This window comes from Suncus etruscus, chromosome 3 (assembly GCF_024139225.1).
Source record: "Suncus etruscus isolate mSunEtr1 chromosome 3, mSunEtr1.pri.cur, whole genome shotgun sequence".
Classification (NCBI taxonomy): domain Eukaryota; kingdom Metazoa; phylum Chordata; class Mammalia; order Eulipotyphla; family Soricidae; genus Suncus; species Suncus etruscus.
The window spans coordinates 159395316-159453441 of NC_064850.1; the positions used below are offsets into that span (position 1 = coordinate 159395316).

Here is a 58126-nt window from a genome sequence, read left to right on the forward strand (position 1 = left end):
AGCTACAAAAATAAATTTTTGAATTTATTTTATTCCTGCCACCAAAATTTCATAGTGCACTATTTTGTCAATAAAACAAAACAGATTAAAAATTTAAATCTAGGGCAGTGGCGCAGGCAGTAGGCATTTGCCTTGCACTCACTAACCTAGGTCGGACTGAGATTTGATCCCTCAGCATCCCATCTGGTCTCCCAAGCCAGGAGTGATTTCTGAGCACATAGCCAGGAGTAACCCCTGAGCGTTACTGGGTGTGGCCCAAAACAAAACAAAACAAAATTAAAAAAAATTTTAAATCCAACAATGTATAATTCCTTTCTTTTCCTAAATTTTCTACTTTTTGTGTTTCTTTGCTGATTCTAGAGAAATCTTCACTTTCTCTTGAATGTATTACCTTTCACTTTACCTTTTTAATTACATTTTTACAACACAAACATTTTAAATTAATGATAATACATTCAATATTATTTGCCACAATATTTGAAATTATCCTTTTGCAGTTATTCTAAAATTATTAGCAAGAACAGTATTTCTATTCAACTAGCTACTATTTTAAAGTTAATCAAGTAGAGAGAAACTGTTAGATTAGTATTATAAGAATACTGAAAACAATCTATAACACAGAGTGTCGATATTATATTGACCTTAATTCCATTATCATACAAAATATTACTAATTGATATATTTACTTGGTGTAAAAAATAAGTAAAATATATTTTAACATTCTGAATATCTTGGAAAATATCTAAATAACAAATTACTATCAAAATAAAATAGGTGCAGTTAAAAATTTAGAAAAATTTAAATATACAATCAGAAACTGAATTTTAAAATATCCCTTTTGGAAATTTCCTAATGTCTTCAGCACTTTAGAGTTATTTCATTGTGCATGTTTCTGCTAATGCAGTAAATTTTGCTTCCAAATTATCTAAAAAGTCAAGGCCATCTTCTTCCTGCTTGTCACTGCAGCAACCCACAGAACCAGCTGGAGTTCCTCTTCCTTCAAAGTTATATGTAAGAACATAATCTTGAGATGGTATAATGTCTTCATTCTGATTGCATTTATGCAATTTCTGTCAATTAAGAATAGGTATTATTTAATTTCTAATTTTCAACATTATTTTAGGCACTGTCGTTTATAATACTATTAATGCTAGGGTTTCATGCAGACAGTGTTCCAACACCACCCTCCACCAGCATATCTGCTTCCATCCACCATTGTCTCAGGCCTGCCCTTTTACATCCCACATCCCTCCTACCCCTACACCATGGTAAACTCAGTGCTATAGATCAGATTTCAGGATCTGTTGCATCGGGCATTTCTTATTCCACTACTATGCTTCGTTATAGAAAGATCTTATGTATCACTCCCTTTCTCTCCGACTAATTTCACTCAGCATGATATTCTCGAAAATCCATCCACGTAGTGGCAAACTGCATGATTTCATCATTTCTTTTCTTTTTTTTTTTTGTTTTTTTTTTTTTGTTTGTTTGTTTTTGGGCCACACCCGGTGACGCTCAGGGGTTACTCCTGGCTATGCGCTCAGAAGTCGCTCCTGGCTTGGGGGACCATATGGGACGCCGAGGGATCGAACCGCGGTCCGTCCTAGGCTAGCACAGGCAAGGCAGGCACCTTACCTCTAGCGCCACCGCCCAACCCCCATTTCTTTTCTTATAGCCATGTAGTCATCATTTCTTTTCTTATAGTCATGTAGTATCTCATTGTGTTGTTTTAAACACACTCAAACATATAAACATAAATGCATATTTTATTTACCTTTTAGGTTTAATTTTAACCAGTGTGTCCTCTAATGGAGTCCTATACACAAAAAATGCACATGATTGGTCGACATCACAACCATACCATAAAGTAATTATATTTTACATTTCTACTGTTTCCATGCAAATTAAAAATGTATATTTAAAGTACATGTAAAGTATTATTATATTTAAGATTCACACATTTTTATCTAGAGGTGATGTTAATCCACAACGTGGTGATAATATGCATTAGAATAAAGAATTTGAACTTTCATTATCAGAGAGTCCTGGTTTGAGTCATTGTTCTGATTTTACAAGCTAGCCATGATTTTGATCAAATTACTGAAGATCTATTAATCTCTCCCTTCATATAAACTAAAAATAAAGAGCTTCTCACAAGGTCATTGTTTAATAAAAAAAAACGTTTGCGGGAATTACTCCTATTGTTACCAGCACATTATTTACATGTGATATATCCTTACTCTAATTGCTATTATGGGCAAATATAAAGTACATATATCACATCTATTTAAGAATCGAGTTTGTAAGTTAAGAAAAATGTTGCGGGGCCAGATAGATAGCAGGGAGGTAAAGCGTTTGCCTGTCATGCAGGAGGTCATCAGTTAGAATCCCGTTCCATATGGTCCCCCGTGCCTGCCAGGAGCAATTTCTGAGCCTGGAGCTAGGAATAACCCCTGAGCACTGCCAGGTGTGACCCAAAAACTACACAAAAAAAATGTTGCAAAATGGAAAAATGCATAGAAGACTTCACTGACATTAACAATACTCAACCTAGGGGCCAGAGCATTGGCACAAGCTGTAGGGCATCTGCCTTGCAAGCGCTAACCAAGGACAGACCGCGGTTCGATCTTCCATGTCCCATATAGACCCCCAAGCCAGGAGCGATTTCTGAGTGCATAGTCAGGAGTACCCCCTGAGCATTACCAGGTGTGGCCCAATAACAAACAAACAAAGAAATATTCAACCTAACACTGCAAAAATAGAATGCTGGTGTGGAGACACCAAGAAAGTCAAACATTGCTCTATATTATAGGCCCATCTGCTGTGCCTTTACCATCTCTTATCTGTGTCCCCACTCACCCCTAACCTATGATTTATTTCCTAGGTTTACTAGGAAACATCAAGGAACCTTCTTTGGGACCATTTGTGTCTTAAATCCTATTAGTATTCACATGAAAGACTTGACTAAGGATGCCCTTAAGTTGCCCTCCTCAGTCAATCTTAAGTAAAGACTGTCTAAACACAGAAGAACTAATAGTTGATGTAGCAAAAATAAATGCTATGGACATAAGTAGCTGTGTCACAGAATAAAATCCATTTTACAATCTATCAAATAATTAAAGGGCTTCTGGTTCAGTACTTATGTTACAGTAACACTAGTATCCTCTGATAAAAGGAGTTAAATTTTATATCTAGAAAGAATATTTAAACTGGTGATGCTCTACTCAGTCTAAATATTTTAATTATCTGAGGAGGTTTTAATTAATAAACAAATTTATAATACTTAAAAATAAATAATAAATAGCCAAACCAATTAAAATATAACCTTTTTGGGCAAACAAAGGTGTTAATAACTTTTAGGAGTGCACCAAGAGATTTTGGTGTGCAGCCAAAACTGAAAACTTTTGATATAATCACTCCCTTTACTTCCTTATTTTTCTCTAGCAAAAAATTTAATATTTGCATGGTTACTTTTGACTTTAAATTTGTTCATGTATGAATCAGAGAGATAGTAAAATGAGTTCAGTGTTTGCCTTATAAATGGCTGATCCAGATTCAATTCCCAGAGCCATCTATTGTACTCATGAACCACACTAGGTATGAGCCCTGAACACAGAGCCAGGTGTAAGTCCTGAATACTACAGTTAAGTTCTTAACAACAAACCAATTATATAGATCTCATTACTTAATGTCCATCCAGCAACTGGGTAGAGATATCTTATTTTCACAGAGAAATGTGAAATTAGGGGGGAATATTTTATAAATAAAAAATGATCTTTTAGGGGCCAGTACAGTGGCACATCTAGCCTAGGATGGACAGCAGTTTGATCCTCCAAGCCAGGAGCAATTTCTGAGAGCATAACCTAAGTGTCACCAGATGTGGCCGAAAACCAAAAAAAAAAAAAAAGACTTTTTAAAATTATTCCATTAAAAAGAGTTTGTGAGGTAAACATGCTACTATGGTGTGGTTTCTATAAACCTCTGTTTTTATGAGATCTTAAAAATGAGAGAAATTTAATGTGATAGGTTAAACGATATTTCTTTAGTAACAAATTGAAAGTATAGGAAAATAAAATGAGTGAGAGAAAAAGTGGGATACACAATTTTCCATTACTCTCTACTGAGGATCTAAATTATAGAGTCAAACATCTTTGGGAAACTCACTTCTCCAAGGCGAGGCTGAGTGAAACTGTGCCACTCAGAATAAGTGTATCTGCTATTGTCCATCTCCAGGTGTCCTCCCCTGCAGGAGTCCAGGGTGTGATGATGCCCATGCCCACGGCAAGACTCCAAGGTCTGGTGTCCTTTCATCATTTCAATAGCTTCTTGTCCTACATTTCTGACTCCTGATCCCATAGTTCCACAAAAGCTTTGGTTCGAGTTGTTGACTTTCTGAGTCATAAACCCATTGGCAGAACACTAAAATAGAACATAGCCATTTATATAAGGAGAAAATAGATTTCAGGCAGTTTTAGAATACAAAGATACTTTTTGCACGTTTTTTATTCATTCACTCAACAGATGTTTATTTTCAAATTTATATGCTCAGTTGAGAATTGCAAAGAAAACATTGTCCTTAAGGGATACAAAAAAGCTCTTATACCATCAGAAAAAAAATGAATATAAAATGACTCAAAGAATATAATTACTCTGCTCTTTAGGTGAGCACAAAGTACCATATGAACACAGAAGTACATTGAAATTTTCATCCAGAAATTATGTTGAATATACTTGGAAATTTTTAAACTGATTCCTGAAAAATGGAAGAAAAAATATGCAACCTTAATGAGGTTACACAATGGTGTTTTCTGGGTTTCCAATCTGTTAAGAAAGGTAGTTGCACAGAATTACAGAGAAGAAAGTGAAGAGAGAGGAAGCACGAAAATATAAAATGCATATGAAAATATGCATACATGTTTAAAATAATTATATTAATATAAATATACAGGAACCCCCCAAAAGGTTTTTTAAGTAGTATAAGAAGAAAAACTTTTAAAAGTCATTCTAGGGGCCGGCGAGGTGGCACTAGAGGTAAGGTGTCTGCCTTGCAAGCGCTAGGCAAGGAAGGACCGCGGTTCGAACCCTTGGCATCCCATATGGGCCCCAATCCAGGGGCAATTTCTGAGCACTTAGCCAGGAGTAACCCCTGAGAATCAAATGGGTGTGGCTCAATAAAACAAAAAATAATGTCATTCTAAGCAATATTGTGAATGACAAAAGTGGGATTAAGTATGATGACATGGAGATCAAAGAGTTAACTATTTTTAATATAAGTTATAAGTATAATCTCAACCAAAGTATAAGCACAGGTGAGTGAATAAAATGGAGAGACATCATAGAAAGCTTAATGGTGTGGTGGGTGAAGTAGCATAGGAAAAGGTCAGAAATGATTTCTGTAAGCCCTGATTTGCAACTAGATGAGATAGAGCTCACTGAAAGAAGTGTATGCTTGTGGCTGTACAGAAAAGTGATTTTGTATTCAGGGTGACAAACTTAAGAAGCATGGCATGTCTAAGACATGCATATGTATATGTAGCAACAAAGCTCAGAAGAAATCTCTGAGCTAAAGATAGAATTCTTGAATTCTTAACCAAAGAAGGGTTATTTAAAATCATGGGAATAAATAAAATTATTTAGACAAAATTGTAAGTTAAAGAAAGCTTTAGAAAAGAACGACAATAAAAATAATATTTTAAACTGTCATAGATATGATAGAATCATTTGTAATAATGGAGAGGAGAGTGGAGGAACCAAAGAGGCTATTTCATGCAATTAGAACTCTGGTAAAAATCAATGATAACCAAAAAAAATTCTAAGTAAAAACTGACTCACCTGAAGACAAATAAAAAAAGGGGGGGGTCTGAAGTAATAGTACAGTGGTAGGTCATTTGCCTTACACAAAGCTAACCCATATTTGTTCCCAGCATTCTTATGCTCTCCAGAGCATTGCCAGTAGTAATTCCTTAGTACAAAGCTAGGAGTTACCCCTGAGCACTACTGAATGTAGTCCAGAAAATCAAACAAAAAAAAAAAGAAAGTAAGAAAGGAAGAAAGAAAGAAAGAAAAGAAAGAAAGAAAGAAAGAAAGAAAGAAAGAAAGAAAGAAAGAAAGAAAGAAAGAAAGAAAGAAAGAAAGAAAGAAAGAAAGAAAGAAAGAAAGAAAGAAAGAAAGAAAGAAAGAAAGAAAGAAAGAAAGAAAGAAAGAAGGAAGGAAGGAAGGAAGGAAGGAAGGAAGAAGGAAGGAAGGAAGAAAGAAAGAAAGAAAGAAAGAAAGAAAGAAAGAAAGAAAGAAAGAAAGAAAGAAAGAAAGAAAGAAAGAAAGAAAGAAAGAAAGAAAGAAAGAAAGAAAGAAAGAAAGAAAGAAAGAAAGAAAGAAAGAAAGAAAGAAAAAGAAAGAAAGAAAGAAAGAAAGAAAGAAAGAAAGAAAGAAAGAAAGAAAGAAAGAAAGAAAGAAAGAAAGAAAGAAAGAAAGAAAGAAAGAAGAAAGAAAATAAATCTTTATTTAAAATATTTGGCAAAAAAGTTGCCAAGGAGTCTTGAATAATCAAAACTATTATTGGGGAGAATTTAAGCATATTTTTATCCCCAAAGTAATATTGAGGAAGCTAGAAAAAGACAAGAGTTCTCTTTAAAATTAAGAATAGTATGTGAAGTCCCCACCCAGCCCCATGCACACAAATGGAGAGTTCCTTCTCATTTCTCTTCTACTTTCCAACAAACTTCCGTATTTGTTTTGTTTTGGGCCACACCCTGTGACACTCAGAGATTACTCCTGGTTATGTGCTCAGATATTGCTCCTGGCTGGGGGACCATATGGGATGCCCAGGATTGAACAGGTCCATCCTGAATATGCTATGTGTAAGGCAAATGCTGTACTGCTGTGCTATTGCTTAGGCCCAATTTCTGAACTTTTATTTAAAAAATTTGCATTTTTGACCAATCATGAACTTAAATGGTAACTTTACACTAACTTCCCCTGTCATAGTTGAGAAGTTACAATATAGTAACTTCAGCAAATTAGTTCTTAATATGAACCATGAATTCAATATCTTAATTAGAATGCAGTTTCTCTGTGTCAGCTTCCAAGCAATTAAAATTTTTATTTAATGATTATTACTAATTTCTAGAAGATTTTAGGTTTAGACAATTTATTGAATCTAAAATAATATATACATATATATTGATTTGTGGCATTTAAAAGATCATGCTACCCTGGGGGTGAGGGAAGAGGATATGGGTGGCAGGTCAAAAACGGAGGTGAAGGGAGGACAATTTGGTGATGGGAATTCCCCCTGATTTTATGTAAATATGTACCTAAAATATCATTGTCAACAATATGTAAGCCAATATGATCGAAAATAAATAAATTAAAAAAAAAAAAAAAAAAAGATCATGAAATATATATATGTCTACATTATATAAAGATGTTATATACTATATATTACTCATTTTTTATAATACATAAAAAGAACTGAAAAGAAACCATCTGGTGGCACTACTACCCTGTATTTCTTGCTCATATTACTGCTACTGTAAATACATATTTAGAAATATTTCTTAAGCAGATGAAAAGAAAATTAAGATTAAAAACTAACACTGAAGGGAAACCCACAGTTCTATGACACATTCTACTTTATATTAATATATGTAGATTCCTCAAAGTTTATTCTTTGTGTGTGTGTGTGTGTGTGTGTTTAGGCCACACCTGGTGACACTCAGGGGTTCCTCCTGGCTATGTGCTCAGATATTGCTCTGGATTGAGGGACCATATAGGATGCCAGGCGATCTAACCACCTTTTACTCATTGTACTGTAATGATTCTATACATTTATTATGAAAGAGTATTGTCTTTTAAAACTGTATCTGATTATGCTCTTCTACAATTAATTATTTTTACATATTAGAAGCGTTAGTGTTAATAAAAAAGAAAAGGTATGTAGACCTAAGTATGATATAATAGAACTGTTTTGCTCAGGCAAATTTGCTCAAATTCTAAAATCAAATGACAAGAAGAAAAATTCTATGTAGACCTTAGTCGTTTCCTGATTCTGTATCATGGTAGGGAGTAGGTCAAAGAGAAAGAGATGGTAAGAATGCTATTTTCACCCTAAGATATATAAAAGTTTGACATATGGTCATTATCTCTAGTGACAGTATCTGCCACTTTTATTTTTATTTTACCTGCAAAAAGTAAACTATTATTTGTGTGTAAAATGCTGGGTGTTAAGAGTGTGGGTACAGTGGATAAGATGCTGACTTTGTATGCAGCCAACCAGGTCTGATATGGTCTCCTATATCCCAAATAGTACCTGCAGAACCACCAGGAGTGATTCCTGAGTTCAGTACAGAAACTTAAACCTAAGCAATTCTAGATGTGGCCCCCAAACCAAAAGCCAAATAAATAATAAAATGCTTCTTATTTGTTACTTTGCTAATTATCAATTACTGCCATTATAGAATTCTTTGGCTTAATTAAACCATCAAAATATCACAATCTCTTTATCTCCCATTCCTACAGTCTTTCTGTTCTCTTCAGCATTCTTTTGATTCAGCATCACACTGCTTCAATCCACTTCAAGTAGAACAGCCTTTGCCTGATCACTCTGACCTAGAGAATAAACTTAACTTTTTTTTTGGGGGGGGGATCATACCCGTTGATGCTCAGGGGTTACTCCTGGATATGTGCTCAGAAATCGCTCCAGGCTTGGGGGATCATATGGAGCGCCAGGGGAATTGAACTGCGGTCTGTCATAGGTTAGCGCCTGCAAGTCAGACGCCTTACTGCTCCACAACACCCCTCTGGCCAAAACTTAAAATTCTTAATGGGGCATAAAAGGTCTTATTTCCCAATCTTCATGAATACTCCCCAAAGCATTGTACAGATTTAATGCAATCCCTCTAAAGATACCCATGACATTCTTTAAAGAAGTGGATCAGGCACTTTTGAAATTTATATGGAACAATAAACACCCTAGAATAGCTAAAGCAATCATTGAGAAAAAGAATATGGGAGGAATTACTTTCCCCAACTTTAAACTGTTCTACAGAGCGATAGTTATCAAAACAGCATGGTATTTGAATAAAGACAGGCCCTCAGATCAGTGGAATAGGCTTGAATTCTCAGAGAATATTCCCCAGACATACAATCACCTAATTTTTGATTAAAAAAAAAAACCCAAGAAATCCTAAATGGAGCAAAGAAAGCCTCTTCAACAAGTGGTGTTGACACAAATGGCTAGCCACTTGCAAAAAATTGAACTTAGACCCCCAGCTAACATCATGTATGAAGGTTAAATCCAAATGGATAAAAGACCTTGATATCAAACCCAAAACTGTAAGATATATAGAACATGTAGGTAAAACACTCCAGGACATTGAGACTAAAGGCATCTTCAAAGAGGAAACTGCACTCTCCAAGCAAGTGAAAGCAGAGATTAACAGATGGGAATATATTAAGCTGAGAAGCTTCTGTACCTCAAAAGAAATAGCGCCCAGGATACAAGAACCCCCACTGAGTGGAAGAAACTATTCACCCAATACCCATCAGACAAGGGGCTAATCTCCAAAATATACAAGGCACTGACAGAACTTTACAAGAAAAAGCATCTAATCCCATCACAAAATGGGGAGAAGAAATGGACAGACACTTTGACAAAGAAGAAATACAAATGGTCAAAAGACACATGAAAAAATGCTCCACATCACTAATCAACAGGGAGATGCAAATCAAAACAACTATGAGGTACCACCTCACACCCCAGAGATTGGCACACATCACAAAGAATGAGAACAAGCAGTGTTAGTGGGGATATGGAGATAAAGGAACTCTTATCCACTACTGGTGGGAATGCCGTCTAGTTCAACCTTTATGGAAAGCAATATGGAGATTCCTCCGAAAACTGGAAATCGAGCTCCCATACGACCCAGCTATACCACTCCTAGGAATATACCTGAGGAACACTAAAATACAATACAAGAAATCCCTTCCTTACACCTATATTCATTGCAGCACTATTTACCATAGCAAGACTCTAGAAACAGCTAAGATACCTTTCAACAGATGAATGGCTAAAGAAACCGTGGTACATATACACAATGGAATATTATGCAGCTGTCAGGAGAGATGAAGTCATGAAATTTTCCTATACATGGATGTACATGGAATCTATTATGCTGAGAGAAATAAGTCAGAGAGAGAGAGAGAGAGAAACACAGAATGATCTCACTCATCTATGGATTTTAAGAAAAATGAAAGACATTCTTGCAATAATAACTTTCAGACACAAAAGAGAAAAGAGCTGGAAGTTCCAGCTCACCTCATGAAGCTCACCACAAACAGGGATGAGTTTAGTTAGAGAAATAACTATGTTTTGAACTATCCTAATAATGAGAATGTACGAGGGAAATAGAAAGCCTGTCTAGAGTACAGGCGGGGATTGGGTGTGGAGGAGGGAGATTTGGGACATTGGTGATGGGAATTTTGCACTGATGATTGGTTGTGTTCTTTACATGACTGAAACTCAAACACAATCATGTATGTAATAAAGTTGTTTAAGTAAAAAGAAAAGAAAAGAAAAGAAAAGAAAAAAAAAGAAAAGAAAAGAAAAGAAAAGAAAGAAAAGAAAACCAAGCATACCAAGTTTCAAGGTCCACAATTCTTTATTCCACATTAATTTATTTACTATTTGATAAATCACTTCTAAACTTGCAAACTAATCGTATTAGATAAATTGCAGCTCAAAAAATTGAGCCTCTTCCATCACACTTCTGATCAAAAAATACATTTAGAAATTATATTTCTGACTCTGTGTTCTTTCAGACTAGTTGTAATGATTTTTGACAGGTACCCATATTTTTATTTATTTTACAACAAAGTGGGTTTTATTTATCATAATTCAACAGAAATTATTTTAAAGAAATAATATGTCTTAAGAAAAATCTATATATAATGCCCAAATAAAAAGAAAAATAGTACAAAGAATCTTAGAAATCTCAAGAAATCTAAGTAAAGAACATATAAATTACTATACAATTTCACCATTATTCCAATTTTTTCAAGTATACATATATAATTAATATATATGAGTTATATGACATTTTCTTGAGACCTTTCAAATGTTTTTTCCATTATAAATTATCAAAGAGTTAATAATCAAGTTTTAACTGAAGAGGCAGAATAAATGTTTTAATTATAAAATAGTCATGGTATCTAAGAAAAAGTGTTAAGTAATTGACTTATAGAGAAAAAAATAACTAGTACATTTTATTTTAAAATTGTAATAGGACCAAAGAGATAGTACAGTAAGTAAGATGTTTGCCTTGCATATAGCCACTGAAAGTTTGATCCCAGCATGACTTAAGTTCCTTCTAGGACCAACAGAATTGATCCCTGAGCACAAAGCCAGGGTTAAGCCCTGAGCAGAGCCAAAGAGATGTGTCCATCCAAAACAATCAATAAATGCCAATTACATAAATACTTGAATGTTGATAGATAAAATGTGTATGTGCATATAATCCGATCAAATTAAAAATGTAAATGCTCCTAAATTTCAAAATAACTTCATAGAAATATGGAGAAGAAATAATGGGAGTCAGTTAAATAAGTATTCATCAAATACAAATTACTTGTGACCAAAGGTATAGTACAGGGGGCTAACATGTTTCCCTTGCCTGTGGCTCCCCGGGATCAATCCCCAGAACTGTATATAGTCCCTTGAGCATAGTCAAGAGTTATATCTGATTGCAGAGCTCAGAGTTAACTTAATGTGGCTCCAATCTCTCACCAATAAATCAATCAATCAGTTAAATAAAATAGCACTTACCACCTTATCATCTCCAGGTGCTTCTGTGTTTGATATAATTAAATTTTGCTGTGCTAAATCTTCAGGAAAACCTTTCCTTTTCTGTGCACCAACAACTCCACATACTAAAGTTAGCAGTACAGCTAAGTTGGTAAAATAGAAAAAAGGTTAGCATTTATAAAATCAATACTAATCTTGTTCTTATTAACTAGCATCTAGATGCTAGTTAATTCCATTAGCCATAGATTTATATTTGAACCAAGGGCTACTATTTTCATATTTTAAAATGTAAAAAGTCTAAGAAGTATAAGAGTTAATTTTGTGTGAAAATTCATATTCAATCAATATTAGAAGTGAGCAGGCTCATGGTCCAAAACTCTAACAGTTTTCTAGCTTGAAAGGAAATCTTGATTGGTTATAACTTGAACCAAATGACCTACAAAGTTTCAAACACATTTACTAACCTCTTACATGAAAAGTACAACTAACCAACCACTCATTGTGATCCCTTATCACTACTCTTCAGCAGAAACTTAATCCTTATTCCCTCAAGAGGTAAAGTATATATACTGTATATATATTATAAATATATTAATATTATATATATATTATATATAAAGAGGACAGTATATATACTGTATGTGTTTATATATATATATATACATATATATATATATATATATACCACAGAGCCAACAACACTGAAAGCACTTAAACTACAACAACACTTATGAATACTTGTTAAAGACAAAAAGGAGGAGTGATGGGAAGCTAAGAAAAGTGGTGGAGGGAAGTTGACACTGATGGTGTGACTGGGCCTGAAACTCAACTACGAATAACTGTAAACCACAGAACCTTCCTAAAAAAATTAAGAGTATTTTTTTAAAGAATTTTTCTGCACTTGGATAGATGCTACACATTTGAATTTCAAGTGAAAGAAAAACTTACTAGAAAGCAGTGCTAAACCCAACAATATTGCCAGGATAGCCCATTTTCCAAGTACTACTCCTGCGCTCCTTTGACTTGCTCGACATTGACTTGGATGGGTACATTCACATAAATTAACTCTCAAGGTTTTTGAAGCAGATTGACCTCCTCTATCTTTTACAGTTATGGGAACATTATATTCTTGAAATCCTGCATTTTCTCGATATGAAAGACGGGCAGCTGTATCTGAAAAAAAATTTAAAACATATTTATTCTTTCTTTAGTATGTGTTTTAATTGTTTTTAGGGACATTATTATAAAAGAATCACCTGTCATAGAGAAATGAATAAAAATGAAAAACTATCTTCAACTACTTTAGCATCAATATATCTGCAGAGGTATTATGCAAAGCTTTTATATGACAGATTGAAAAAATAACATAGCATTGAATGACTCTATAGCATTTAAATAGTATTTAATATTCCCTGAAAATTAATCTAGGGGCTGGAGTAATGGAAAGGTGAGTAAGGCTTTTTTCTTATATGTGGCACATGGCCATCACCTCAAATAGCTCCTTAAACACCATCAGTAGTGATAAGTGCAGATCTGTGAACAAATCCTGAGCACTAACTGGATGTTACTCCAAAAACCGAAAGTACAAACAAACAAATAATACAGGACACTAAAGATAATATATTGTTACACATCAAGTATGTCACTGTGTATGTACATGTTTATCGTAAACAAAGAATAGCCACAGCTACACACAAGAATGCTTTAAATTCAGATTGTCTTTTCCATTTCCTTTTATGGTACCAAAGACAAATTTTCAAGGCAAACTATGTGATTTTTGCTTGTCTGCACTGTTATAACTATAGATTGTTCAAAAATTCTGGGTTGACCCTCACTTCAAATATGTAAAAGAATACAAATTTCTGCTCAGGTTTAATAGATGTTTTTAGAATTATGTTGTCGTAAATTAAAGATCTCATAATCTCTTCTCTCTCAGGAACAGAAACTTAGATTAAGTGATGTTTTACCAATTCAAAGCATTGCAACAACTTGTGAACTTTTTAGCATTCAACTATATGCCTTTCAAATCATCCTATCACCAATTTCACCTTTTTAAGGTATAAATATGGGTATGAAATTGCCTTGTTTCATACTTCTCATGCATACCCAATTTCACTAAACAAAAGCCAGCCTCCTCAACATGTTAAATTTTCACTTCACCACTAGAATTTACTCCTCCCATTTTAATATGTTGACATCCATACCAAAACATTCTAACATTTAATGATACTGATTTATTGATTCTTCATGTACTTCCAATTTTATACAAACTTGATAATAAGTTATTGGATAAATAAAGATATGTTAGTTGCTAGAGATACCCAGATGGACTGCAAATGTCTTAAGAATCTCTTTTATTGGGGCCTGAGAGATAGCATGGAGGTAAGGTGTTTGTCTTGCATGCAGAAGGTCAGTGGTTCAAATCCCAGCATCCCATATGTTCCCCGAGCCTGCCAGGAGTGATTTCTGAGCATAGAGCCAGGAGTAATCCCTGAATGCTGCTGGGTGTGACCCAAAAACCAAAAAAAAAAAAAAAAAAAGAGAAAAGAAGAATCTCATTTTATTGAAGGAGAAATGTAAAAAGATGATAATACAACATGAAAGGGGTTATAATAGATGTCCCAAAAAGTCAATAGTGACCTTCCTACTTTCAGACAGACTTCATTAATTTCAGCATATGAGTTATGTCTGCATTTTAGTCTCTATATATCCCCTGACACTTAAAATGTGTCTAGTATGTGCCTCCAAAATAATGAAACTTCACACCAAGGAAGTAACTAGAAGGAGGTAGACCATCTATTTTTAGATGAATCATCTATTCTAGGAAGAATAGTCTACACAAAAGTCTATTTTCATTAATGTTATGACATAGTAACATATGCGTCAGTGAACTATGACTGAAATACAAACTATTACACCTGCCAAGTGTATTATCCTAGAATAATGTCTAGAATTATACCAGACATCTGTTCACATCACACCAAAATCCATAGAATACTTGTACCATATATCAATTCCTCGTTTCCAATTTCTTTATTTTTGGTTTTTTTTTTTGAGGGGGGGAGGCACACCTGGTGATGCTCAGGGTTTACTCCTGGTTATTCGCTCAGAAAGCACTCCTGGCTTGGGGGACCATATGAGATGCCAGGGGGTCGAAACACGGTCGGTTCAAAGCTAGAGCTAGCAAAGCTTACCACTCTGTGCCACTGTTCTGGCCCCTCGTTTCTAATTTCTTAGAGAAAAATTTAATCTACTTCTCTTTTGTTTTCACCTCATTGGGATTATTTAAAATCATAGCTAACACACTCTTAATGACAAGCTCCATATTATTTTAACAGCCGTTTTTCTTTCTTTGTTCTAAACATAAATTGGGGTTTCATAAAAACTGTGATTTCTTCTTGGGTCCAGATTGATAGTAGAGTGGGTAGAATGTTTGCCTTGAATAAGGCTGGCCTGGGTTCAATTCCTGGCACTAGCTATGGCCCTTAAGCACTGCCAGGAGGGATCCTTGAGCACAAAGCCAGGAGTAAGCTCTTTGTACCACCTGGTGTGTCTAAAAACAGGAAAGAAAAAATTGGTATCTTTCTTTTTAAATGCAAGATATAAGATAACATGAAATTTCACTAATTTATAAAAAGTATGGTAAAGAGAATTGTTTTTACACTATAGCTTATGTGCATAAATAATCAAATTCATTAAAAGTTATTCCAGAGTTATATGTCATATCATTATTTACAAATTCATTGTTAGTTATTTCAGAGTTATATATCATTATTTTTATTACATACCGTTAACTTTGGTGAGGGTCCAGATCCTATTGATTTCTGCAGAAGGATTTGTCAAGCTGAAAGAAAATGGGGGCCCATTGATAGGCTCATCAGGATCAATAGCTGAAATGTCAATATGCCTCATCTTTGGCTTACAAATTATTAGGTCACTTTGAAGTAATTGTGGTGGATTGTCATTCACATCTTCAACATAAACTGCAAGCGTACCAGTACATGTTTTACTATCTAGAAAGAAAGGAGAATTACTGTAGTTTGCAAAAATCTCTCATAGTTTCCTAAGTAATAAAATAGGGCTGAAGCAATTATACGGTAATTGGGTGCTTGTCGTACATGCCTTACAAAACTTGAAGTTCCAGTGGCAAATATGTTACCCCAAGCACTGTCAGTAGTGATCCCTGAGAAAGAGCCAGCCAGAAGTAAGCTTTGCACTTAGGAAGTGAAACGATAGTAAAATGAGTAGGGCACTTGCCTCACACATGATCAGAATTCAGTGCCCAGTCCTCCACATTGTCTCTCAAACCCCACCAGAAGAGATCCCTGAATGCAGAGTCAGAAATACGCCACGAGCACTACTCGTGTGGTACAAAAACCAAAAAATAAAACAAATTAGATTCTATTTGTGATATATGAGGCCTTCAAAAACTGAACTGGTTATTTGGAGAAACAATACTATTTATAAATAAATGTTACCTGTAGGTTATCTCAAGTAAGTACTGCTATTTATCAAATCATATGCAATTTCCAATGAATTTTTAGTCATAACTATTATCAAATAGTAAAATCAAATTTCTGAAGTCAAAATCCCATTTCCTGGGATTATCTTAAGGAATACAGGCTAAAGTACAGTAAAATATTGACATTATAGTTAGATCAGATTTGTGGCAATTTTAATCTTTTGTGAATATTTAAGTATATGACTCAGGTTCTGCATAGAGGGATTCTGATTTGGTTAGTTCGAAGCTAGTGTTAACCCCTGGATGTTTGTTTTCTTTTTTTTATTCTAGGATATATTTAAAGTTCCTCTAAATTTTTTTTTTAGTTCAAACACTTGCTAGGATTTTAATGCTGCACTTTGTATTTTTCTTTCTGAAAACTTTGGATGTCATAAAGATTTCCATATAAGGTATCTGAGAAATGAAAAATACTCAATACAGTTTATGTAAAATATATTTAGTTATACAAAATACCATCTTATCTGAATATTTTATAGACTGATTTTAGTCTACTGTTTTTTTTTACCATATTCTTTTTTTTTTAATTAAATTTGATAGGAGTATTTTTTTATTACTTTTTTTTTTTTTGCCAGTCGAGACGTTTATTGAGGGGAGATCAAGGTTTTTAAGCCCTGCTTCAGTGGGAGGAGTAGTAACATAGGATTGAAACATAAACCAATCAGATTTGTACAAGTACAACAATTTTAACCAATGGGAGCATAAACACATTTTGATGGCGGGAAGGATAAAGAGGAACCTGGCAGGATGGGGGGAGGGGAAGCAAATTCTTAAACAAATAGCTCCTCTAAATATTTTAATATGATATCCAGGTTGAGAAACACTGAATTATTGCCTGAATTATCCTATCAAGGAAAAATAATGTTATCTAATAACCAGCTAGGCTAAGTAAAGATTCAATAAAAGTGATGAAAAGCTGTATACTTCAACTATTTTACACCAATAGACTATGGAAGTAAGAGAAATATCTTAGAACTAGCTAAAGGTAAAGACATGAAGAAAAAACCCTAAAAGTATCTTATTTATTAAATAAAAAAACTATATAGCATTGTTTTTATAGAATCTAACATTTTAAGTAATAAGATTTTGAGGTTTTTTGTGGGTTTTTTTCTTAGGGGCCACAATTGACAATGCTCAGGCTTTCACTCCAGGATTACTCCTGGCAGAACTTATGAAATCTTATGGAGTGCTAGGAATTGAATCTGGGCATATACAAGGCAAGTACCTTAACCCTGTTTTCTCTCTAAACCATGAAACTACTATTTGGCTAGTATGTTTGGCTCCTCTGTTTCACCATTATATGACTGGGGGATAATACATAATAATATATGATAGGGCTGGTAGTTTACCAGGTTTTCATGTTTTACCACCAGTTTGTGGTCCTCAAGTGGATAAGGGATTCAAAGAAATTTAAAAATGTTGCATCATATTTAAGCCTCTATTATGGTTTTATAGAAATTTCTAGACATCTACACATCCTCTAGACATCTACAAGCATTTATATTCCTGGGGCTGGAGAGAGCACATGACTTCCCAGGATGGATTTGGCTTCGATGCCTGGCATCCCATATGGTTCCCTGAGCCAGGATGGATTTCTGAGTGCATAGCCAGGAGTAACCCCTGAGAATCATCAATGTGGCCCAAAAAAAAATTAAAAAATAAAAAGGCATTTAGATCCCCATGCTGAAATAAAATTTCAATGACTGCTAAATGAATTCTATTATAAAAAGTTTCATCTTGTTAGACAAAATAGCAACATAGTTTTACATTTCTAAGTATTTGGTATTATTAACACAGGAGTAATTCTACATAAATATTATTGTAATCTCCAATTCCTTCATAAAAATCTTCCCCCAAAATGTTACCTTGGTCTGTAACCAGAACTGTAATATTATATACTTCACTTCTGGGAGATAAAGTCTCCCTGTCCAGGATTTTGGAAGTTAGGATTGAGCCAGTAACTTCATCAATAGTGATCCCCCCTCTAGGATCATTCAACATTTTGTACCTGTCAATATAGTATAAAATTAGTTTGTTGTGATAATGAGATTCTTTAAAGTAAGTTACTGTCACAATTATGACTAATGTATTTCTGGTATTTGGTCACAGATATCGTCATACCTTAACCCATTGCTATTTTTCGTTTCAGGGTCATATGCCTTATAGCCTTTGGTCTTCAACCCCGCTGCTTCATTCTCTTTGATCCGTACGTATTGAACTGCAGGGCTGCATTCTGGCCCTTCATCCTGATCCCTCACGTGAACTGTGACCACGGCTCGGTTCATAGTTGTTGTTCTAAGCACATCTCTAGTAAATGGAGCTTCATTGATTACACCGACTTCCAGCGTCACTTGATGGTTTTCTTCATAATTCAGTGGCTTTAAAATTAAGTATATAAATATCAGCGTGAGTGTAAAGTGAAACCGGTATTTATAAAAAGCAAAAGAATTTTTATCAATCTGAACAGTACTCTCTAAATTCTGTTTTCCTGCTTAGTCAAAGTATCTTTCTTTCATCCTTTGTTAAAAAAGAGAAGTGTTCATAACTTAGCAGTGTAATCCAAAACTTTATGCAAGTGGTTTTAATGTACTATGGAAAAGCAATTCATAAAATAGGGTGTAAGTGTGTGTGTGGTTTATCGGCCACACCTCATGGTTCTCAGGGATTATTCCTGGCTTTGTGTTTACAATCAGTCATGGCAGGCTCAGTAGATGCTGAGGATCAAACCTGGGTTGATCGCATGCAAGGCAAATATCCTGCCACTGTAAGATCGTTCTGGCCTCTCAAAAAAAATTTTATACCTCATTCTTATCAGGAGAAATGCTCTGAAACTGGAGATGTGAAAAGATGCTACTGCTCAATGTTTAACAATTTTTTTTTTTGCTAAAGTCCATCCTATTTCCTAGCAAAATACAATCTTATTTTGATTAGCTATTTACTACAACAGCCAGGACACAGACATTTTACAGCACTCATGAAATGTTTTATTGACTTTTTAAGACTGAATTCAAAAGGGGGTGGTAGTCAAGAAACAGTACATCAGGTATGTCACTTGTTTATAGCAGGCTAGCGTTCAATACCTGATACCCCAGATGGTCTCTCCAGCCCCACCAGAGTGATCCTTGAATTCAGTACATAAGTCCTAAACATAGTTGGGTGTAGCTAAGAAACTACAAAAATATTTGAATAATTTAATTAAGTAATACAAAAATGAAAAGGGGTAGATAAAACGAACATAGGAACTGATAATAAAGGAGAATTATTTTAAAATTGAACTCAGAGACAAAGAAAATAATCAAAATTTCAGTAAGAGAAGACCACCTCAGGCAACTGAAGTCATGACTTAGACAGATCAAGTAAGCTAAGAACAGAAAGGGATGTATGGGCATCAAGTTCTCAGGATTTCTAACTCTAACTTCATGGTGGTTCAAAATAAGGAACATTTTACAACTATATTTGGATTTGCATCCAATCACCTTCTTATTATATTAACAAAATCAATTTAGTTTACTCTTTTTGACACAGTCTCATGTGAAAACAATGAATGGTAATATTAACATTACTCCATCTTTTGTGCATTTTTGCTACTTTAGAGTATATACAAAGAAGGAAAATCAATTACTTTTATGAAACAAGCATAACCTGACATATTTTATGGACATTGTGCAAAAAAAGAAAATTGTTGGACTCCAGGGCTCAATGTTAAGAGTAAATAATTCTTTAGAACTCAAAAGACTGATAAAAAAAAAGGTTTAGACAGATATAGAGACAAGGAAAAGGTCTTCCAGCAACAAGTATTCTCTACCTTTCTGACTAATTAAGCAAATAATTAACAATGCAAAACAGTAATATGGAGTAAATACCTTGTTGGGTTTTTATGAACTATTGTGCGAAACAGAATTATACCAGCACTTAAACAGATGTCTGTGGTTGGTAGATATCACAAAATCTTGTTGGGTTAAAAGGGTCTAAGTTTCCTACCTGCTGGGCTTCCCATAGTACTTTTCACAAACTATAAAAATATCTTACTTTTTAATTTAAATGTAAATTTTTGAAAGATAGGTTTGAGATGGAATCAATAAATATTCAATTATCTTCTAATTTGTAGAGTCTATGACCTAAAACTAGTTGACTAAGCCATTTTTTAATTACAGCCTATTAGCTTGTCAATTATTCATTATTACTATACCTTTACAATATAGAGAACACCTTCATTTGTTTTTTGGTCTGTAGTGATTTTAAAATGTCCATTTTCATTGCCCTTTAAGATGGTAAAATTGGCTCTCCAGTTGGCAGTGTTAATTAAATCTTTATCGTCGATTGGGATCCTTAAAATTTCCACATTGTATACATTTTCCTCTACCGAAGTTTCATACTAGAAAAAAAAATCTCTTTGAATTTATTTTATAAAGAAAATATTTGCAGAGAAAATAAGACACTTCTTTACCAAAAAATACTTTTTATAATGTTTTAAGCTATATTATTGTCATTAGCTATGAATAAAATTGACATTATTTCAGGAAGATTATCTTGCAAATAAAAAGAACTCTTGGGCCCGGAGAGATAGAGCTAGTAGGGAGCTTGCCCTTGCCATATCCAATCTGAGTTCAATCCTGGGCATTCAATATGGTCCCTTCAGCCTACCAGAGATAATTTCTGAATGCAGAGCCAGGAGTAAACCCTGAGCACCACATGGTATAGTTCACAAATGAAAACAAAAGAAACTCATTACGAATAATGTTTAATGTAATAGGACTTTAACAAGAGGAAGATAATATCAATAATATTCTGAGTAAATTCTGAGTAATAAAAAAGTTCACATAGTTTAAATTTTACTTGTAACATAAATAGATGGTAATATATATCTCATTACTTTAGATTAAATAACAAATGGCAGTTGACCAAGTAGAAACAATACTACATACTTACACTACTTTTTCTGAAAGTAGGTGGATTATCATTTGAATCTTTTACTGTTATAACACAAGTTGATGTAGTCATCAAACCAAAAAATTGGCCATCCATGTCCTGTACTTTCATTAGGAGTATGTACTTGTCTACAACCTGAAAATAAAGCAAATATTTTTGTTTGTTTGTTTTTTGTTTGGGGGGGGGTGTTGAGGCCACACCCGGTGGTGCTCAGGGTCACTCCTGGCTCTGCACTCAGAAATCGCTCCTGGCAAGCTCAAAGGACCATATGGGATGCAAGAAATTGAACCGGGGTTCTTCACTGGACCGCTGCATGCAAGGTAAATGCACTACCACTGTGCTATCTCTCTGGTCCCTAAAACAAATATTTTAACTAATTTTTAAACCATTCACTTATACTTAAAATGATATTTAATTTGGCATTATTTTATGTTGTATATATCCATGCATTAATTTGATTTACTTATTTGCATGGATTTAGTTACAAAAGTCATACAAAGAATTTAGACTTAAAGACTATTTTTCAGTTCTTTTAATTCTTTTTCTTTCAATTGATTTTCTATTTTTTTTCTATTTCTCCCACAATCTTTATGTTATTTCACTATCTTCCACATTGGAAACCAACATTTCACTGTGAAATATTCCTCTTACAGAGTCTTAGAATCCTTTAATATTTTCTTCCTCTAAATGGGTTGTTTCTTTTTGTCAGTTGTTAATTTCCTAGATTTAATTTGTATTCTTCTCAACATCCTTCATTGGTTATTCTCAAAGATTCCCATATTTTCCCCATAAAAATTAAATATGAAAACCTTGGTTTCCAAGTTATAGGCTTTATGTTGTATTATACTCTTTTCCTTTTTGTTTTTGGGCCATATCCAGCAATGCTCAAGTGTTAATCCTGGCTCTGCTCTCAGCAAGAATTTATTGCAAACTCAAGGAACCATATGGGATGTTAGGGATTGAAACCAGGTCAGCCACAGAAAGGCAAGTGTGCTATTCCACCAGTTGCTGTCCCTTAAATCTATTTTATCATTTATCCCCATTTATATTTCTTGTTCAGTTATATTAATTCTCCAATTATGATTTTTTAGCCTTAATGGGAACCATTAATGTTTTCTTTTTTGTTTGTTTTGTTTTATCCTGTTTTTGAGCCACACCTGGCAGTGCTCAGGGGTCATTCCTGGTTCTGCACTCAGAAATAACTTTTGGAATCTCAGGAGACCTTATAGGATTGAACCCGGGCCTGTGGAAGGAAAACACATTATACACCAGGGGTCCTCAAACTTTTTAAACAGGGGGCCAGTTCACTGTCCTTCAGACTGTTGGAGGGCCTGATTATAGTAAAAACAAAAATTATGAACAAATTTCTATGCACTCTGCATATATCTTATTTAGAAGTGAAGAAACAAAATGGGAATAAATACAATATGTGGCCCACGGGCCATAGTTTGAAGACCCCTGCTATACACTGTGCTATTGCTCCAGTCCCCCATTAGTGTTCTTTTAATAAAATTATTTTGTCCACATAAATTTGAATAATCAACTTCAGCTAAAGGTAGGCTAACAAAATGTACAAAACAACAATAAAAATCATACTCTTCTATAAGAAATCTTACTTCAGCTCAATCTTTCTATCATGTTTATTCTCTATGTATTATATATATTTATACAGTAAGAAAAAAATTACAAATATTTAATGAACTTATGTGTTGCTATTATGTATGAAGTGTTAAAGATTTTTAAATCAATCAACTTTCAAACTATTTTTTCTAATAAATATTAAAGAGTTATATATTTTTGATTAATGGTCAGAGCATGGTGCCATCTGATGAAATAAGCAAAACTAGTGATCCCACATAACAAACAAACCTTTACTGAGATATAATCAGAGTCACAAGTGAAAAATTAACATAATATTAAGTCACAACTTCTTCCTATAGAAATAGGTTCTGTTCCTATTCGTTTTCAACTCCAACTGACGTGTTATTATGTTTTGTATTTTCCTTTACATAAGAAAAATATAAATAACATATACCAATAATGCATAAAAATAATTAATTTAAAAATAACTAACGTGTCTAAGTATGTAACTCAGTGAGAGATCATTCAGTTTGCGTAAATGAGTCCAGGGATTCTATCCCCAAAATTGCAACAGAAAGTGCACACATTGTCACATACTAAAATAAAATTAAATTAGAAGTTCCTAAATTTCAGCAAAAGGGAGAGAGAAACAACCCACATTGAAAGAATTTCCTACGGAGTCTGAAATCTACCTCTCTGTCCATAGAATGAGAGACTGTGGTGATGACGCCTGTGCTGGGGTGCACGGAGAAGAGCCCTGGAGATCTCGGAGTCTGCTCCACGATACTATACTTGAGGCGTGTGTGCATTGTGTCTGGTTCATCTCTGTCTGTTGCACAGACTACTCCCACTGTAGTTCCTATATGTAAAAATAAAAATATATCTTTAATTTCAAGCATTCAAAATGTTTAAAAATACAGGGCTGGAGAGATAGCACAGCGGTAAGCCGTTTGCCTTGCATGCGGTGGACCCAGGAGGGAGCTGGTTCAATTCCCTGCATCCCATATGGTCCCCCTACCTGCCAGGGGCGATTTCTGAGTGCAGAGCCAGGAGTAAACCCTGAGCACTGCTGGGTGGCCCAACAACCAATCAATAAGTTAATAAATAAATAGTTAAAGTGAAAAAATGTTTAGTAATAAACGTAAATACACTGTACAATTTTTAGCAGTAATCATGCATGGAAACCCAATTTAAAACTGAATAGAAAGATATTCGATTCCTACAAAAGCATTCTACTTTTACATGATATAGACTAAAACTACCTCACAAAAATGATATGAAACACTTTGATGCTAAGGTAAATGTGTACTTTTACTTTGCTCACAGTTTAACATTTCTGATAGTAGATTACTAAAAATGTATTAAGTGTGATTAAGAATAATTTTGACATATATTTCTAAACATCACAGAGAAATTTAACTGCAAAGAATAATCATGACTCCTATACAAATCAGAGTTTTGAAAGCAATGTCTTTATTTAAGCACCATGGTTACAGAAATGTTCAAAATTTGGTTTCAATCACAGACGTACACCATCCTTCACCACTGCAACTTTCGCACTGCTAAAGTCCTCAATTTTATTTAAACTTTTGAATGACTAAAAATCATTTGAATATAATTAGAGTCAGGTTGGTTTTTTATTTTCCAGTTTCTTTTTTAAAATGATTTTTGTTAATCCTTAACATTCCTCATTGGCCATTTCTTTTTCATCAGTTTAAAATCTATCTCCCCACTGTCCCCACTTCTCACTTAGTATTGAAGATGGGAGTTTGTACTAATTATTATATGGTGAGAAATGATTCTAATTTTTCTTTAATTAGACCTATTAGAATTTTTTATCTGTCTGAGAAGTAAAAAATCTATACTGCTAAGTAATTTCATGTATCAAAAGTATATACAGATAATATTTTATACATTTAATAATAGCATTTCAATTCCCATAAAATTGAATCCAGAGACTTGTATATAAATCTATATATTATATAATCTTGTATATAAGGCTGACCTATGTAATAATAAACAGACCCATAGTTGACAAAATTTTGTCCAAAACCTATGTCTGTGTGTTAAAGCAAACTCAAGAAACATCTACTAGTTCAAAGCATTACCAGTTTGATCCTACCAACACAGGATGATTAGACTAGCCTAGTTAGTTTTAGTATTAAAGTGTTTGTCCTTGATTTTATCCTCTGTTACTAACAAAGCTAATGAATCCTCAAGGGTTTGAAAACAGCCATTGTTCTTTGGGAAAAAATATCAAAGTTACAAGCTTGTGAATTTAAACATGGTATTGGTCATCTAATGTAATTATCTCATTTTACAGGGTTGAGAACTCAAAGGGACTTTAAGAGTTCCCACAGTAAATTAATAGCATCTTGAATCAAAAACTAGATTTTCTGAACTCGAAAACAGTGATTTTTACCTTTTAATTGGACTATGTGAGTCATAGTGGTTAACATCTATGACATTAAATTATCAAAGCACATATGAAAGGAAGCAGCAGATATAATCAGGTAGTGAAGATCTAAGTAACTAGTAGAAATCTTAATAAGTCTAAAGGACTTATATGAGTTCCCACAGTATATAATAGCAGATCCTAAATTAAAAATTGGGTTACTTAAGGGACCAGAGATAGTACTGTGGGCCAGGCTCTTTCCTTGCATGGGATGGAATCAATCCCTGGCATCCCCTACGATGCCTAGAGCACTGCCAAAAGTGAGTGAATAGTCAAAAGTAACCCCTGACCTCTCTTGGGTGGCTCTCAGAAATAAAACTAGATTTACCTAAATTCAAAAATAACAACTTTCCATCCTTAACTGAACCATGAGATTAGGAGCCAAGTTAACAAATCTTAGTAAACAAGTTAGCAAAGCAATCCTTGAAGATTAAATCTATCTACTTTCAACTATAATATGAGTTAATTTAAACTTAATTTTCATATGTAAGTCTTGAAAGAATGACACATTTAAGGATTGACAAATCTAAAACATCTTGGCCATCTTCGACTGAGATGAGAGCACATGATTATGTCTAGAGTTCTTTTTATGAGTCAGAGAGACAGCTCAAAGGACTGAGCACATGTTTTGCAGTCAGGAGGCCTTGGTTTGATCTCTAGTAGCAATTTCAGAAGGGATGCCAAAGCATAGTCTGGAGTAGTCCCAATACCATTAGGTGTGAACCCCAAACAAAATCAAGACAAAACCAAAAAATTACCTCAATATTACTTACAATTGAAGAATTAAGGTATATTTTAAAAGAATAAATTATATTGATAAATGCTTAATTTTATTTATCTTTTGCCAGAAAGAAGTCTCACAGATCTGAAATACCATGTTCTGATAATGAAGGAAGTCCTAGTTTCATTTTTATACCACAAAGATCTCTCAATATTTCCAGGAGTGGTTCCCAGAAAAAAAAAAGACCTAATTTCAGAAGAATAGCAATAGTAAAAAGGTAAGGTGCTTGCTTTCATGTAACCAAACTGAATTCAATATAGGCACCACATATGGTCCCCCCAATCTACAGGATTGATCCTTGAGTGTAAAGCCAGGAGTAAGTATTGAGCATACACAAGTGTGACCTAAAACCAAAATAGAACGTATTTTCTATAAATGCATTCATCACATGCATAAACGAAACCAAATAAGTAAATATATTTATTTAAGTTTTGTTATACATAATGCCAAAATATCCTCCTTGAAGGGAAAAATGATAAACTCACTCAGTGGTGAAATGAAATAAATTAAGCCAGCTAAATATGCAAAAAAATTAACAAAAGCTATTTTCCTTTATTAAAAAAAGTTTTGTAGTGAAATCGCCACAAACTCCTATAGTAATATGTAAGCTACATATTGATTGAATTTGATATACTTAAAATGTATTCTGAAAAGAAGATACCAGTATAGGGCCACCATAGGAATAATTATCTTGCTTTCATAAGAAAATGTACAAAATTTGGGCCCGGATGGATAGCACAGCGGCGTTTGCCTTGCAAGCAGCCGATCCAGGACCAAAGGTGGTTGGTTCAAATCCCGGTGTCCCTTATGGACCCCCGTGCCTGCCAGGAGCTATTTCTGAGCAGACAGCCAGGAGTAACTCCTGAGCACCGCCGGGTGTGCCCCCCCCCAAAAAAAAAAAAAAAACAAAACAAAAAAAGAAATGTACAAAATTTATTTAGCGTAATGTAATTTACTCTTAAAAGTTGACTCACCATATCTACTACTTTCTGGAACTTCAAATTTATAAAGTTCTTCTGTGAAAATAGGTTTATTGTCATTTTCATCCTCTATTCTTATAGGCAGTGGGAGAGGTAAATCTGCTGAATACCCATCTTGAGTTGAGGCATAGGCAATTAACTGCAAAACAAGGAGAATTCAGTTCAGTTGTAATTTAATAAGATATTCTAGTAGAAGATAATGTTAAGCTTTATTTTTAAATTATTTTCAGTAAAAATAAGGCAATTATCATCAATTTATATGATGTTTGGGGGCCATAATTAATTCTCTTCAGGACTTACTTCTTCCTCTATGCTCAAGGATTACATCTACCAATTATTTCTTAAGAATTGAGCATCAGTCATGCAAGGTAAGTACTACCCCTGCCCTATCTCTCCAGATCTCTAACATTTTAATCATCAATGGTCGATGGGGAAATAAAGAGCAATGAGTACTTAGTAGAAATGACAATAATAAAAATAAAATATAGATTATATTACAATAAATCTAATAAATGTTTATTAGATAAAGAATTCAAATGTTATACACATAAAAATTTTGTTTTGGTTTTTCGGCCACACCCATTTGATGCTCAGGGGTTACTCCTGGCTATGCGCTCAGAAATTGCCCCTGGCTTGGGGGGACCATATGGGACACCGAGGGATAGAACCACGGTCCTGATCCTTGGCAAGCACTTGCAAGGCAGACACCTTTTGTCTAGCATTACCTCGCCGGCCCCATATACACATAAAAATTTACATACGGTACACTTAAAGTCACTCTAATGAGGAAAATTCTTATATGTAATCTAAACAAAAATATTGTACCAGATATTGCCAACATCAAGTCCTTTACATATTTTACTCCATAGATACATATTTCCACATTATTAATTAATTAAAGTGAATGCAATTCCAAATGCCATTATTTTTTGTGCATTTTGGTTAGTCAGACATTGTAAGGCTAGATTAAAACTTTTCTAGAGATAAGTAAAAAATGTGATATGTTGGACATAATTTTGTTCATTCAGCATCTATTTTATAAGAAGAATTCCTCTTTTCCTTGAGGAATCATTCTTTATGCACCACAGAGATGATGGCGTGACTCAATAACATTAATCATGTTTTATAAAAAGTTGAGTGTTTTCCCCATTGTTTATAAAATAGCTCTATCGGGCCAGGAGAGATAGCACAGTGGCGTTTGCCTTGCAAGCAGCAGATACAGGAACAAAGGTGGTTGGTTCGAATCCTGGTGTCCCATATGGTCCCCTTTGCCTGCCAGGAGCTATTTCTGAGCAGACAGCCAGGAGTAACCCCTGAGCAATGACGGGTGTGGCCCAAAAACAAAAAACACAAAAAACAAAAAAAAGCAAAAACAAATAAAATAGCTCTATCATAATGCTAGATTATTAATCAATTTGGTGTTCTTTTTATTTTAGTTTTAAGACATTGTTAGAGAATCATACACATGGAAAGAAGATTACAAGCAGAATAAAAAAGGGAGAAGGACTCTTATAGTAAAGTATGGTCATATCTTGGAAAGAAAAATTGTATCAGGACCAATCAGAGAAATACTATCTCATAATTAAAATAATTTCCTAGATAAGTGATGAAATTAGATTTCAAGTACAAACAAGTACACTGCTTTACTTTGACTTACAAACATTTAGAAAAAGAGCTTAAATACTTTGAAATATTATTTTCTTTTATTTTAAGATACCCACAAAGAAGAGAATATAAAAATAAAGGAATCAGAAGAAATGTATTTCATCTACAGCTTCCTATCTATAAAATCTTACATCAAAAACATCATATTCTTCACGATCCACAGGTCGAGTACAGAACAGATTCCCAGTGTCTCTTTCAATGTAAAATAAGTTTAAAGGCTCTTGATCAACTCCACGCCCACTTATTGAGTAGAAGATGGTATAGTTTTGTGCTGCATCAGATTGAACCTAAAAGAGAACAATATGTTTAAATTTTTTGTTGAGATGCTATTTTTAGAAGTTCAAGCAATTTTTAAATATATGGAGTTGATGAAATATCAATCATATTTTTATTTTATGAACAATAGTAGTGAACAAAATTTTAAGGCTACTCAACTTTAAGAACAACAATTCAATATAAATGACTATCATAAAAAATCTAATGAAAACAACAAAGCAAACTAATTATGTGTCAGTAATAGAAAAGAAGAATAACAACCATTGTTAGCAGGGATGAGACAGACTTTCATATCCTTGTGAAAGAAATGCAAAGTTGCTGTTTCTTAGAGAAGAGAAGTAACAAATATGAACAAAATGAACTATGAGAACAAATCAGGTAAGATTTTTCTTAGTAAATAAAACAGAAAATACAAAAGGATCAGTCTAGGGTTGTAGCTGCAGTGTTCAGACTACAGCAGGGAAGTCACTGATATCCAGAAAGCAGTGGAGGAGGCAGACGAGAAATGTGTAATAGGACCTCACAAATAGTTCCAAGGATGGTAATATTTCTTTATAATTAGATAGAATATTGGAAATTTTTGATAGAAATTAACCACATATAACATATAACACGTAAAGGAACGATTCTTGGTGTTCTGCTAAAACTAGATTTGGGTGGGTGAAAGGGAGATGTAGGAAGACTAAACAGGAACTTATTGCAAATTTAGAGAAACCACTACATTGAGAACTATCATAACAATGTGAATGAATGAGGGAGGTAGACAGCCTGTCTAGAATATAGGTGGGGGTGGGATGGGGAGGAGGGAGATTTAGGACACTGGTGATAGAATGTGGCACTGGTGAAGGGGGGGTGTTCTTTACATGACAGAAACCCAACTACAATCATATTTGTAATCAAGGTGTTTAAATAAAACATTAATAATAAAAATGGAAATAGACTTAAAATACAATAAATTTTTTAAAAGGTGAAAAAAAAAAGAAAGTTACTGCAAATAATCACGGAAAAGCTAATGACTGATTAGATTAGCAATGTAGCAGCAGAGATGGGTAGAACTAATTAAATTTTGTACACATTTGAAAACAAATCCATCAGGATCTGCCAATGAATTTGATATGTGGTACAAAGAAGTAAAGGATGATACTATGTCAGTGGTCAGCTGTATCCCCGACATCTATTCTGCCTATTGACCTAAGTATTAGATTTTGAAGATGAGTACGTAAATGCTTTTTCTTGTTTTCCAGATTCAGCTGGTTCAGGTAAGCATTCAATTTTCATCTAAGTAGTACTGTCAGCGAGGTTGTCTGAACTGAAAATATAAAATATTAAGTTTTGAATGTATTAACCATCCTTAGAGCTCTGAGGAAAATAAGGTTATTGAGAGAGTTAATATGAATAATAAGCAATGCTCATGATGTATGTCATAGAGCAAAAATTTAGGGACTGAATTGGGTTGTTCTGAGAGTATATAGAAAAGAAAATAACCAGAAAAACATATAAAGATACATTTTTAAGGAGAAAAGTGCAAACGCTTTAAAACGAAGAATCATCTGTTCAACTTCAATTATACAAAATGGTTTCTGATCATACCTCATCCATGCTTAAAATACAATAGACAAACAAGAAAAATAAAATCAATACCAGACTATATAGAAAAATCTATGTATAAAAGACAACAAAAAGATTATCAAAAATATAAATAAGTAGAGCACAGGTCACATTATTTGCATTGACATACTGTATTTGCCAGCGTATGAGACGACTTTTGAAATGAAAAAAAGTCAACCGAAAGTCGGGGGTCGTCTTATACGCCAAATATATCCCGAAAAATGTTTCAACATGCCGCTAAACAAAAATTGTCTGAACATTGCCACAAAACAAATTTTCCAACTCGATCCTGCACCAATTACTGCCAGGCTGCTCGGACCACCTTTCTAGCTCAGCCAATCCAAGCAGGCTGTTGATGCATGCAAATTAGACAATGTTGCACCAATCACTGCCAGGCTGCTTAGACCGCCTCTCTAACTCAGCCAATCCAAGCAGGCTTTTAATGCATGCTAATTAGACAATGTTCTGGACCAAATCTACACTGTCAAAAGCCTGCTCAAAGGGGCCAGAGTCAGAGAGGAAGTCTATTATAGTAGAACCTTTGAACATTTGCTTGTTGTGATTGATTCACTGTGGTACATGAGCACAGGAACACATGCAGCACAGGAACGTTCTGTCTGATACAGCGTATATAGGCCTAAACCTATGTTCTAACTGCAAAATTAGGGGGTCGTCTTATACGCCCAGTCGCCTTATATACCAGCAAATACGATACTCACCACATAATAGAAATTCAAGAAAGAAAAGGCAAGCACCATAGCCCAATGTCAGTAACTGTTTTCATTCTCCATATTTCATTTGTCACCTAATAGAAAAGAAGCCTAATACAACTTAAAACCTTTTCTTTGGGGGTGTTAAGCACTTTTATATAAGCACTTATATAAGAACTTTTATTATGAATTGACACCTATCTTATTCTTGTACTAACCTCCCTTTTCCTCCCTGCCATACAAAGGAAAACAACTAAGCAATCCTTGCAGAAGTCATGCTCACCTACTTACTTCTGCACACCAATACCTACCACTGCTTTCACAATTTACCTGCAGGGCCCTTCCCTATCCTTCCAGACTTAACACAAAAGTTTCTTCCTACATTGTTTTATATCATAGTTCATCTCAAAATTTAATACTCATCTCATGAATCCAGGATTCATCTTGGACTGTAATTGTTTCATTCTTTCTTTCTTATTAGGCTAATTAACTACAAGTGAGCTTTGGTTATGGATAAATTATTTCTACCTAAACACTTAGAGCAGAGCCTTCACAAGATGTAATATTTGTGCAGGAACTATCTGCTAAATGGCCAAATAAACCAAAGAACACTATTTAATGGCTGTAGACTTCTCTTGTTTACCCTTTTTCTTTTTCTTTTTTTTTCTTTTTGGTCCATACCCTGTAATGCTCAGGGGTTACTTTTTAGTGATTTTTCTTTTTCTCATCGCACTTATTATAATGCACTACATAAACATCATCAATCAGTTTATATTTAAAATTTTAATGAGCTGTTAAGCCTGAACAAAACAGATTCTGGAAAAATTAAAACACCCCTACTCAGAAGAATGTAAAACTTACTTGTTGAAGAAAGAGAGGAAAAGGGCCCAAGGAATTCTCCAGCATTGAACAGGGAATAGGAGCCCATCTCCTCTTGGTGCGTCTGAGAACAGTTTCTTTAGTGTGTCTTTTTCTGAGTGCCTGAATTTAGAGAACGAAATAACAAAGAAAGAAAAGTGTCACAGCTTACTTTGTTTGGAAAGAGTGGGAGGTCCATAAAGCTAACACTTCCCCTCACATTTTATTCTAAAGTTGAATCAAAATTGATTAAAGACCTCATGACAATAATCTATAAAACACATTGAAGAAAAAGAAAAAACACTACAAGGTACAGACCTCTGAGATGTTTTTGATGATTTGACCCATTGGCAAATACAGAAAAATAACTTTAAAGGGAGATTATATAAAACTTTAAAAACTCTATATGGAATAGAAACAAATTAAAGTAAAAAGGCCTATTAGAAGGAAAAAATATTCCCACATAATATACCGAATAAAGTATTACTTCCAAGATATATACAGCACAAATCTCAATAACAACAAACAAACCACCAATAAATGGCAAGAGGAGATGAACTAAAAATTTCCTAAAGAAGACATTCAGACAGCCAGTAGGCATATGAAAAATTTTATCATCACTTATAAGAGAAATGCAAATCCAAATGACAAGAAAATATCATTTCACATTAGTGAGAATGCCATATATCAAAAATACTAGAAACAGTGTTGGCAGAGATGTGGTGAAAGAAAATCCTCATTTCTTGTTGCTGAGAATGTTATCTGGTTCACCCTTTATGGAAAATGCATAGATAGATAGATAGATAGATAGATAGATAGATAGATAGATAGATAGATAGATAGATAGCTAAATAGATAGATAGATACATAGATAGATAGATAGATGATAGATAGATAGATAGATAGATAGATAGATCTCAAATATATATGTATATACATATAATACATGTCTCAAGTATATCTCAATTCTTACTTAATAAAATTTCCACATGATCCAGTGATTCTTCTTCTTGGCATCTACCCTCAGTATACAAAACCCAATTTTATTTATTTTGTTTCTTGGGCCACATCTAGTGTCACTCAAAAAAAATGAGGTTGTCTTAAAAATCTCCAGGTTGAAACTTAATACTTGATCATTAAGACTTTTTTAGGATATAAGGTTTATAAAAGAGCTTATTCAAATTATAAAGTTTCTCTAAATAAAAGGTTTTGTTTTATATATAGCTTTCTAACAGTGGTCATACTTTTAAGTATATTACAGTTTGGTTACCATACTAGCCAGTGAAGTCTGTAGAACATTTTTTATTATTTTTAAAAAAAAATATATATATATATATCTTATTTTCATGTATAGCAAGAGGCCTATTTTATTTCCTGAAAAGAAATTAATAAGTTTTTTAAAGTTTTAAAAACACACCAGGGTTACTCAAGGTTAATCCTACTCTATGCTCAGGAATCTGCCCAGTTGGGTTCAGAGAACCATAAAGAATGCTGGGAAGTGAACCTGAGTTGACCACATGCAAGGGAAGCTCTGTGTTATCTGTATTATATCTCCAGCCTCAATAAACATTTTATAAAATATTTATCATGGTACTAAATCAGTTTTGTCACTAATATATTAGATGATTAGTTAAAATTCACTATAAATATTTAATTATTTGTGACTGATTTCGTAGCAGTATTTCTCTTGATGTGTAATCTAATATTGCAGTCAATAACCTTGGACGATAATCAATTCCAGGCCCTGCATACTCTTACTCATATATATGATAATATTCCATATATATGCACATATATATGGTTATATATGTGCTAAAAATTTTAGCATTTAAAAATGACCTCATCACTGTGAATTACTACTCATATTAACTTACCATACTAATCTAACTACAGGTAAAATAAAACTGGACAAAAAATGAATTCATGCCTTGAAACAGTTGCAAATAATTGTTTATAATAATTAAAAATCGAGTATTAGATTTATAGTATAGTGGGTAGAGTGCTTGCTTTACACATGAGTAGTTGGTACTCATTAGAACTGATCTCTGAGCTTAGTCAGAAGTAAAAACTGAACATCTCTCCAAAATATTCAAATGCTAATAAAGGGTTAAATAAGGTAATGTGGGACACAGGATCAGAAAAAGGACTTAACATAGGAGATGTTTTTTAGATTAAAGAAACATGAAAGATGGTGGAGAGTTATTTTTACTTTAGTAGTTTTAACAATTTTTAATGAAAACATTTAATGAAAAGAAAAAATGCATGAACGTATTGATATACTTTGCCCAGCTTCTGATGTTCCAAAAACACGGTAATCTCTTTCTGTGTCTGTTTCTTCATGTCAGAAAGCCATATGGTGAAAGATCTTTTCTCATCAGACAAAACAACAGCATTGGCTGTGTAGACTGAGCCATCTTTTAGGACTCTGAAATCAGGATCACTGGACTGGATGAGGTCAGCAGACCGGAGACATTTATTCAGATTAACTGCAAACAAAATTTTATAATTTGTAAGTTGAAGCACATGCAAAACTAAAAATAATTGTTAAAATAATTTATACAATCATCAAAATCATGACATGAGATGAAATAAGTCACTTTGAATTTACCAGCTATCTTAACCACTCTTCACATGTGCTAAAATTTGCATGGTTTTCGGTTAAGAAATAATCATTTCCTACTCTTTACTTGTTTTATATAACAGATGTCAAGCTTCTGTAGAGCTTATTAAAGTGATGTTCCCATAAAGCAGGAACATATGTAGCTCATCATCATGAGATGATGAGCTACATACAGCCACATAGACCTAAATAAACAAATAATTGTTTACTAACAATTAAATCCAAATTCTTTAAATTGCACCTATATTCAACTAGAAATAACATATATGAGCCGAAAGAATGAAGTATGAGTAAAGAAAATTGCCAAATTTAAAGGAATCAATCTTTGAATTCTTCCCATTGACCTTTCTCTATTATACAACCTTCTCATCTAAGATCCCTGCTAAAACTCTAACTTCAGTCTCCAGTCTTTGCCTGAAAATATGCTCTCCGTAATAGATATTAAAATATAAGTATCAATATAAGAGGTTTTAAATATCAATAGTATAAAATCAACTTCATTTTCAATTATTCCAAAAGAAACCAAACTTATAAATTGACTTAAGTAAATTTCCAAAGGATTCATGTCATCCAAAATTTATATAGTTCATTTAATGTTATACAAATATGTCACAAAAAAATTAAAAAATTAAAAAAATATTTAGTCAGGGAGATAGAAATAAACTTGTCTTGAATGTTGCAAACCCAGTTTTGATCCCTGCACTGAAAATGGTTCTGTGATCCATATGAGAAGTGACCCCTGAGCACAGAACTAGGAGTAAATCTTGCTGGGTATAACTAAAAATTTGAAAAAAATTATTATAAAGTATGAACATTTTTATTAATGACAAAGTATTTTTCCATCTTTATTTAACAGGATGATGACCTGTATCACTAAATAAATAAACAAATATATAAATAAACTTTTACAGATGCTTCTTTCTTCCTGTCCATAGAAATAAAAATGACATTTACATTAACTAGAAATGTGACATTCTGTTAAAATGTGCAATTGATATCTCTGGGATAAATTTTATCCCTTTATTTAAAAAAAGGCAAAACTGTGGTGCTGTCCAATATTCCCTGGACCTTAAAAAAAATCTATCTAGGTAGTGCTTCTTAGCTACTGTGAAAGGTTGGTTTTTACCACTTTCTCAGTGAGAAAATGACTGATTAATTTCAGTTTTTAAGAATGACTCATGGCATTGTTATAAAATACAGCTATAATACTGATTTAAAAACACTCAACTTTGATTTTTCTGTAGATCTTTAATGCTTAGAATCCTAGAGTAATACAAAAATACAAAAGTAATCCACATGTAAAATTTTTTGTCTCTTTTTTTAACCACACCCGGCGATGCTCAGGGGCTATTCCTAGCTTTGCTCGGGACACCTTCCTGGCATGCTCAGGAGGCCATTTGGGATGCCGGTGACCAAACTCAGGTCAAGTGTGTGTGAGGCAAGCACTACCCGTTGTTCTATCACTCTGGTCCCTGTACATGTAATTTTTAATGAAAATTTTAACACTTCCAAAACATATGACTTCCCAAATAGAGTAAATATTTGCAATCAAATTCATCCAAAGTTCAGTGAAATAATAGAACAGAAATAAATATCTATCCTGAATTGTATATAATTATAATAGATTGAGTATAATTACAAAAGGCACAAATGAAATATCTGCTCTTTGCACTGTAGGTAAATTAAACTTCTAATTTTAATAAACTTGATATTTCTTACCTTTGCCAATCATTTTCTCTGCCTCCAGTTTAGAAGGTATATTAAATGTCACAAGTTTGCATGCTTCACAAGCAAAACTGAAGACCTAGAATTAAAAAAAAAGTCATAGTAGTATATTATTTAGACTGAAGAATATTTATTTATACAAAATTTTTGTACTGGAGAAATTATTTTATTTTCTAAGAAATTTTTATCTATTACTTTAATAAACTGTACATTAGTTTTAAAGCCAAAGAAAGTCTCCATTCTCTTTATTGTTCACAATATAATCTTGAAAACCAGCTATCATAAAATAATATTTTACTTAGAAATGCAAAATTATTTTAGTAAAATATTTTCAATAAAAATAAAAATCATTTTTAAGACAGATGGAGCAATGGAACAGAGATTATTGCTTCTTGCCTTCCAAGTTAACTATTGTTTAATCTTTAGCACTGCATGTTATTCCTCATGAACTGACCACAAGCAATGATTCATAAACAAGCATTGCCAGGTATGGCACAGTATTCCCCAAATAATTTCCTAATTTCCTTTCTTCCTTCCTTCTTTCTTTCCTTTCTTCTTTCTTTCCTTCCTTTTCTTTCTTTCTTTTTTCTTCTTTCATGTCCCCCTTCCTACATCCCTCCCTCCCTCCCTTCCTTCCTTCCTCCCACCCTCCCTCCCTTTCTTCCTTCTTTCGTTCGTTCCTTCCTTCCTATTTTCTTCTTTCCTCCCTTCCTTCATCCCTTCCTCCTTTCTTTCTTTCTTTCTTTCTTTCTTTCTTTCTTTCTTTCTTTCTTTCTTTCTTTCTTTCTTTCTTTCTTTCTTTCTTTCTTTCTTTCTTTCTTTCTTTCTTTCTTTCTTTCTTTCTTTCTTTCTTTCTTTCTTTCTTTCTTTCTTTCTTCTTTCAGCATTGTGGTTACAAACATGTTTATAGTTGGCTCCAGTCATAAAATAAACACATCCCTTCATGAGTGCAACTTTTCACTCACCAATGTCCCCCATTTTCCTCCTTCCCCACCCCTTGTCTTTCTTCTGGAAAGGCATTCTCTCTCTTCTCTCTCTCTCTCTCTTTCTCTCTCTCTCTCAGTATTATTGTTATGGTGATTGTTAGTGTAATTATTTTGCTAACTTTACTCACTTCTCTTTGTGGTAAGCTTCAGATCATGGGCTGGTCCTTTCAAACCTCACCTCTATTGTCTCTGGGAATTATTACCAAACTGTTTTTTTTTTTCTCTTAAATTCCACAGGTGAGTGAGACTATTCTATGTCTATCTCTCTCCCTCTGGCTAATGTTTTTCTGCATAATAATTCCCATGCCCATCCATAGATAGGCAAATTTCAGGACCTAATTTTTCTTAACAGTTGCATTGTATTCCATTGTGCAGATGTACCACAATTTCTTTATTCACTGATCTGTTGTTGGGCATCTAAGTTGTTTCCAGATTCTGGCTTATTCTAAGTAGAGCACCAATGAAAATATGAGTGAAGATTCTGCCCACATCTCTGTTAGTAGTATTGGTTGTTTTTTTTTTTGGGGGGGGGGGCACACCCAATGATGCTAAGGGGTTACTCCTGGCTATGCGTTCAGAAATCACTCCTGTCTAGGGGGGACTATATGGGATGCTGAGGGATCAAGATGTGGTTTGTCCTAGAGTAGCGTGGGCAAGGCAGATACCTTACTGTTTGCATCACTGCTCCAGCCCCACACTGATTGTTCTTATTCTTTCTGATGGATGTGTGCTAGTCCATGTAGTGTGAGATGATACCATGTTGTTATTTTAATTTGCATCACCTTGATGATTAGTGATGTGGGCCATATTTTCATGTGCCTTTTGGCCATCTATATTTCCTTAAGGAAATTTCTATTTATTTATAACATGCGGTTAGATGCTATTTTATTGTTAAGGTCTGTAAGTACTTATATATTAACCCCTTATCTGAAGGGTATTGGCTGAATAGTTTCTCTCATTCTGTGGGTGGCCTATGTATCCTAGTCACTGTTTCCGTTGAGTTTCAGAAGCTTCTGTTTAATATACTCCTATTTGATTTATTTCTGCTTTCATCGGTTTGGACAGTGGTGTTTCCTTATTAAAGATGTCATTAGTCTCAATGCAATGGAGTGTTTTGTCTACATGTTCTTCTATATGCCTTATAGTGCTAGTTCTGGTATCAAGGCCTTTAATCCATTTTGACCTTTGTGCATGCTGTTAGATAGAGGTGTGAGCTCAATTTTATGCATGTGGCTGTCCCAAAACCTCTTGTTGAAGTGGCTTTGCTTGCTGCACTTTGTGTTTCTTGCACTTTTATCAAATATTAATTTATTGTATGTCATTGATTTCTGCTCTAAGCTTTATTATTTTGCTTCTTCCTATTTTTGGTTCATTTTGTTGATCACTTTCCAATTTTATAAGCAGTGTCTTTAACTTAAATTTGTAGACCCCATTTTCCTTCTTGATTAATGCATACACAGCAATAATTTTCCTCTTAGCACCACTTTTCTGTGTCCTACAAATTCTAATCATTTTTGTCTTCATTATCATTTGTTTCCAGGAATCACTTGATATCATCTTTGATTTAATCTCTGACTCTCTGGTTGTTCAATAGTGAGTTGGTTAATTTTCAGGTGTTAAAGTTTTTCCACTGTTTCTCTTTGTAATTCAGTTGTAATTTCAGTGCATTATGAACTGAGAAGATAGTTCTTATTTCTATCATCTTTAGCTTATGGAGGCATGTTTTATGATCCAGCATGTGCTCTATCCTGGAGAATAATAACCCATGTGCATTGGAGAACAATGTGTATCTAAATATATATAAATATAAATTTATATATATTTATATATAAATATAAATATAATATATATTAAGGCATTTTCTTTCATTTATCCCTTCAGAGCGGGTATATACCTTTTATACTGTATATTCTTATATACTGTATATATATATACTTTATACAGTATATTCCTTATATACTGGTTGATCTATCAAGGGGACACAAGGCAGTATTGAAGTCTCCCATTATTATTGTGTTTCTATATTGATGTCTTCCTTCAAATTTCTCAACAATTTTTTTAAATAATTAGCTGGTCATTCATTGGAAGGATATATGTTTAGGAGTGTGATTTATTCTTATTGTACATATTCCTTGATTATTAAGAATGTCCATCACTGCCTCTAATAACTTTTTGTAAGTCTAAAGTCTATGTCATTTGATATTAGTATGGCCACTCCAGCCTTTTTAAGGAGTTGTTGATGATTGTCCTACAACTTTTGACTTTGAATCTATGTTTCATTTTGTTTTTTGTTTTTGTTTTGGGGTCACACCCGTTGATGCTCAGGAATTTCTCCTGGCTATATGCTCAGAAATCGCTCTTGGCTTGGGGGACCATATGGAACCATGGTCCATCCTAGGCGAGGCTTGCAAGGCAGATGCCTTGCCTCTAGAGCCACTGCTCCGGCCCCCGAGTCTATGTTTGTTCTGACTATTCAGATGTTTTTTGTAGGCAGAAAAACGCTCAAGTCAGCTTTTTGTTTCATTTGGCACCCCGTGGCTCTTAACTATTGCATTTAGTACATTACCAATGAAAGAAATAATTGCATGGGGGTTATTGTCATATTCTTGTAGGAGTTTGGTGTATCTGTTGATCTGTCTTAATTTAAAGTAGATCTTTCAGTTTGACTTTTAAGACTGGTTTTGGGTGTGTAAAATTTCTGAACTGTAAAATGTGTATCTTTGCTTCAAAAATTTTAAGTCTGGCTGAGTGAAGTACTCTTGGCAAAACATTCATTTCATTGAATTTTGTCACTATATTCCACCACTACCTTCAGGCCTTAGGGTTTCTTATAAAAATTCTACAGTCAATCTTAAAAATTCTCTTTTGGGTATAATTTCCTTTTTTGGTCTGCTGCTTTTAGTACTGTATCCCTATCTGTGGGATTTGTCATTGTGACTAGGATATGTCTTGGGGTGCTTTACTTGGTATCTCTTATGGCTGGTACTCTCCAGTCATGCAGGATGCATGCATTCTGTAGCTCTGGGAGTTTCTTTCCAATTATGTCCTTGATCGCTGATTCTTCATGGGGATTTTATTCCTGGGTCTCTAGAACTTCAATGATTCTTACGTTGTTTCTGTTGAGTTTATCAAATACTTCTATTTTTGTCTGTTCAGATTCTTTGAGTTTTTTTTCACTGTCTGATTGTTTGTCTTAAAACTTTTTGCACCTCTCTGTTGTATGGAGTTGTTATGCATCTTATCTTCTAGTTCACTGATTCTCTATCAGCTGCTGTTAGAGAGGTTTTCCAATGAGGCATTCAGTTTGCCTACCAAGTTTTCAGTCCTCTTATTTCAGTTTGAAGTTTTCTCATTTCTACTTCCATTTCCTTTTGATTCTTATTTGTGTTTCATTCAGTGAGTTCCAACTTTCTTTGAATTCTATTAGCATCCTCCATATTTCTTTTCTAAAATCCTTAACTGAGAGGCTAAATAGCTGGTTTGTACTTTTTGGGTCATCAGAGCTACCATCTTCAATCTCTAAGAAAGGTGGAGGTCTGCATTATTTCCTATTGACACAGTAAAGTGTGTTTTCTACATGCCATGCTTTTGGTTCATTAACTAGGAGAAGTATGGGGTTGCTTAACTGGTGACTATTTTCTGGCACTGCAAAACAGTGTCCCTATTCTTTCTGTAAGATCATTGATACTTTTTGTTTTTCTAAGTCTAGTCCACATTCTGCTTCTTCAAACAGGACTTCACAGAGGTCAGGTTCCATGGCCCACTCATATGGTCCTTTCCCTGCCTCTTCAGCAGCTTGGTTCCCTTTATACAGGATTAATAAATTCTCAAGATCTATGTAGAGCATAATGCATGTGGTTAACAATATGCTGCTAAAGTTTTTGATTTCTTTTTGTTTTTGATCTATACCCAACAGCCCTCAATGATTACTCCTGACTTTGAGCTCAGAAATTACTACATGCAGATTCAGGTGATCATATAGAATGCTGGAGATCAAACCTAAGTCTACAATATGCTAGGCAAGTGCCCTACCTCTCTGCTATTGCTCTGGCTATTATTACTATTAATTTTTTGCTGAGTGTAAAAATTATGTTTGAGGAATATGGAGCAAGGCTCTAAGGTTTTGTGACTGGAAGCACACACACATACACCACATAAACACAGATATCAGGCAGCTGCAGAACTTCCAAAGAGTCACTGCTAATACTGGGTTTGGGGTTTGGGACAGTGGAGCCTGAGGTCACTGGATAGTCCCTGAAGCTGTCAGTTTAGCACTTGACAAGAGTGAACACAGACAAGTTGAGGCAGTGAGTCTCAGATAAATCACTGGAGTAACTCCCAGGTCTAGCAGCCAGAGTTAAAGTCTAAGGAGTGAAGAGGGTCTCTTTATGGAACTTGTTGCAAACTGAACAAGGTGGACCTTCAGCCTATTTTTATGAGAAGTTCTTCTGTGTCACTGACCTAGTGTCATGTAGAGGACCTATACTGGCTATGCTTGGGCCAGATGTGGAATAGTATTCACCTATATATTCTGCTAACAGAGGAATGGTGAATATGCGGTTATGTGGGTCTCTATGTTCATCTATGGTTCATTTTCATGAATGAAAATACTGAGTAATAAAGATGTTCAGACTCAGAAAACAGAAAATTTTTATTAGAAAGTAGAAGACAAAGAAATTACCCAGCCAGAGAGAACTTAGTATAGGACTAAGTTAAATATGACTCATTTTGAATGAGGGTTTCTAAGAAGAACTTGGTGGTATTAATTATCAAGTGACAAGAATATTACAGAGAATGCAAGGACTTTGTAAAATGTTTTGGGCTATTTTAGGGCCTTTTATATTATTGATTATTTGACCATTTGCCTAGACATTGCCCATTATCTCTTTGTTCTTGTGAATCTATGGTCTGGGATAGAATGTATGATATTAGGAAACTGTTGTCTCCATTCTCAGAAAGAGCCCAGAAATCTACAAAAATGTTTAAAATGTGATTTGGCGGTAGCTAAAATGGAGCAATTCAAGGCATCCGGTAAGGGAAAACTTGAAGCTTCTTTCACTTGTCAAATCCAAGAGCACCTCAATGAAAATGTTTGGTAAGGGAAATAATATTTTTAATTACTGTAGAATTAAAATATATAGTCCTCATGTTTGGTGAGGCCACCCCAGGAGCCATGTTTCTAACTCCTCAAGCAGACAGGTCTGATGAAGCAGGGTAGTAGCAGTGGAGATATAATAATACACAGCAGTCAGAAAGGACAGTCTTCAGAGTTAGCTTGCTTTATTCCTCATGACCTTCCTCTGTTATGTGCAGCCTCTATGCCTTGCTCATTCTCTCCTGTCCTATACTTTATGCTATGTGCTTTCTTTCCAGTGCCCAAAGCCAGCACGCTTTTTCCTATTCAGAATCCCATACATAGGGGTGGGGGAAGATCCTGTAATCTAGGTGGACTTTTACATACCAAAAGAAGAGATTAGTGAAACAGGAAGTTGGAGGAAAAGTTACAAAGGACATCACCAATTGAGTTTGAAACAGCTCCTGTTCTATGACTACTAGCAAAACTGTTGCATGATCTAACCAAGAGCTTGATCTCTCTCCTGTCAGCATCCCCATAATTTGGGCAGAAAAACCCTAAAATCACTACAAAACTGTATCTGTTAGTAACAAATTGGAGGAGTAGAGAAACCTAGACATTAAAACTGAATTACAGGAGAAGGTGGCTGTAGATCTTGTTCTTTTTAGTTCAAACTCAGATAGGTTCTTGGGAGGCTTGAATTAGTGGTACTTTATAATACTCATTTCTCTACTGCCTCAGTTTTTCCCCTGTGTTGGTGCTAGACTTCATATCTAAATAAGTTAAAGTGTCAATATATATAGCAATTAAACACCTTACATCCTGGGTAAATATCCTAAAGTGTAGCCTGTCGTCGATTATACTTTTTACTTAAAACTGATACTTCAAGGAAAAGGAAAACAGCTATTTAACACACCATAATTAATGTACAGATCTAAACAAAATGAGGAAACAAAGAAATTTGCAAAAAAAATATATTGTTAAAACAAAAACTCAGAGAAAAGTTCAAATTTAATCAAAATAGATTGCTTTCCTAAAGAAGAGTTTAAAACTGTTATAACACTGTTGAGTGAAATCAAATTAAAAAAAAAAGAATTGGGGCCAGAGTGTGGGTAGGGCATTTGCCTTACACACAACCAGCACAGATTTGATCCTTTGCATCTCACCTGGACCCCTGAGCCTGATAGAATTGATTCCTGAGTGTATAGCCAAGATTAACACTTGAGTGCCACTGGATGTGGCCCAAAAACAAAGAAACAAAGCAAAAGAATGATAAAGTAAGATGCAACAGTAACAGAAACTACTGAAAATCTTCAAATAGAGAAAAGTTATTTGAAAGTAAAAGAGTTGAGCTAAAGTATATAATAAAGAAACTTTATAGTAAATCAATAGAAATGATAGAATGCATGACTTGGAAATTCTGAAAAAAGAAAATAAAATTGTAATTGTATGAAAATTGAAGGTCTTATGAGGAACAAGATCTCTTAATATGAGTCACAAATTGAAAGTCTTATGAGGAACAAGATCTCTTAATATGAGTCACAAAATAAAAAAAAAACCATAGAAACCCCATATGAAGAAACTTTTATGATTTTGGAAAGAAACTAGAGAATTATAACAGATTAAAAAATCAAGACAAGGGGCCGGGCAGTGGCGCTAGAGGTAAGGTGCCTGCCTTGCCTGCGCTAGCCTTGGATGGACCGTGGTTGGATCCCCTGGTGCCCCATATTGTCCCCCAAGCCAGGAGCGACTTCTGAGTGCATAGCCAGGAGTAACCCCTGAGCATCACCTGGTATGGCCCAAAAACTAAAAAAAAAAAAAAAAAAATCAAAACAAAATAAACAGCAACATAGATATCATAAATTCTTTATAATAAAAATGTTAAAACTAAAGGTAACAGAGAACACTTACTTAGGAGAAAATAAAATATTTAAAGTACTTTCATAATACATATGAGTATTGATGGACTTTTAATAGAAAATGTTTAACAGACAGAAGGTAATGGCAAGAATTTTTAAAGGAGTAAAATAAAAAGGCTTTAGCCAAGAATATTCTATCTTACAAGATTATCACTTATAATAACAGGAAGGGAAAAGTATTATAGATAAATAAATATCAAAACAATTCATACATAACTGCTGAACCGGCTTTGCAAGAAACATTAAAGGGACTTATAAAATGAAAAGCAAAGTCAGCGAGAGTAATAACATCAAAATTATATATTGTGGTGGGGTGGGGAAGTAGGGAGAAAAATGAGTCACTAAAATGAATGTAAAAATAAATCTGCCCAAAAAGTGAAAAGTATGTAATTTCCTATATAAACTTTATATGAAAGTTTCTAAAGTAACCTATAGAAAATAAAAACAATAAAATAAACAGAGAATGACTTTAGATTTAATACAAAAAGATATGCTAAATTAAAAGAGAAAAATATGAGGAAAATAAGTGACAAAAATATAAAATGGAAATAAATACTTACATATTAATAATCAACCTAAATGTTATTGGTTTGTTTACCAGTTCAAAGACACACTTTTAACTTTGGAGATCAAAGTGGGAGGATACTAGCCTTGCATGTGATTTATCCATGTTTGATCCCTTTCACTATAAATAGTACCCTGAATACAGTCAGCTATGAACCTCACCCATCCATCTCACTTCATATAGTGATCCCTGAGTACAGAGCTAGGAGAAAACCCTGAGCACAGATGGTGTTGGGCCCTAATATAAACACAAATAAAAATAAACAGTTGCAGTCTCATAACAGATAACAAAATTTTAGCTTTAAAAAGTCAATTGGAGATAGAGATGGGAATTCTGTAATAATGACTATGGTTCATAGTTCATATGGTCATAGTTCATAGAGGGTAAGGTATCTAGAACTCTGTAATACTGAAGCTAAAGTCACAGGATGAAACACCACTGACCAAGCATTTGAAAGCAAAGATACATAGATGGGACATTAAACTAAGAAGCTTCTTTATCTCAAAGGAAACAATGACCAGTATACAAACATCGACCAAAGGCTAGGAAAAAGTATTTACCCAAGATTTATTTGATAAGGGGCTAATATCAAAGATATATAAGGCACAGATTGAACTTTACAAGAAAAAAATCCAACCCCATTAAAAAAAATGGAGAGAGCAAATGAACATAATATCCCTCAAAGAAGAAATACAGATGGCCAAAAGACACATGAAAAAATACTTCATCAGGGAGGTGCAAATCAAGGCAACAATAAGATATCATCTCACATCACAGAGTCTGGCACACATCAAAAAGAACAAGAACAACCAGTGATGACACAGGTGAAGAGAGAAAGGTATTATAAGTTGAGAAGAATGTCAAGTGTGGGAATGTTAATTGGATTAGCCTTGTTAGAAAACAATATGGATATCCTCAAAAAATTTAGAAATTGAGCTGATATAATCACAGACTCAGTATTACTTGGTCATATGAGTGAATTAAAAACATGGTACATTTACACAATAAAATAGCAGCTGTTAGGTAAAAAGAAGTCATGACATTTATTTTACCTAGATGGATTTGGAGATTAAGTTGAGTGAAAATGAGTGTAGGGAGAGGGATATATATACAATAACTACAATACCAATATACCCTATATATAGGGATATATCTATATCTATATATATATATACATATATATAGAGAGAGAGAGAAAGAGAGAGAGACTGATCACACTCATTTTGGGCTATAAAACACATAGTATGATGATAATGCCAAAGAAAATAGAGATGAGGGCCAAAAGGATATATCCATGGTAGAAAGCTTGCCACAAGAATGAGTGGATAAGGGACCATGATATGGACAATGATAGTTGGAAATTATCACTCTGAATGAAAACTGGGTGCTGAAAGGATGTAACCCCTTCAGTCACAGTAATGCAAACCACAGTGCCCCCCACACATACACATGTGGAAGGAAAGAGAGAATAAGGAAAAGAAAAAAGAAGAAAAAAGGAAAGAAAGAAAGAAAGAAAGAAAGAAAGAAAGAAAGAAAGAAAGAAAGAAAGAAAGGAAGGAAGGAAGGAAGGAAGGAAGGAAGGAAGGAAGGAAGGAAGGAAGGAAGGAAGGAAGGAAGGAAGGAAGGAAGGAAGGAAGGAAGGAAGGAAGGAAGGAAGGAAGGAGGGAGGGAGGGAAGGAAAGAAAAGCAGATAAAAGAAGGAAGAAAGAAACAGAAACAAAGAAAGAAAGAAAAGGAAGGGAAGGGAAGGAAGAGAGGAAGGAAGAAAGGAAGGAAGGAAGGAAGGAAGGAAGGAAGGAAGGAAGGAAGGAAGGAAGGAAAGAAGGAAGGAAGGAAGGAGGGAGGGAGGGAGGGAGGGAATGAAAGAAAAGCAGATAAAAGAAGGAAGAAAGAAACAGAAACAAAGAAAGAAAAAGAAAAGGAAGGGAAGAGAAGGAAGAGAGAAAGGAAGAAAGGAAGGAAGGAAGGAAGGAAGGAGGAAGGAAGGGAGGGAGGGAGGGAGGGAAGGAAAGAAAAGCAGATAAAAGAAGGAAGAAAGAAACAGAAACAAAGAAAGAAAGAAAAGGAAGGGAAGGGAAGGAAGAGAGGAAGAAAGGAAGAAAGGAAGGAAGGAAGGAAGGAAGGAAGGAAGGGAGGGAGGGAGGGAGGGAGGAAGGAAGGAAGGAAGGAAGGGAGGGAGGGAGGAAGGAAGGGAGGGAGGGAGGGAGGGAGGGAGGGAGGAAGGAAGGAAGGAAGGGAGGGAGGGAGGGAGGAAGGAAGGGAGGGAGGGAGGGAGGGAGGGAGGGAGGGAGGGAGGAAGGAAGGAAGGGAGGGAGGAAGGGAGGGAGGGAGGAAGGAAGGAAGGGAGGGAGGAAGGGAGGGAGGGAGGGAGGAAGGGAGGGAGGGAGGAAGGGAGGGAGGGAGGGAGGGAGGGAGGAAGGGAGGAAGGTAGGAGGGAGGGAGGAAGGGAGGGAGGCAGGAGTGAGAGAAGGAATGGCGGAGGGAGGGCGGGGGGGAGGGAGGGAGGAAGGGAAGGGAGGGAGGGAGGGAGGAAGGGAGGGAGGGAGGGAGGGAGGAAGGAAGGAAGGGAGGGAGGGAGGGAGGGAGGAAGGAAGGGAGGGAGGGAGGGAGGAAGGAAGGGAGGGAGGGAGGGAGGAAGGAAGGAAGGAAGGAAGGGAGGAAGGGAGGGAGGGAGGGAGGGAGGGAGGGAGGGAGGGAGGGAGGAAGGGAGGGAGGGAGGGAGGAAGGAAGGGAGGGAGGGAGGAAGGAAGGAAGGGAGGGAGGAAGGGAGGGAGGGAGGGAGGGAGGGAGAAGGAAGGGAGAAGGAAGGGAGGAAGGAAGGAAGGAAGGAAGGAAGGAAGGAAGGAAGGAAGGAAGGAAGGAAGGAAGGAAGGAAGGAAGGAAGGAAGGAAGGAAGGAAGGAAGGAAGGAAGGAAGGAAGGGAGGAAGAATGCTTATCACAGGAGGGGGATGGTTGGCAGGAGTGAAAATGGAGACATTAGTGGAGGAAAAAGTGCAATGGTGAAGAGATGATTGTTAGAACATGTGTGACTGAAACTCAATTATGAATAACTTTGTAACTATGAATCTCATGGTGATTTAAAAATGGTTTTACTGATTCAAAAATAATTAAAAATAATTTTTAAAAGAAAAAAAGTAAAATATATATTAGTACTTAAAAAGAAGCTAGCCAGAATGAAACTGTAACATCAGAGTTAAATATAGCATTGAAACTCTACACAAGAAAAGGGAAATAAAAGTAAAGACAGATATTGAGGATCACATTCAATTGAAAGGTTTTATATCAAGAGAAAATATAAACAGAAGGAAGTACTACAGAATGAAGATATGTGTACACCAAACACCTGATAATAGGCAAATATAAAGTATATTAAATTCTCATACAATTTAAAAATACAACCCAATAAAACAACTAGGCAAATACACACACACACACACACACACACACACACACACACACACATTGGTTTTGGGTTACACCCGGCAGCTCTCAGGGGTTACTCCTGGTTCTATGCTCAGAAATCGCTCCTGGCATGCTCGGGGGACCATATGGGATGCTGGGATTCCAACAACTGTCATTCTGCATGCAAGGCAAACACCATACCTCCATGCTATTTTTCCGGCTCCTAGGCAAAAGATTTGAATGGATATTTCTCCAAAAGGAATATGCAGGATTTTATAGAGTATATGGAATGAAATTTATCATCTATCATTGATTATCAAAGTAATAAAAATTAAAAACTATGATTTACCACTATATATCTGTGATAATTATCAATATAAAAAAGGAACAACAGGTGTAGGGAAAACGGAATCTTGTGTTGTCAGTGGGAATGCAATCGGGCCAGCCATTTTGTAAACTATATGTAGCTTTTCTTTCTTTTTTTTTTTTATATGTGACTTTTCTAAGATGCTAAATATAGAGCTACAAAACCCAACTCCTGGGTATCTGCATAAAAGGTGCTAGAACACTAACAGAGAGTTAGTACAGAGTTTCACAGCCATGTGAAATGTTATTGATAAAAGGAAACAATACAGAAGCAATAGAAATGCCCATTATTTGATAGTTAGATATAGATGATGGGATACATTTATATACTCAAACAGTTATAAAACATAAGGAAATTTTATCATTTGCAAATGAAAGAAGCTTAAGAAAATTATGTGGGATAAAGTAAATCCAAAGGAAAAAGGAACATATTGGATGTTTTTACCCTAATTGGGCAAAAAGTAAATTAAATAGTAATATGCCAGTAAACATTGTCAAAAGAATAAAGTATTACTTGAGGAAAACAAAATTAAGGTGCAAGACAAATTGGGAAGAATGTTTAAAAGCGGGGAGTTATGTTTAGGAGAAAATTCAAAATGTGATTTTTCTTTTATTTAAAAAAATGTGGTTATAAAGTTGTTCACGATTGAGTTTCAGTCCTACAATTTACACCAGTACACCACCCTTAACCCATGAATATTTCCTGCCACCAATATTCTGTTTTCCTTCCACTCTTTCCCATGCCTGCCTCTGAGGCAGGCATTTTACTTCTCTCTCTATCTCGGTCTCTATCTTTGTCTCTGTGTCTGTTTGTCTATCTCTCTCTCTCTAAACACTGTTTTTGCACTATTGCTAATGAAAGAAAATCATGCATATCACCTAATCTCTATTCAACATCCAGTTGTTGTCCAAAGTGAACATTTCCAATTATCTCCAATGTAGTGATGCTGTCTCTATCCTAACTATACTGCTCCACTATTTGTGGCAAGATTCCTATCAAGGACTGGTCCTTCTGGCCCTCATCTCTATTTTCTCTGAAGATTACCATACTATGTTTTTCCCAAAGTAAAATTCGAAATACCATTTTACAAAAATGAATATTTCAAGGTATAAACAAATAAATTCTGATTCTCAGTTGCTCCTAACCATGCATTTTGTTATGGAATAACAATTGATCTAGAAACGTTATTGAATAATTTTTCTTTCCTAAAATAATGATAATGTCATACCTGCCATATCTGTAACCCACAAATACAAAATCTAATTCAGGTCTCTATGCTATTTTATCAGTGTACATACTGATCTATACATAGATAATATATTGTGTTAGTGATTTTTGTCCTATTATAAATCTTAAAATTTGTTTTGGTTGACCTACTCTTTACCTTTTCCTTTAAAGTATGTTTGTAGGTTGTTATGATTGGTTTATTCTATTCTGTTTGTATTAAATTCTACTCACAATTCTTTTTAAGATCCATGAAAACTCTTAGGTTTTTTTTTTTAATGTAGCTACTTATTACAAGTTCTAGTGTAATATTTCCATGGTAGCTAATTGTGCTGCAAGTAACTTGCCAATTATATATTTTTAAATGTTAAATCCTTAACTTTTTGTTATAATTATTCTACACTCTATACTTGTGCTTGTTAGATCTTTCAGAATGCTGATGTAGAATGACATTAAGGAGAACAACTATAGAAACCATGGTCAGTTCTTTCTAACTAACTATACAGGGGATCTTTTACTATTTCATTATTAATTATGTGTCTCTGTCTTCTAACCCCTCTTTTCTTCTTTCCTTTATGTATATTTAATGATATTTTTGATTATATACTTTCATTGTGTTAGGGAAATTTATTAACTTACATTCTTAAATTTACTAATATTTTTACTACAGTAAATATAATTTTTGAATTATTTTGAAAAGAACACTTCTCTCTGGGAAGATTTTATTTTTTAAATAATGAGAAAACTACTCAAAATATTATGTCAATTTACAATGACAGATTTTCTAATATTGATCTATATTTTCATTTCTAATAGTAGTTTACATGATGATACTATCTATTTGTTTAGTCATTTATTGATTGATTTAGGATGTTCAGAGTTTACTCAAAGCTCTCCACTAAAAGACACTCCTGAGAGAACTCGGGACCATATGCAGTTCTGGGGACCCAATCCAGTCAGCTGTATAAAAAGCAAGCACTTTACTGGTTGTAGTATCTCTAAGCCCCAACATGGCATTTAAAAAATATTATTAGTTTGATTTGCTGCTGCTTATTTCATTTTTATTTATTTGGGGTACAATATGCCACAGTGCCGAAGGCTTATTCCTGGCTCCATGTTCAGGGGTTCACTTATAGTGTTTGTGAAAGAACATGGCCAACTATGTAAATAGCAAAGACCTTAATCCCTGTGCTATCTCTTTAGGCCTTATTATTTATTTTAGTACTGCATATGTATGTCTCTATATTAGGTGTTATTTTTCAGCTTCATATAATTATAACAAATGAGTTAAGATTTGTACTTTTCTCTATTCTTTGAGGCATATTATATTAGGTAGAGATGATCTGTTCATATAATTATGGATGAATTCACCTGTCACAGGCCTGGACTTGATGTGAAGGTATGTGTGTTTGGAAATATTGCCTTCTAAATAAAAGCCCTTAAGAATTATAATTTGAGTAATTCTTTTATTTAAGGATACTATTTTGTATTTCCTAGAAAAGTGCTGTTTTGTTTGTATGTTTAAATTACTAAAATAAGCTATTAATATTGTTTATTTTTGAAGCATCTATATGCTCTATAACTGTGCCTCATTTTATTTCCAATATGTTTTATCTATGTCTAATTTTTACTTGCTTAATCATAAAAAACTTGTCAATATTTTCAAAGGATATCTCTTGATACTTTCTGGTTCTATTGCTTATTGATTTTTTAAAGAACTATCCTTTGCAAAGTACCCCTCAAATACAAAACACAGATAGTACTCTTGTGTTTTAAGAAATAGTAAATCATACATTAGGGAACCTTCAATGTACCTTCAATGTTTAGAAATGACATATTACCTTTCTACATCTTTAGAATGCTTCTCCAATTTTCTTACTCCTTTAATCTCTAAATGCAAACAACCATTAATTGATGACTTCTCTGTACTAATTTTTACTTTACTACATCTACTTAATTTTTCTCATGTATACATATTGTCAAATAATATGAGGGTTTATTTATTTTGTACACATGTGCTTAAATGTTAATTGTATTCCACTCTACTGAAATTGTGAAATACATCTGTCTAATTCTCATTATATACAAATTTCATTTCATTACAATAACTGGAAAGAATTAATGACATCATTTTGAAAGGGATATCATTGTATATATATTTAGTTATGCCAGCTTTTGAAACTGAAAAGTAATATGGTATTATATTTTTGGACACTGGAATTTTTATTATTGAAAATAAAATAATAAAAATATAAAATGATTAGCAATGAGTATTTAATGTTCTTTTTAATTGGCTTCTTTAAATATTAAGAATATTTTAAAATAACCACTCTTTTGCATACAATATTGGTGAATCATGAATTGATTATTTAAATTATGAAAGTTTTCAAGGCATCTTTAAATATCTAATTTATAAAATCTAGAGTTGCATGCAACTTTAAATTAAAAATTTCAAAAAATGGGGCCTGATAGATAGCACAGCAATAGGGCCTTTGCCTTGTATGTGACTGACCCAGGACAGACCTGGGTTCGATGCACCTCCAAGCCAAGAGCGATTTCTTCCAGCATAGCAAGGAGTAACTCCTGAGCTTCATCGGGTGTGGCCCAAAAACCAAACCAAATAAACAAACAACAAAAAAAGCAAAAATGCTGAAAAAAAAATGAAGTACTATCAACTTAAATGTGAAGATTTGCTTTATTTTATATTATAATACTATTTTAATTTCATGTATTGTATGATAAAGTTTTATCAAACAAATCACTAAGGACTATTAAATATTTATTCCAAAGATGAAGGATAATTAAAGATATTATCTGGAATTGTTTCCCTTTGTACTGTCGTTCAATAAATACCCAGTTAGGCATTATAAAATGCCAATCTTTTTCAATATAGGAAAAAGAAACTGAAGAACAGAATTTTGGATGTCTAATAAAAGAAATTTTTCATCACTGAGCATACGTTAAAAGACATTTTCATTTCTTCTATAAACAATGCCTTTTTTAACATAGAAATACATTTACTTACCTTTCTACCACTCAAATATAAATTTTAAAACTTATTTCTATAATATTCATACTGATAAAAACGCTCAGTTTTCTTTTAATTAATTTCTATCAGATAAGAAAGCATTCCTCTATGTAGTACTGAAGGGTAAAGAAAAGTTAAGTGGAAATTAAAATATGACTAATCATGAGACACTAAAATTACCATATGTGGAATGATAACTGTCATAGAGATTACAACAGTACCAAAAATATGCTTGCACTAGAACTTTAGTGGTAGACTGGTGACAATTACACATACAGAATTATGGAGCTAACCCTTTGAAATTCTACAGTATTCAAAGTCATTTATGTCAATAAATATATTTTAAAACAGTTTTCAATAAAAATTAGAATTAAAACTATGAAATTGCAAAATCACTCTAGTCATATAATAGAGATCATTTACCTTATATTGTGACACTCTTTAGACATGGCTCATTCCTTTATTATATGTCCTTAGAAACTATAAGCAAACTTAAACAAGCAAATCTTGTATTCCAAGGTTTATCAGTAACCACTATCCTATCACATAACAAATTTGAATATTATTACCAGTCATTGTAAATTAAAAATGGCCATTCCTGTTTCACTAGTTGTTTGTTTACAATATATATCCCTGAGTGTCATTCTATGTTCTGATTTGCATGCTCTCAGTTTGCAAGCTTTCTTTTTGATAGTGTGCACAATACAACTTTATTAATCACTGAAGTGAAAAAGTGCTTGAATTTACTTATGTTCTAATTTAAAGGCACTTTAGGAGCTAGCTGAGTCTAACTGCAAATATGAACAGTATCATTTCACACAGGTACTTGATAATGTACAGATCTAAATATACATTAAAACAGACTTCCTTAAGATCATTATTATAATGTAAACTAGTTTCACCTTTTTTTTGCCAAAACCTTTTCTTTTAACAAATGCAAAACATAACAAAATGTATTATATCTATTCATTGATTTTTAGATTTGGGGGTGCACAAGCTATTGCTCAATGCTTACTCCTGGCTCTGTGTTCAGGGTTCAATCCTGGCAGGATTCAAGGACCACCACATGAGATGTATAATCTCTCCACTCCCCTTTCTTGTTATTTAAAAGATAAATAGGAATATGTCTTTCTATTTCTACTGATAACATGACATGAAATGATTGATGATATAAAATCTAAAACGATAAAATGACTTGTCAATATAGATTTCAGGTAGAAGTCATATGCTCAAAGAAAGAATATCAGTTATACTACTAGAGAAAACACTACTTAAATTAATTTACAATAATTAGATTAAGAGGAGAAATATTGCTGTGTACTAGCTGTCTTTTATTTTCTCTCCCTCTTTTATTTTAAATTAGAATTTGATTGATTCATCTCTGGTTCATAATGTCATATAATTTTCAAACAAAGCTTCACAACATCATATGTTTATAACTATGCTGATCACCAAAGTTCTATAAACATCCACTTTATATTGATTCTTTATAGATATTCTTTTCCCCTTCCCCACCCCATCACTATATAGTCACCATATACTTACTGCATCCTGAGTTATTCTTGCTATAATTTGTTGATTAGTTTGTTTATTGATATTTCATGTATGAAATAACCTATTTGATATTTGTCTCATTTTATTTTGTTTTTTTTGTTTGTTTGTTTGTTTTGGGGTCACACCTGTTGACACTCAGGAGTTACTCCTGGCTATGTGCTCAAAAATTGCTTCTGGATTGGGGGACCGTATGGGACACCTGGGATCACCCTACTGCTTGTGCCACCATTCCTGCCCCATCATGTCCGGCTTATTTCAATTATCTTACACACCTGAAGTTCATTCACCTTGCTGCAAAAGGCAAGATTTCATCTATAATTGTCCACTATCTATACAGCAACTACCTTACCTTTCCATCTACTGATGGGCACTTACGATCTTTTTGATCTTTTTTTGTGTGAGTATTGTGGAAGGAGCAATCATTAAAACTAGCTGATTCTAGTTTGAAAATTTCGTTGGGATAGAGGGGTGGGAACAGAAATGCAGGAGGAGAAAAGTACAAAAGGAAAGATGCTTCAACCTATAAAACAATTGAATAAGAAGTTAACATATTATAGATTTGAAGAGCTCTCTCTTTAACACAAATAAATTTTATATAATGGTGGCTGTTTCTAAAATACTTTGGCATTAACATGATATAGAAAATAATCCTATGAGTTAATAGAAATGGTTATGGGGGGATATCAACGGAGGCCTTAAATTACCTATACCAAACCCGAACAAATTGTAAATTCATGATGCAGAATAAAGTATCATTCTACATAAAATCTCTAATAAATATCTTCAAATACATCATTTGATCAACCTTTAGGAAACAAAAAAATTTTTTTTTGGTTTTTAGGTCACACCTGTTGATGCTCAGGGGTTACTACTGGCTATGTGTTCAGAAATCGCTCTTGGCTTGGGGGAACATATGGGATGCCAGGGATCGAACCCAGGTCTGTCCTGGGTCAGCCACGTGCAAGGCAAATGCCTTACTACTGCGCTATTGTGCCGGCCCCTTTAGAAAATTAATTTTTAAAAGAATTCTATAGTCTGAAACTATGCTAGGGTTAGTGATTAAGGCATGAGCACCCTCCGACGGTTTAATTGCATGCACACAAAGTTCCCTTCCCCACACCACCTCCAAAGAACCCCAGAGTGCGGCCCTGAGGACCCCTAGAACCACGGAGGTCGCTCTGGTAACTCTGGCATTCAGGGCCAGAAAAGCTTTGCATCTCCTGTTTCTTACACTGAACTGAAGGCCCAGTGAATAAGAATCTTTTGTGGAGAGCCCTATCCCCCTCCGTAATATTCTAAATAAATATATAGTTGATGAGCTGATACTGTCTTTATTAGACAGACACATACCTTCCTGTCACGCCCAACCCTCATCTAATCCTCCCATCGCCACACACCTATGCCCAAAGCCAGGAACTGCAAATGGTTTCCACGCCTTCCCAGAAAACCAAGAGAATCTTTTTTTTTTTTCTTCAATTGAGGTACCACTGAGTTTTCTTCTCCACGTTCTCAAATCCCTTTCACAGAGAAAACACAAGTTCCTAAATTTATTCTTTTAGATAAGAAAGTTAGGAAGGACCTTTAATATCTCGAAAATAAACGCTTTCTTATTGTTAAAAAGAATTCATTGCATTACGTTTCGTTCAGAGGATACTTGCAGCTCATGGAAACAAGGTCTGTTCTTTGTATCAGCCCTGCCTGAGATCCACGCTGACCGAGTTTCTAAATCTTAGCTTTACTGTTTTAATGGACTAAAATTAAAATTCAATTTAAAATTCCCAGCTTTCCAACAATTGCCCCTGACTTAAACTTTCCAGATGGGTCTGGTCCCCGGTCCCAGGTTTAGAATGGTTTAGAATGGTTCTGTTCTCTAGGTTTCAACCAACAAAACTCCAGCTCCAACCCTGGCTTTGTCTGGCTTTTCCACGCCATTGCTACTGTGCGCACTGCCCTGCCCTTCCCAGCACCCGGCTTGGTGGCAAGAGGCAGAAAGGTAAACCTTTAGGGGAGATGAAACCTATTCCTGAAGCAATGGGTCTCCGGAACCAGGGGCATGTCTCCAACTCCTCCAAAAGCTTTAAATCTCAATAGCAAGTCAACCAGGGCACTAGAGAAGGGAGGCCGGGTGGGGGGACACTTGGGCCCAATTTTACATGAGTTGTGCTCACTTCAGGATCCTGAGATGCTTGTCCAAATGACAATGTCCAAATGACCTTTTCTCCTCTCCAATCCCCTACCCACCAACACTAGCCCTGGGAGCAAAGAGAGGTACCCCAACCTTCATCCCTTCCTTCCTGCCATAGCCATTCACCTCAGCCCGAAGCCAGAAACTGCCAAAGACTTCCACGAGCTCCCCGAAATCCAAGAAAAACTTGGTTTTCGACAGGAACCTCAGCGTTTTCTTCTCCCCATTCTCAAAGCCCTTTCATGGAAAAATTGCACCCAAACTCCCAACTCATGTGCCAGAACTTAAAAAGCTCCATCAACCTTCGCTCCTTTACTAACTTTTCAGGTCTCACCCTTGGAGGACCGAATTTGGGGTCGACCTTGGCCAGCAGGTTTGCGCAGTACCCAGATCAACTTCTTTGGGGGTGAGTCCAGACCCGCCCGGGGAACCGGAACGATTCCACCCTTTCCCTGACTCGGGCTCCGGAGCCCCGTGATGGGCTCCCACTCACCACGAGGGTCACCAGCCAGTGCGCCCAGTTCCGAGGCCCGGCTGCTGTCATCCTGGCTGCTGTCATCCAGGGCGCAGCGGCAACCGAGGTGCGATTCTAGCCGCTGCTCACGTCGGGTGTGGATCTCGCCTCCCTTAGACTCGTCCGCCCGGAAGCGAGTTCTTCCCAGAAACAAAATTGAGCCCAGGAGACGCGGCACCGCCCCTCCTAGTTCTTTCTCAAGTTTGATCACCGCGGGAGCCGCAGGGAGCTGCCCGAGCCTGCACCTCCGCTCCTAGGCGTCCCCACCCGGCCGGAGCGCACTTGCAGGGAAAGCGGTCCCACGTCTCCTCCCTTGGCCCGCTCTCCCACGCCCAGCCATTGCCCAGGGCGCTGCGGCTGAGCCAAGCTTTGAGCACATCCCGGGACACCCAGCTGGTCTCTAGGCGGCCCCCTGGCGTTTCCCTAGTGGAAAACCCAAATCCGCCGGCAGGGATGCCTGCCCCAACATGGGGGGCTCATAGGTGCCAGAAACATTCTTTGGGTGGATCAGTGGAGCCTCCCTTTAAACTCCTGATCGAATTCTCAGCCCATCTCCTCATTAATACAGGTTGTATTTGTTTTTTTCCAAGTGTGATGGGCGTAATGTTCACCAGGAACAAAAATTATCCCAAGTGCCATGGATAAACAAACTGCATATTTATCCATGGATATACTTACTTTGGTAAACCAAAATAAGAATGATTGTATTCAGAGTTCTTTATTGTCAATTTTTAGCTTCATAAGAACTTTCTAAAAAATTTTTTCTTGTGTGTGAATTGTTGATTTGGTAATTACATAGT

At 34.8% G+C, this 58126-nt stretch overlaps 1 protein-coding gene across 2 annotated transcripts; it reads right to left on the reverse strand.

Annotated features, from left to right (window-relative positions):
* Positions 1 to 872: 872 nt before the first annotated feature.
* Positions 873 to 36580, reverse strand: LOC126003863 (desmocollin-3-like). 2 transcript variants are annotated; one of them, XM_049770212.1, is made up of 15 exons: positions 36502 to 36580; positions 34443 to 34648; positions 32166 to 32285; positions 28842 to 28997; positions 27040 to 27184; positions 23522 to 23688; positions 21249 to 21383; positions 20509 to 20694; positions 18441 to 18697; positions 18185 to 18327; positions 15589 to 15813; positions 12749 to 12973; positions 11822 to 11943; positions 4165 to 4419; positions 873 to 1070 (listed from the first exon to the last, which is right to left on the reverse strand). In XM_049770212.1, the coding sequence occupies exons 1-15, from the start codon at positions 36512 to 36514 to the stop codon at positions 873 to 875; spliced, it is 2553 nt and encodes an 850-aa protein (XP_049626169.1). In that variant the 5' UTR covers positions 36515 to 36580. The 2 variants fall into 2 exon arrangements, with proteins under 2 accessions (XP_049626169.1, XP_049626170.1); XM_049770213.1 differs by lacking the exon at positions 873 to 1070 and adding an exon at positions 1790 to 1816.
* Between the last annotated feature and the right edge of the window lie 21546 nt (positions 36581 to 58126).

Coding starts and splice junctions, on each gene's coding strand:
- LOC126003863 (XM_049770212.1), bottom strand. Junction 28,998..32,165: donor TTCCTCTCTTTCTTCAACAA/GTAAGTTTTACA, acceptor GTTCTCTTTTAG/GTTCAATCTGATGCAGCACA. Junction 21,384..23,521: donor CTCATTCTATGGACAGAGAG/GTAGATTTCAGA, acceptor CTTTATTTTCAG/GTTGTAGACAAGTACATACT.